Genomic DNA, 72,089 nt, shown 5'->3' with positions numbered 1-72,089 from the left:
GGCTCCAAGCTCAGAGAGGAGTCAGCTTGTGATTCTCTTTCCCCCTGTCTGCCCCACCCTTCCCCCTCCAAAGCTTGTAGGCTCCTGTGCATGCATACACCCAGACTCTCTCTAAAAAGAAATAAATAACTCTTAACAAAAATGTGTTACAAATCACCATGAGGAAGACACTCCAGAAAATTATAAACTTTATCTTATGCTTTTCATATGTGCAAGGCCTTGGTGGTATGGGATCAGAACTTAGGGAGATTTTTATTCTGACCTTTAGTTTGAAGTGTTTCTTTTAGTTTATCTGCTAATGAAGCAGATGTACAATGTACGCTGGGGCAGAAACTGAGTCTATGCTCTGAAGTCTGTTAAGCCATTTTGATCTTGGTAAATGTTAAAGTACAGCTTCCCTGGGAGCCCAGGAGCAGGGCTCAGGAACTTTGAAGGTAGATTTTCTTTATCAAATATTCAAACCTGAGGAGGAAGTGTTTCTTAAACAGAAGCAGAGAATCCCAAGTGTCACTTCCTTAGTCAAGATCCTCTGGGCCCTCCTAATGGAGGAAGGAGGCAAAACCAGGAAGCCCAATGGATGGACATATATTTCCTTCTATGAAAGTCTCCCCAAACTTTTCTTCTTCAAACTGCATCTGAGATCAGTTTGGAGGAAGATCAAGGAGGAAGAGATTAAAAAAAAAAAGTTTCCCCATGGATAGGAATGGAATTTTACATCAAACGGAAATCCTTAAATTTGGGGGCTCCCCTTTGAGAATTCAGCATTTAGAAGTTACATTAAAAGATTCTTTACACAAAATAATTTCATTTAGAAGATATTTAGATATTGATGTTAAAAAAATATATTGATACCTCACAGAGAATTAAAAGAGGAAGCAGCTGATCTCTTAATGACTGCAGGTAAAGAAGAATATTTAAGAGGCCTTCAACTTCACAGCAACATCCCAGTGACTGACTCTCTGTCCATAAACAACACATTTTATGAGGTCACAGTTTTTGATTTAATATATCCTCACGATATATTTCTCAGAATGCATCCTGGATAATTAAGACAGACTTCTCACCTAAGCGAATCCTTGTAACCAAGCCTTAAGAGCAACTATTCCTGCAGATGGATAATGTCAACAATTATCCAGGGGTTCTCAGTCATGACTGTGAATTAGAATTACCTGAAGCAGCTTACTGTAAAAGCACATTTCTGGGATGCATTCCCAGAATTCTAGTTCAGCAAAGCAAGGATGGATTCAGGATCTTTGCAGTCTGAAAAGCATCCCAGGTGATTTTCATGTAGGCAGTCTTCAAATTATACTTTGAAAAACACTGTATGCTCTATTTTGTTTACCTTATTTCAAAATAGGAAGGTGAGTTTCATAAACACTTCCTCAAAATTCAAAGAAGATTCTCTATTAAAAACCTATGGTGCAAGGGAAGCCTGGGTGGCTCAGTTGGTTAACTGTCAGACTCCTGATTTCAGCTCGGGTCTCAATTTCAGAGTCTTAGGTTCGAGCCCTGCATTGGGCTATATGCTGAGCGTGAAGCCTACTTTAAAAAAAAAAATCTACGGTGGAATTTAAGAAACAAAACAAAAGAGCAAAGGGAATTTAAAAACAGAAAGTGGGGGGACAGACTGAGAAGCAGACTCTTCGCTATAGAGAAGAGACTTACCAGAGGGGAGGTGGTTGGGGAGGATGGGTTAAATAGATGATGGAAATTAAGGAGTGCACTTGTGATGAGCACTGGTTGTTGCATGGAAGTGTCAAATCACTATATTGTACACCTGAAACTAATATTACACGGTATGTTAACTAACTGGAATTTTTAAATTTTTAAATTTATTTATTTAAGGGGGGGGAGAGAGAGAGGGCAAGCACACAAGCTGAGGGACTGGCAGAAGGAGAGGAAGAAGCAGGCTCCCCGCTGAGCTGGGGCTCCATCCCAGGACCCTGTGATCATGACCTTAGCTGAAGGCAGATGATTAACGCACCGAGCCATCCAGGCACCCAACTAACTGGAATTTAAATAAAAACCTCAAATACAATCTATAGCCCCCTGGGCACTGACAATGACAAATTCCCTACAAAAGCCCATGGCTGGGGAAAACCGGTGACTTTGCTCACTCAAGTTTCACTAACAACTCAAACAGGCATGTTTATCCACTCCAGACAATTAAAATCCAGGGATTTCTGCATCTAAAGTGATGGTGCAAGAGGTCCACATCCATTTCATGGAGCTGGCCAAAGCAAGACAGAGAGCTGAGCAGAGACTGGGGATGAGACAAGAGCCATGGATACTTCTAAAAAGCCAGAAACACTTATGGGATCTAGCATCTATTTCAGCATTTACTACAGGACTGGTTCTGAGCTAAAAATGCTGTGTGTGTGTGTGTGTGTGTGTGTGTGTGTGTGTGTGTGTGTGTGTAATAACAGGACAAATATAGAATCCTCAGAAATGAGAGAAAACTTGAAGTAATAAGGTAAGCCTTCCCTAACCATGAGGACTGGATTAAGTTTCCCTCTCCTACGCTCTCAGATACCATGTTTATCTCTATCATCGCTCTCATCTGACAGCATATTTTATAACCCTTTCCTTGCTTTTATTCCACTACACAGACAATGGGTGTTCTTAAACATTCTGTCCACTACTAGCTCTGTTCATGTAATCTGAAATACGGCAGGTGCTTGACATTTATGAATTGAATAAACAAATGTATAAAGGGTATTAGACATATCTTGATTAAAATGGCTATGTCTAAAGTCTACAAAGTCAAAAATCAGTATTACACCAATAAAAACTAAAGAAATTAATCCTAAGGCACATAGATTTCCTTTTCGATTCTCTCTTTTCTATATCCCCCCCGCCATGTTATAGGCACTATGGAAGCACTGCAGAATCTGAAATGACGACAATAGGATGCTCCTACCAAAAGAATGCAGTCTCAATTGAAATAGAAGACACTAAAAGACTGGCCCCTTCTCTGAATCTTGTTCTCAGGAACTCTCTGGAAGCCCTGAATTTTGGCTTTTTAATTAGGACGACCTATAAACAGTACTAGTCACCCCCGCACTGAATAACCACAACTTATTTCCCCAGTCATTTTTTGGACCAGACTGACCACAACTGCCGTCTGGCCCCCACACAACTCCAAAATCACTGCCATGTCACTGACACACGGTTGCCCAAGGTTAGGACAAAGTTCGGGAATACAAAGTACTCATTCCCTACACATATCTACTGTGAAAAGATCCCCACAATACAGGCCCCAACTACATGGCCGGTTGAAGGGGGGGCTATACCAGAACCCTATCCAGAGAACACTCAAGACCAGCCATTATGGGGGGCCGTCAAGGGCATGCCTTGCAGGAACAGCACACAAAGAGGGGACACCGCAAGAGGAGAACCCGGGGACCACGATCTTCCACAAACAGACCCCGAACTAAGACACGATCCCGATCTTCTCCATGACCCGGCGCTGCCTCTACCCCCGCCACTGACGGCCCACCTACCTGATGTTGATCCAGTGTCCCCAATGAGTGGCTGGTGACATCTCCGGAGTCCTCAACAGGAAGCAGGCCATGCCTTGCGGGAGTCCCCGCCGGCAAGCACACCCACGTTCCTCGGGAAGGCCTCACCGCCCTTCAAGGAGTCCACGCCCACCCGAGGTCTCACACAGGCAGCAGGCTTGCTCGGCGTGTGCTCCACCAGTGGCACACCTTGCCTGAGGCCCTCTGGACACCACCAGCTGCCCCAGCCCAGTGGAGCAGGAAACGGCAAGCACAGAGGCCTGCAGGAAATCAAGCCAGCGCCGCACCACGTAGTTTGTTGGCGGCCCTCCCGGCAGCCCCTGCGGCACCTGCCCGAACTCCCTGCTGCACCTGCGCTTCTCCTGCCCAGGATCCACCACAGCCTGGAGCCCTCGCATGTTCAGCTCGCCTGGGGCGGTGCACAGTGATGCTCAGCAGACAGGTTTCTGGGACACACTCCCTGCCTTAGCTCAACATTGACTCTTGATGCTGTTCCTTCTGAGGTTTATTTCAAGATTTCAGAGGCAGCAGAAATGGCCTCCCAGCTGGGCCTTATTGGGCTGGAGGGCGGGGGAGAGGGATCAGGATACCCAACACTTTTTTCCCATTTGTTCAGAGGGAAACTCAAAAGTCCCCGCAAAATTTTAAAATAAAGGCATTAAGAGGAAAACATGAAATAGACTCCCATAGAAATGATGCTCATTTATAACAGGATTTAACCTGTTATAAAGGCAATATATTTTCCCCCTTTTTTATTTCAATGTATTCTAGCATGCTTATAAATACAACTTTTAACCTTCATATTTTAAGCCTTCTTTTGCTCTCTTCAACAATTTAAGAGAAGAGTAAGATATCTTCGTCCTAAAAGCTATTTTGGTATCCACTCTTTTTTTTTTAATTGAAGTATAATTGACACACAATATTCTATTAGTTTCAGGTATCACATTAGAGTGATTCAATGTTTTTATGCTTTATGAAATGATCCCCTCAGGAAGTCTAGATACTGTCAACTTACAAAGTTATTACTATATTATTGACTATATCCCCTATGCTGTGCATCACATCCCTGAGAATTATTTATTTTATACTGGAAGTTTGTATCTCTTAATACCCTTCACCTACTTTGCCCATCTCCACCCTGCTCCCATCTGACAAACACCAGTTTGTTCTCTATATCTGTATGTCTGTTTCTCTTTAGTTTGTTTCTTTTGTTTTTTTAGACTCCACATAGAAGTAAAATCATATGGGATTTGTCTTTCTCTGACTTACTTCACTTATGATACCCTCTAAGTCCAGTCATTTTATATATCCATTCATCTCCACTTGGACACAGGTTACATCCATATATTGGCTATTGTAAATAATGCTGCAGTGAAAATAGAGTGGACCTTTTAAGCTCTTTAATGTTCACATATATGGGTGCAATTGGTCATAAAATTTGACAAGTCCAACGTCTATAAAATCAAACACAGTATTATTGCAGTAGCAAGTAAGAGGACTCCTGAGAAATTTATCCCAAGGCAGTTTTGAATCTGTGTTCTTTTAGTGTTTATTAAAATATATGAGATTACAGTCATAAGTGAAGCCAGAAGTACCCAGGAACATGCTTCTCCTTATTGAAAACATTGTCCAAAATTATTGGAAGTTTCATCCAGCTACTGAAGTAATCCAATCATTGCCCAGTTCTCTCCTTTTGTTTGATGTTTCAGAATCAACGTACAAGAAAATTGAATTCTTTGACCATTCGTTTAGTTGATACAAAACTTAACTCGTGTTTATGATTGTGTTTTTAGGATTCAAAGACATTTAATAAGATAAGATCTCGGGATAAGATCTGATTCTGTAGTACTCAAATACACTTCCTAATCGATGACTCCCCAAGGGACAGAATCAACTTAGTAAGATACAACGTAGATGTAGTGTTTATTTTAAGTCTGTGGGTTAAAATTTATTAATTTCCTACTCCAGTGTATTTTAAATAGTAACACAGTAGCTTATTTACACCATGAAATATTGAGCCATAAAATACTTATTTTCCCCATGTGGAAATTAACTTCTATAATTGAATTTAACTGGCATACATTCATTTTTTCAATAAAAAGTTTAAGCATAATACACATTCCCAAGAAAAAGTACACTTTTTAAAATCAATAGTATCTTGAAATAGTGTCTTTTTTCTCCTCTCAGATTTTCAAAACCAGGAGAAAGATTCATAGGGCATTTTATGCTCACACTAGCTTCCTTCCGCTGAATGTCTCATATCTTGAATGCTTAGGAACTGACAGCTCTTGCTGTATTGAACTATGATTAGGAAATTAAAATTCATTTTCTATAAATATTGTAGGCAAAATAAATGAGGAAGAGAAATCTGGTTTAACAAAGACATTTAGAAAATTGCCATGTCCCATCACAATGCCGGATTTCGAGCTGTACTACAGTGATCACAAAGATCAGCATGGTACTGGCACAAAAACAGACACATAGACCAATGGAACAGAATAGAGAGCCCAGAAATGGACCGTCAGCTCCTTGACCAACTAATCTTTGATAAAGCAGGAAAAAAACATCCGGTGGAAAAAAGACAGTCTCTTCAATAAATGGTGCTGGGAAAATTGGACAGCTACATGCAAAAGAATGAAACTTGATCACTCTCTCACACCATACACAAAAATAAACTCCAAACGGATGAAAGACCTTGATGTGAGACAGGAATCCATCAAAATCCTAGAGGAGAACATAGGCAGCAACCTCTACGACATCGGCCAAAGCAGCCTTTTTCATGACACATCCCCAAAGGCAAGAGAAACAAAAGATAAAATGAATTTATGGGACTTCATCAAGATTAAAAGTTTCTGCACGGCCAAGGAAACAGTCAGAAAAACTAAGAGGCAGCCCATGGAATGGGAGAATATATTTGCAAATGACACTACAGATAAAGGACTGGTATCCAAGATCTACAAAGAACTTCTCAAATTCAATACATGAGAAACAAATAAACAAATCAAAGATTTTTATTTTTAGGTAATCTCTACATTCAGCCTGGGGCTCGAACTTAACAACCCTGAGATCAAGAGTTGCATGCTTGGGGCTCCTGGGTGGCTCAATCGTTAAGTGTCTGCCTTTGGCCCAGGGGGTGATCCCAGGGTCCTGAGATCAAGCCCTGCATTGGGCTCCCTGCTCCACTGGAAGCCTGCTTCTTCCTCTCCCACTCCCCCTGCTTGTGTTCCCTCTCTTGCTGGCTGTCTCTCTCTCTGTCAAATAAATAAATAAAATCTTTTTTTAAAAAAAAAGCTGCATGCTCAAAAAAAAAATAGCATACTCTACCAGTTGCACTGAATTTTTAATTTTATTTAATTTTAACTAAGTTTAAATAGCCACGTAAAGCTGGGGGCTTCAGTGTTAGCACAGCTCTGGACAGATCCATTAAACTACCAGGTTATCGCTTCCTCATCTATAAAATGAGAGCATCAGACCAGTTGATCTGCAGAGCTCCTGCTGTCTTTAGAAACACATGATTTGTGCCTTCTGAAATTGTGATTCAGTTAGAGCTTGGCACCTCGAATTTCTGCAGAATGGTCTTGATTCACATTTTCTCTAATTTCATTGTTAATTGGGTGACCAGGAAGGATATCCAGGATGAAATGGATTGGAAGGAAAATCAGTATTTGAGTGTGTCTGCTCAGTCCTGGTGTCTGGATAGAGACATTGCCGGAGAAGAATACAGATTCCAAATAGAAGTGACCCTGTCTGGCTTTATCTTTTGTATCTATACAGAGAATAGTGATTTTTAACCTTGTGTTGTGCCTGGCTTGCTTTTAAGATGAGTAGGACAGACTGATCAGATGGCGTGGTCTTTTCTGCGTGGGTGAAATAGACTGAAGAAGTCATGTGAACGTTCTCAGCAGGCGTCTTCCATTTTGCGTGTCTCGAGCTCATGGGAAGCAGTTTTATTAGTTTCCCGAAACCTTTATTCCCTGGTTAGCAGTTGAAGCATTCTTCTGAGCTGTTGCATAGTCCAATTTTGTTGAGTTAACATTTCAAAAAATCCTAAATCCTCTGCTTTTAGAATACTGTCTGGTAAATGTAGTTTTGTCTTAAAAGAAGGGAGCACATCTTTGTTAAGTAGAATTTTCTGAAAACCACTATCAAAGAGACTTAATCTCATGCGTCATTTTTGCCTTCTAAATGGACCAGCCCCAGTGTCTTAGATTTGTTTAACTGTTTTAATACCAGAGAAGCTCAAAACTTGACTTTTGTACTAACCTAGGATTTCTTTTATTATTCTGCGTCAAGGCTTCTCCCTGAAATGGCCCTATGCTCTAGTCTGCTCTCACCGTGGCCATTTGAACTGATGCATTAATAGTTCATAGTCTGTAGCCAGAGAGTTTGCTTTAAGAAATTGGATGGAGTGAACAGGTGAGTTTTAATAGGTCTGTTCTTAGTTGGCACTGTGAATGCTTTTTGTTCCCTGTTTTTTGTTCGTTCTTTTTCTCACTATTCGGATGTAGGAATGTTCTATAGTTCTGTTATCATTTCTCTTAGTACCATTGTTAGTGAAATAAAAGCACTCTGGCTAGGAGTCCGATAAGATCTTTCCTTTAAGCTCTGATGCTAGAATCTCCGGGTCATCAGAACCAGTACGCAAAATAAGGTGGTGCCCTCGTACCTGCCAGGGCAGCCCAGCTCTTCTGCAAGGTAGTGTTTTCCAGTCTTTTTCAAGTCATGACACCCAGAGAAGATTGCAGTTCTTTCAGGGCGCACTGCAAGAAAATTGGCTGCAGATGGCTGGAAATACTGGCGCCGCCAAGGCTCAGGGTCACTTTCTGGCCGCACCCATGTTGCAGGCACTAGGCAGCTCTCCCGGAGGGACGAGAAAGGAAGCCTGGGTTTGCTGGGCAGGCCTCCGTCTCACAGCCTACAGCAGTCTCCAGTGGCCTGCAGTGATGTGGCTGCTTCTCTCGGAGTTATCCTCCACCTTCTTGCCAAAAATAACCTTATCTTTCAATGAAAATGAAAATTTTGGTCTTCTATTTTGGTCCTTTGTTAAATCCAAGATTGGGAATTTTTCTCTCTTGAATTCTTCCTTTTACCCACTAGTCTCCAACTGAAATTTAGCGCTTTGTATGCTTTCTCCGTCCAGAAAAGCCCTTTAGGCTAAGTTGCAGCCCGCCCCACCTCCAAGAGTTCGTGAGCCGAGAGGTCAGTGACTTGTATAAAGTCACGCACCCTTTTAATCGCAGAGCTGGAGTTAGAACCCACGCCTGCAACTCCTGGTCCGCTTTGCCTTGGTGTGCTTGGGATTCAGATGGGAACATTCATTTTTATGGATACCTTTATAAAATGTTCTAGTCTGGCTTCAATACTGTCTGGAATTTGGGAACCGCATAATTGTCTTTGTCTTCGTGGGTTCAGAATTTAGATTGAAGGATTTGGGGCCCTGTCTTATAGTATTGTAAGACATTTTTAAAAACCTTGAATGTCTCTCTTACCTTTCTGCTTCTTTCTTTCAGGTTCACTTTTTGATTTCCCCTGGATGAGAGCTTTAGAGATGGCAACTCGGACACGTGGATTTTCTTCGGATTTATACTTCCCTCCCGACTCTGATTTGGGATGGAGGTGGAGAGCCCAGAGAAGCCCCCGTGCTTCCATGTTAGAGCGGCTCTGTCGTGAGCATTTGTCAGCATGACCTCTGCTTCCCATTAAGTGTAGCCTTTTTGCCTTCCAAATTAAAAAACCCCATGCCACTCCTTCCTGTGCCTCTGGCTCGCTCTCTCTCTCTTTTTTTAATTCTTTATTGGTATTAAAATCCTTCTTTCCCTTCAGTCCTCTGCAGAGCTCTTTAGGAGTTGATAACTTGCAACTATGAATCTACTTCCATGTTTTCATTACGTGTATCTGAAGTTAACGACAAAAGGCAGTGCTGACAACCCTGGGAAATGACAGTCCTTTGTCTTTTCCCTGAGGCTGGTAATCCTTTACTAATCCTTCACTCGTTACAGGTGGTTCTGTGCTTATGACACAGTGCATTCCAGGAACTGCATCGTTAAGCACTTTGTTAGAAATTGCACCGAGCGGGTGCTGCCATTTTCATCTGTTTCAGCTTGCTTTAGTGGTGAAAAGTGAAATATGTAATATGCAGTGTCAGCCGAGTGCAAAAAGTGAGGGTCGTGTATATGTCTGTTGATAGAAAATGGTCCTCTCCAAACCACTTGCACAAATATTCTCTGATTTGTTCTTGCAACTGTCTTGGGGGTTCTAATACTCATTAGATATGTGAAGACACTGAAGATCGGATTTGTCACTTGCTTAAGATCACAAGTCCCGACGCAGCTTGTGTAGAGCAGTGGATCTGCTGGCCGAAGTCTAGGCGTATTTATATGTATCATGCTAGCAGCCCTGTTTCCATCTTTGGTGCTATATATAGGACCTAAGTTACGCGGAGAATCCCACTATTTAAATTCAGCTGACTACCGAGATGATGAGTCGTGCTCTAGACGTTCTCCCAACCTGGCTGCACATTCAAATCGCTCGGGGAACTTAAAAGTGAAAGCTCAATGCCCAGGTCACATCCCAGACCAATTAAATAAAATTCTTCGAGGGAGGCATCTGTACTTTGTAAAGCCAGCCAGCTGATCTCATGTGCCGCCAGGCCGAGGAGCCCTGCTCCGGGTTCTTGGTCCTCAGAATGGAGTTCACGGATGAGCAGAATCACCTAGGGACTTAGCTGAAAAGCAGACTCTCAAGCCCTCACCCCAGCCCCTCCTGAAGCAGTCTTTCGTGGTCCCGTGTGATTCATGTGCGTGTTCAAGTTTGAGAAGCACCGAGCTGGAGCGATGGTTCTCGTATTTTGGTGTATCTCACAGTTCTAGGGATTCAAGTTCACGAAAATTATGATTGAGCAATGTCATTTGCTCTAAATCATATGCAGGTATAGCTTTGTCAGGAGGCTTCTAGATTATTTTTAGTTACGATTGATAAACAGGTATTTTGAATAAAAAAAGTGAACTTTGAGGCAAATCGGTTGTAAACTGGGAACAAGAATTTTGTCAAGGAAGGGGCACCTGGGTGGCTCAGTTAACATTTAAGCATCTGAGTCTGGGTTTCCGCTCAGGTCGTGATCTCAGCGTTGTGGGATCAGTCCCTGCATTCGGGCTCCGTGCTGGGGGGGAGGGGTGGGAGGGTCTACTTGGCATTCTCTCTCCCTGTCCCTCGCCCTCTGCCCCTCCCCCTGCTCTCACTCAAATCAATCAATCAATCTAAAAAAAGAATTTTATCAAGGAAAACATTACAATTTTCAGAGCCTTTAATATACAGGTTTTGTTCATGTATTTCAATGATCTTGAGATAACGTGGGGCAGATAGCAAGTTCCCATTTATCAGATTATCTATTGTCTCAGAGATAATTTACTCAAGCCAGTGAAGATCAACGGGAAACATTCATCTTTGCAGTGTCTTTTCACCATTTGCCACAGGACAAAAAGCCTCTAGAATGCTTTTGGAGTTTTGACTTTAAATTTAGTTAAAAGCTCATTTTACAAGTGACTCATTTGTTTCTAGGCTGCTGTTGACTTGCTCAGTGGTTCTCAACTCTGTATATACAGAAGAATTAGCTGTGGAACTATTCCTTGAAGCTTAAAAGAATGTTATTACCCCCATTCCACTCCCATAATTGAGTTTCTGGTTCTTTGGTGTTTTTTGTTTTTGTTTTGTTTTTTGTTTTTTTAGCTGAAGTAGCTGAAGACATGGTAGATGAGAGGCACTGAACCAGAATAGGTAATCTGCTCATTAGATGCCTCTTCCTATTTCTGGACCTTTCTTAATACCGACCAGCTGTGTGGTGGTGATGCCTCTCACGGGCCTTCCCCATGGGTGCTCCATACAGCATGTCGAACGAGTGGATTTTGAGTACCACGGTACATACACAGAGTAGCAGCATTTCCTGCTGCCTCTGGCTCAACACCTTTTATGAGCTGGGTGTATTTTTATTTTCTGTGCTCTTTCGTGGGGCCGGAAGCCTTTGGCCACCACCACTGTACATAGTCTGTGCCCTGCCATTCTCTGCAGCGGTGGGAAGCCCGGCCCGAGCGCCTCCTGCCCACACGTTTCCTGTCCCCTATCACGTGGAAACCATCTCTTGTGTTTTCTTCTCTTAGCAGCCGATACCTTTGGCCTCTTTGATCATACCCTTTCATCTCGGGCTTCAAAATACTTTTGTTATGATAGTTGGAAAATCCGCGGTGGAGGGTCATGGAGGCCCATTCCCTGGTTGTGGAGGCCCAGAGAGCTAGCACGGCCGGTTACCAGAGGCTCGGAGTGGCGAGACTGACGTTTGAGTGCTGTATGACCTTGGAACTACATTTAATTTTTACACATTTACCAAATATCAAAAGTGGGTGTCTCCTGTGGGGGCAGGCAGCACTTCCCAGAACAAGGGCTCTTAGATGAGGAAATGAGAAAAGAGTGGGAGGAAGCTTCTGAAGAGCAAAATTAAAACACATTTTATTTGCTTACATTGAATTAATAAGAGGGCCCCAGCTTATTGCAAAACTTCTGTCAGTGGGATGAAAAAGAGGTATATTTTCCAGCCCCCCCCCCCCCCAGGCAGCCTGGTGTTGCAGAAAGCATTTTGCAAAGCATTTTGCTTGATGGAAAGTGTTGGTTTAAGAATCTGTTCTGCCATTTATTGTTTGTATTGACCTTTTGTGCTGCCTCTAAAATTTAGCAAATAGGGGCACCTGAGTGGCTCAGTGGGTTAAGCGTCTGTCTTTGAGCCTGGGGTCCTGGGATCAAGCCCTGCCTGGGGCTCCCTGCTCAGTGGGGAGTCTGCTTCACCTTTTCCCTCTGCCCCTCCCCACCGCATATGCGTGTTCTCTCTCAAATAAATAAATAAGTCTTTAAAAAAATTTCAAATAATTAGGCACCAAGGTACTGCAGTCCATAGTGCATGGGGTTATAAAAGATACGGCACGGCCCTGGCTGTCCAGGAGTGCGTGAGCTAGCATTGAGTGTCTACCATGTGTCCAGAATGGCAGGAAGTGCCCGCCTGCTATTTCTGTTTCCCTATAAATCCCCTGTGGTCGGAAAGTGGTATTCCTTTCCAGAGGAGGAAATGGAAATTCAGTTGCAAGTGTTAGGGTCTGAATCTTATTTCTGTCTTATTCCAAAGCATTTGGATTAGGCGTTGAATGCGACAAACAGTAAACTAATAAGCATGGGGATAATAATACTTCACACGTTGTCCCAACAAAATGTGAGAGTACCTTGTTGATGTAATCGCTCCACAGATTATCAGTACTCTCACGGCAGTGATCAGAAATGCTGAGAACCATCTCGCACATACTGATTTTCTCCCTCAGCAGCACGTCCAGCTTTGGGCTACAGGACTATGGCGGCCAGTGGTGGGCCTTTCTCTTTCCCCAGGGGAGAGAGACGTTGCTAGGAGTCCTCTTTCGGGTCAGCTGTTCAGGCTTGCTCTGCTTTTTTAAATAACAGGGGTGAACAACTTTGGTTTTAACTTTTTATTATTGGAATTTTCTCTCTCTCTCACACACACACACACACACACACACACACACACACACACACACATGCCAGACTAGTCAAATAAACTCCCAGATGCCCAACACTCAGCTTCAACAATTAGCAACATTTCCCCGCAATCTAGTTTCAGGCTATTACTTAGTAAGACCCATCCGGAGGGAGAACACCTTCTTTCTAGGACTCCATTACTTAGTGGGAAAATATCTGAGTGCCTACTCTGTGCCAGGTACTAGAGATGTGGAGGTGATCAGAACAGCCCAGGCGCCTCTGCCTGAGTCTTACATCCCAGCTGGGAAGAGAGCCAGGTTAGCACGGACAGAGAACGGTGGTGTTCTATGGGGACTGGAGGAAATCCACAGTCTGACGGGGTTGTTAAGTGGAGCTGGGGAGGGAGCTTCTCAGAAGCTGTGGTCAGGAAAGCCCTTTCTGAGACCGTGGCCTTTAGGCTGAGATCGGACCACTGAGAGAGCCGAGGCCCGCTGGCCTAGTCACCACTTTGCTAACGAGTTGCCACGTGAGTGAGGAATGGAGTCTGCACGTGCGGAGAAGTATTGCCTCAGGGGACTGACAACAGCTAAAGGGGCAGGCCTCTGCCTTGCCTTCTAGTCTGATCCTCAAGGGGGACCAAGGAGGTGCAAACAGTCACAGAAGAGGGGAAGAGGGAAGGGACAGCCAGGCAGAATATGAGACTCTGGTCTTGGCTGAGTCCAGAGACCGCAGGCCTTTCCCGCTCTTTCCTCTCTGATGGCAGCATCTGGAACTGGGTGGTACTGGGTGTCCACTGCGCTTCGTGCAAAACCGGGGGCTTTGAATTTAGTGCTGTTGCGGCCCTAGTGCCCCGTGATCCCAAGCAAGCCACTTCACTTGCTTCCTCCTGTGTGAGAGGGGGAGATCCTACTCGGCCTCCTGCTTAGGTTTTCCATGGAGATAATGCTTGCTTTGGTGAACAGGCCGTTGTTCGGAACAGATTCTAGATAGGGATGCTGGCCACCCTGTTGCTTGGTAAATCACCGGAGTAACGGGTGAGCAAGGAGAAGTGAGGACACCCTAGAGTTTGCTAAAAATAGTGTCTTGAGGTCTCCGCTGGAGAGACGTCCTTTTTAAGGTTAACCCAGTTTCCCCTGATCAAGGCTGGAAGCATGAAATGGAGACCAGTTGCTCACCACTTTCTAAACCACATTCCTTCATCTACTTAAACTCTCTTAAGTCCTGCCAGCCTTGTCTTACATTTATAGGCTCTTCCCCTAATATTTTCTTTTCTCCTCCTTGTCCGAATTGTGTTTGGGTGGTTCAGGGAAAGGGAAGACAGGCACTCTGCTCTCCCTCAGTGGGATTTTTGAAAGGGGGGGGGGATCTCTGCCTACTGTCTCTGGGATGGAAACATGCTCCCATTTCCAGAGCAAACAGGAAGACTGGGCTCTTTCCTGAGGTGGTGAAAGCCCCCTGGAGCCACTTAGGTGTTCTGGCTTGTGAGAAGATGGCCACCCGAGAAGGTGGCCCACTGGGGGGTGCTGCAGAGGTCTGCCTTACGCTTTCAGACCTTGTGTTCTGCGGGGTCTCCTGGGAACCTTTCTGAGGACAGAGAGGCCCCAGAGGCTGAGAGGGGAGATAAGAACCAAAAGTGCTCGGGGTGGGGGTGCTCTGGGGCTGGGAGTGGTGGCTACTGTCAGAAATTGGGCCGTAGCCTTGCCATTGTCTCTGGCAGGCTCTCCGTCGAGCTCTCCTGGAAGCTGGGGGCCACGGAGGGAGGAAGCAAGCGTGCCTGCTGGTGCGGTGAGAAGCTCCTGGGGCCATGCTGAAGGGAAAGGGGTCACCTGCTGTGGGAAACAGCACACACTAGTGGGGCCTGGGAGCCTGGAGCTGGCCAGGGGCTGGCCTCCGGCAGCGTGGTGGGCCAGCCTGACGGTCAGCGTGTGGGCTCACGGTCCCTTTTCCCAGGTGTTTCCTTGAACATGTGTGCTTACTGAGCTTGGACACCCTTATCCCTTCGATGGCATCGAGAAGCTGGCGGGCTACGTTGTATTGTATCCACATCACGGATGAAAAATTAGGACTCCAATGTTGAACACTAGTGGGGGGCGGTTCTCCTGACTCCTCCTGAGGACTCGTCCCCCAAATCTGGTAACGGAAACGCCATCATGCAAATACAGTAATTGACACGTCTCTTTCATGCCTACATACTCACTGGACTGTTAGCTCCTTGAGGACAGAAACTGTATTTAATAGGAACAGTACTTTATTGAGATCAAATTTACATACGCTAAAATGCACACGTCTTAGGTGTCCATTTTAACACATTTTGACCTGAGTATACGCCCACGTAACCATCACTCAGAACAAGATACAGATAATTTCCACCACCCTGAAACTCCCCTCATGCCCTTTTCCAGTTGATCCTTTTACCCCAGAGGCATCCACTGTTGTCATTTCTATCACTGGTGATTAGTTTTGCCTCATCTTGAACTTCATCGATGTGGAGACATACAGTTGGACAGAGACAGTCCCGAGAGCCTGGCACGGGTCTGGCACGTGGCAGGAATGCAACGTGAAAGAAAGTCCTGGTTCTTAAACTACCCTACCAGAGACAGCATTGATCTCATTGGGAAACTGAGGCTGTGGGCAGTTAGTGACCTGCCCAGGGCAACAAGGCCAGGGCAGGGGTAGACCCAGGCTCCCCATTCTGAATGCACATCTCTCTCTCAGCCTCCCCCTAGCTACCCCCCCCCCACCCCAGCGCTCTATGAGCGAGCCTGATGACGCAGGGCAGGTAGTGACCCCTGCTGCTTGCGGGGCCTGACCCGGGGACCCACTTCCCTGTATGGGAGGTGCTAGGATCACCAAGCTCTGGCAAAGGGCAGGGGCTCCGTTCGCAGAAGGAAAGTCACCTGCCCTTTTATTTTCCTCTGAAGGAGATTTTTCCAATTTTGGGGGGCTTTCCTTCCCCCAGAATAAACAGACTAAGGGGAAGAGGCCTTTTTGGTAGAGCGCAGCTGCCCCCAGCTGGGCGGCGGGGGACACTTCCACCGAGCGGGACGCCGCAACACGGCGCGTTTTGCGCGTTTCGGGTTCTGGTCTCGGTTCTGTGGCTCCTTCCTTGGCACTTGGCCTCCTGCCTCCCGGGCTACTGGTCTCCGAGCAGCAGAGGTCTCTCAGGGCCGTCTCCCGGCGCTTCGGCCTCCGCCTGGAGTGAGGGTCTTCCTCGGAGAACCAGCCGGTCCCAGCTGTGTGTGTGTGTGTGTGTGTGTGTGTGTGTGTGTGTGTGTGTGTGTTGGGGGGCAGTTGGGGCCCCACACCTGGAGGAGGCTGGGCTGGACGGAAGCTTTGAGGGCCAGTATTAAGCGAATATTTAAACAGGTGTGGTCAAGGTTTGATCCGAGGGCTCCGTTCAGAGGCGGGGCGGAGGCGGGGTGGCGGAGGCTTCTCTGCAGGGGGTTCGCAGCACCTTCCCCGCCTGCTGCTGGGTGCCTGCCAGCGCCCCCCCCCCCAGCTCCCCGTCTTCCTGTCGCACCTGTGGTCAGTAGCGGTATAATGGCCAGCCAGCCTGGCCCAGGCACGTGGCCTGGGGCGATGCTATCTCTAACTCAGTATTTTTAACTCCCCTTTGCAGAGGATGTGGCTTCTGCGGGAGAGCTTCAAAGGGTGCCCCACTTGCCCCTCGGGGCAACCATGACGTCATGGAAATGGGGAGGGGAGGCCCTAAGCCCCCAAACACCTGGCGAGAAGTGGGAGCCTTTTTCCACTTCCTGTCCTACTTCTGGCTACTGACTCAATGTCTGACCTGTTTATTAATTTCAAAATACAGCTCTCCATGTGATACTCAGAGGAAAGCTTACGCATGTGTGTGTCTGGGTGAAATGAGGTCTGGAAACCAGGTGGCCTTCCACAAAGTCCTCAGGGGTCAGGGTGCTTAACAGAGTGACCACACCCGGCCCCACCTGGCTGCTCCCCAGGCCCGCCCTCCATCCAGGAAGTAGGCTGGGTCTTAATGTGGGGAAAGTGAGGCGGTCAGTAATGTGACCTTTGGCCCCTGACCTTGGAATGGTGGTGCAGTGACCCGAGTTCTGACTCCCTGGCGCCTGGAGTACCATCCTCCAGACTCTCTTGGATGATTGCCCACCTGGGGGCTTCACTGGCCAATGGGCCATCACTCAGGTTTTGCTTTTCCTGATAGTTCTTGACAGGTCACTCTTAGCTCTTGGCAAAACAGTGAAATAGTGGCTCACCCAGCCGACTCCTCTCTTCATCTCCATTTTCCTTTCTCTTAGGCTCGCCCCACGGCCCCCACCAACTTGGCTTCCTTCCCAGTGCCTAATGGCACTGAGTACTTATTTGTTCCTTTGCTAGTTAAGTGTATATTAAGCATCTGTGGTGTGCCAGCCACGCGCTGGGTGTTGCAGACCCATGGATGAACAAGATACGCCGCCCATCCCGAGGAGTGCAGAGTTGAGTGGAATTTCCTGCCAAGATATTACCTGGTAACTAAGGTGATATCTGTTAAGGCTTTCCATGTGACCCAGGGGAACGGGATTTTAATGGGCAAACCGAGAAGACAAATAGTCCTTCAAGACTCAGATGGTTGCCTCTCCAATGGTGGCTCATAGCAGAGGGGGGGGTCACTCGGTTGGAGATAAAGACCCCACCCCACTTCAGGGTGTTCCTGAAGCGCATACTGGCTTAGCCCCCTTCTCTTGAGGGGACAGTGATTCCAGTTACATTAAGCGGGCAGGTCTCTGGGTGAAGTGTCAGAGAATCCTCTAGAATCTTAGAACCGGGGTCTTGAGAAGTCATTCGGTTCATTCTTTTGCCTCCAGGGCTGGCCTGTGCTTAAGCTCTTTGGGACAGGAGGGTATCTGTCCAGACAAATCCATTCTCCAACTGGCCTTGATGACACATTCCTTAGTGGGACAGAGGCCTTGTCTCCTTGAGGCTGTCTCTGTTCTTGGGGCCTGGGGCTCTCCAGGGCTGGGCCTTTGTGTGGATGTGATGGCTGTGTCTCCGGGTTTCCTCAGCAGCCTCTTCCTTCCAGGCTGAGAAGTGCCTGGGCCCTTACTGCCCTGAGGGGCTCTGCTGTAGTGACCCCAGGCCCAGTGCTGACCTCCAAGGGGGTACAGGAACCCTTTGTCTGGGCCTCCTCGTAAGCGTATTTTAATCCCCTCTGACACCCTAGGTGGGGCCTGGGGCCAGACGTGAGAACAGAGTGGATGAAGATGAGTGGGGTCTCTGTATCACCCTCTCTCTCAGCACACCCACTTGCTCTTGGTCTGCCCTCTGACTCGGCTCTAATTGGCTTTAGGCTTAACCGCCTTAGACTTGACGGAATGTTCTTGCTGGGATCGAGGAGCCCTGCTTTGAGGTGGAAATGTCTCAGGGGGTGTGCCGACCCTGCTTTCCAGATGGCCCCTACGTGCCTGAAGCCTTGTCACCCTTGGCTCAGGCCGGGCCAGGAAGGAGGAACCCTTGCTCCCTCCGTGGGTCTGGGTGGATCCCCAGCCACTGCCCATCACCTCATAGGCCCTTGGGTGGCCTTAGGGGTCCATGACTTCAGGGCCCTGACAACTGAGGACCCTGGGCTGGTGTGACTCCATAGGCTGCCCTGGCCTTCTCCCAGGTTCTTGGAGGGGTCTGTCTTTAGCCCCTTCACTGCCTCCCAGGGTTCTTGCTCCTGTCCCCTGCTGTAAGCCCCCACGTCCCCCTCAGCCTCAGCACCTTTGCCACCAACTCTCAGGAGCAGGGCTGCCTCCCCGCCACCCACACACCCCTTGCTTGGATCTTTTGTATACAGACCGAAGTGAATGACTATTTTAGGAGGAAAAAAAGATAAACTAATTTGCCTTAGGTTTTTAGCGGTTGATAAAGGCTTGCTCTATTAACCCTCCCAGGGGCATTTTCGTTTAAAGGGGGAGGAGAATGCTTTAATTAAAAGGAATTCCCAGTGGTGGGCTCTCTGGCGCTGTGTCAGATCCATGAGGAGGCGGTTTTCGGTTCTCCACAGGTGGCAGAACCTCACCTTTGGGAAGGTGGTACCTGTCCTGTGTGTGTGAGAGGGACCCGCTCTGACAGGGTGTCCTCTGTGGCTGTCCCCTCTAGTGATCTTTAAAAGGACTTGCATATAGGTTACGGATGAGGGGGCTCAGTGAGAACCGAGGATTCCGTGGCTGCCCTCCTCCATAGAGGCCACAGAATCAGAGGTGCGTGGAGCTGGAGGCAGCCCCCTAGTCTTAGATGACATTTTACAGGCAGTGACCCTGGAGCTCATGGAAGGGAGGGATATGCTCAGATCCCTTGTTGAGCTGGTGGCTCTATCCCCGTGAAAAGAACAGGCCTGAATTGTAGCTGGAGGGATTTGCATGTTTCTGGCTGATGCGGTCAGAGGCACACGCATGAACCATAGAGGTGTCTGGGGATAGGACCCTCTCCTCCCACTGGGACTCGTAAGCCCTGGGCTTGATAGCAATAATTGTGAGGAGCATGGCTGCATGTCCAAAGGGTGTTCCCATCAGTGTCCATGACCCCAGGAAAGGCACTCAAGCTCAGAAGAATACCAGGGATCCCAGGGAGCCCCACCTCCTGTCCTCTAGGTAAGAGCATAAGACATCCACTGTCCTTGGCAGAGTCCCTGAGCTTGAGGGGAGAGGATTCGTTTCTTACATCCAGGCGGGGGTGGGGAGAGTAGAAAGTCTGGCTAATCTTCACCCCCTTCCCCTGCTCTTAGACTGGGCACCCCAACCAGGCAGTGGAGTGGTGGGTGGTCCCCAGCCATGAATCTGTGAGGGCAATGCACGGTTTCAGTGGGAATCCAGCCTGAAAGGAAAGGCAAGGGAAATGGTCCCGGAGGGCAGGAGACAGTGGGTGGCATTTTGGGGATACTTGCTGTGTGGTCCCTGTCTGCCAGATTTCAACTGCCAGTCCTGATCGGTCATGGACATGGGCCTCCCGCTATGGGTGGCCCAGTGGTGTGGCGGGAACATGGAAGAGCAGGGACCTCAACTTTTAAGTGGGTTTGCCTGGCCCCCAGCACAGCCTTCTAAGTGGAATTTTCTTTAGAGGTTGTTCCAGGAAGAGGTTGACTTCAGCAGCTTGCTGAGTTAGGCTCCCCAGACAACATCGGGACAAACGCCTTGGTTTCTGCCCGGGCAGGGATCAACAGCAAGCTGAACGTGACCCTGACCAAATCCAGTCAAACAGGAGCACCGTCCCGGCTCTTCCAAATTGCCTCTAATGAAGCCACGGGTAGCAGAATACACAACAGGGCTCAGATACACAGCATAGCGGGGCCTCCGTAATCATTTGCCCACATCTTGGGGGGAAGGGTGGTACATATGCCTGTATGAACACTACTTAAAAAATACAAACTCTTCACAACGTTCTCCAGGAGCCAGAGCCCAAGAAGACCCACTGGGGATCCCTCGTGGGGGTGGGGAGCGCAAGAGGCAATCTCAGGGGAGGGGCAGGGCGTCCAGCAGCCCCCTGCCTTTGCTGGGAGTGCCTGACAGGCCGCAGTGAGGGACCGAGGCGGTGGAGGCAGTGCTCGGGGGCTCTTCAGATCTTGATCACGAATATCTGGTGGCATCCGGTTGGTGTCTGTTGCCAGTGGGGCCCGAGAGGCCGAGAGGCCCAGGGAGCCTTCTCCTCCATGGGGGCTGAGAGTCTGCCTCTGCTTGAAGGGGGGAGGAGGCACGGTGGGGCGGCAGGAGCGAGGGAGTGCCAGGCCCGCTCACGGTCCTGGTGACCTGGGATGAGGAAGAACAGTGGTTAGGCCGGCTACCGAGGAGACAGACTCAGGACAGTTAGGGGTGTGGGTGGAGATGCCTCTATCTGTAGAGTTTTAGGAGCACAAGGACACTGGAGTTCTTGCTGATGGTGATGGAACAGGGTGCCCTTGTCAGTAGGGTGACCAGGGACACCGGGACAGAAGGATATGTCGATGCGGGCTGGGATTAGGGGATAATAGGAGACTAATATCTTCGCATCGTACTGGGCGCAGAGGACATGAGGAAAGGACCTGGGGGCCCCTCTAGGTTTTGCAGTGAAAGGAGTACAATAGAAGGCGTGGGCATAAATGACTCTGGGTCCTGAGGTTTTCTTCTTTTTCCACTCGTTAGTGGGGGGCCCTTGCTGGGACTTGGCCTCAACGTCTTTCTTTCCAAAAGGAGGAGAATAACAGCTGTTCTTCATATTTTGTAGGGGAGACATGGCTCAACGAGGTGCCTCTTGTCACCTGAGGAGTCCTACCAATGTTCTAGGCCACTGTTATTAGCAATAGGAACCCCTCACTGGAAAAAGGGGAGGAGTTTGGTGGGCCCCACTTAAGGACCTAAAAGCAAGACCTTGGCGGGGGAGGTTTGCTTTCTGAGCCTGGGGACCTGCCTTGAGACCGTCACAGCCGCACTCCCCCCGAGATGCCCGCTCACCTCAGCGGGACCACAGGCGCAGTGTCATGAACAGGTCAAACCCGGCCACTTTCAGGAGGAGGACGCGCAGCCCGATCACCAGCAGGTTGCGGGTGTTTAGGTTCATATCTGCAAAGCCGAGAGGTTACTGGCATGTACCCTGGAGGTCCGCACAGCCCCCGTGACCCGCCCGTGGTTTCCCCAAAAGGGGACTGGGGGGGGGTTAGCTCCTGGCCCACCTCTCCCTTTGAGCTTGGGTGCACATCCCTTCGTAAGCATATTTATATATTCCTCCAGGGCCACCAGTATTCCGTGTCAAAGGAAAACACCAACTGCACTCGGTCCTTATTTTATGTCTGCATCCCTCAGGAGCGGGGATGGGCTGGGGCTCAGAACTCATTGTAATCCCTTGGGTGTGGGCCCCTGAGTGAGAAGGTGGTGCCTGGACCCCAAGGGGACCATTCAATGAAAACGGCTCCGATGGAAATGGACGGGCCCAGGGCAGGCGCCCGGGAGTGGTGGGGATCCTGAGAGCCAAGACCCCTGCCTATGTGAATTCTGCTGCTTTTCTTGAAAGAAGGCAGAAGCCCAGCTACCGCTACAGAGGGAACAGGCCCTTGGGAGGAGCTGGGGAGCTCGGGGCTCCACATAAGCCAGTCGGAAATATCGCAGCTGGGCCACTGAGAAACTCTCTTTGGTTCTCCAGAGCCCTAGGAGTGAGTCATGGGGTCTAGGGAAACTAGAGACTCAGCCTGAAAGTCCTTGGAGGGGGAAAGAACATTAGAGATGGTGAGAGGAGCCTGGGAATTCGAGAATGTTCCCGTTCTTCCTAACTTCATTCCAGATCCACATATCCCTTCCCACCTCTCCTATCTAGTCAGGGTGATTGTGGATATATCTCGAAACTGGGATAGACCCCTCTCTTACCTGTTTCAAATTTTTTCTTTATCAAAGTGGCATTACAGGAAAAGTCTAAAAGGAGAAACAAAGACATGTTCTTAGAGTTGCATGTGCTGACTCTCCCACATCAGACCTCCAAGGATTTGGGCGGATGAACCTCTGTCTACAGGCTTTCTGCGCTCTCTCCTGGAGAGATCTGGAGGCGACTTGTCGCCTGTGGACACCTGCTGGGGGAGCCACTGGCCCTGGCTTCTGGGTACCACTCCCTTCACTTCACAAACACTGGTCGTGCCAAGTACCTGTCACCCGACACAAGGCCACAAGGAACCATCAGACACAGACCCTGTGCTTGGGTCCAGAGGCTGAAAGAGGCGGTAAGACACCACACAGTGACAAGTGCCATAAGGGGTATAGATGCTTTCCTTTGTCCCACAGAGTCTCCATCCCTGCACTCCAAATTTGTTCCTTTGCTGTCACCAACCCAGGCAATGGTGCTGTTGTTGACTCAGCGGCTTGGGCAGAAAATCCAGCCGCCTTCCTTGATCTCCTTTTTCCTTCGCACCCCTGCATAGTTCTTCCTTTGAATCTGAAATCGTGTTGGCCACTCAATTCCCCTGCCCCCTGTCCAGGCCTCCATCATCTGTCTACGGCAACAGCTTCCTTTCTGCTTCTACTCTTGGCTCCTACAGTCCATTTTCCACGCAGCACTTGGAGTGCTCTTTTACAGAAGTAAATTGGATGTCATTCTCCTACTTAAACCAATCGATAGCTTCTCATTGTACTTAGGAGAGTGGCTGCGCTCTCCTGACCTAGGGGGCCTGTGACGTGGCCCTTCCCCACTTGGTCCATCTCCCGTGCTGCTGCTGTTCCCCTTCCTCGCCGTGCCCCCGTGTCAGGCCTCCACAGCCTCCCCACTCTACCCTCGGCACGGCCGCTCCCTTCTTAGCCTTTAACGCTCATCTCACCTAGAATTTCCCTGGAGAGCCCTTCCCGGACTCTCTGTCCCCAAGTTGGCTGTTTCCTCCACCCCCACGTTACAGCACGTGTTCCAATCTGAAGTTCTCTAGATTCCCGCTTGCTGATGGATGGCTTCCTCAGGGCAGACCCCTCACCGGACTTATTTACTCCTGCAGTCCAGCACCTGGCACCTTGTAGATGCACAGTCCGTGTTTGTTGAGTGAATGAACGACTGGGTGAAGTTGGATCTTTGGCAGAGAGACAGAACCAAGGGGAGGTATCTCGGAGAAAGGCATCAGACGGGGGCCTTGCAGAGCAGTGAGGGGCAAAGAGCCTGAGCAGAGGCAGGGAGGCAGACCTCGGGCCAGCTGAGAAGCCAGTGGCCTTCCCGCCACCTTCTCCCCATCCTCTCTTTGCCTAGGACGTGCTGCGACCCTCCAGGATGGAGCTCAAGGGTGCTCAGTAACAAGAGCGGAGGGGCTTTGCTGACAATGGATGAGGCGGAGACAACCCATCAGAACAGCTTTTAGGTGCCATCCCCCCGAGCTCCGGGAAGAACCAGGTGTCCCAGGGTGGGGAGACTCAGCTGGCACAGGCACCGAGGCTGCACTCACCTGAGCTGGAGTAGAATTCCTCGTTGAAGGTACTGTTGCATTTAAACTCCGTGCTGTTGCTCCAGGCCAGGACCCCGTTGCTCTTGGAATCCATCACCCTCATGTCCAGCACAGTTGTGTTCGGCCTGATCACTGTGCCCTCCTGGGATTGTGGCACGTCAAAGTGAGAATCAAAATCGGTGAACAGGCAGACAGACGGCTTACTGGATTTAGGGCTTTTCAGCTGGTACACGGCGGGATCAGGGTCCGTGATATCTGTGGGCCCAAAGAACGCAGGTTAGGGGATGCTCATTTCCCTCCTTGCCCCAACCCAGGTCTGAGTCCAGATGCCAGTGATGGGCAAGAGCAGGGCTCTGTGGGGCTGGCAAGTCACATTCGCAGGCTTCAGGTGGGAAAGAACATTCTAGAAACCTGTTGCTCTAAGTGGACTGGAAGTCAGGGCCAGGCATAAGCCACGAGTCCTGGCCAAGAGGCCAGCTCTCAGTGAAGGCTCTCTGCCTGACCCTGCCTGCCATTCAAGGAAACCAGAAACTCAGGGCTCCTTAATGATCCTGTTCATTCTTTTACTTTATAACAACTTCTTCAAAAGCACAGCGGGACTGCTGTGCAATAACATCGCTCTGGCAGGACAAGGCAAGCCTAGAATAGAAGCCCAGCAAAGCAGACCATCCGTCTTGGAATCAGGGGTGCCCCCCCCGCCAATTAGGCTGGGTATTGACAGGAATTGGAGGTTTCTTATTGGCTGGCACTAAGTTGGAAGACCAGTCATATCACCAGGAGATTTCTCATTGATAAAAGTTCTAGATGATAAGTCAGAACACCTGCATCCCGGTCCTGGTTTTACCACTCATTAGATACAAGGCCTTGAGCAAGTCACCTCAGCCCCCGAAGGGTCGGGAGTTTCATCTGTAAGATGGAGATATTGCCGCCTCCGCCTTCGTAACCAGGCTATTCTGAAAATCAAAGGGGGAGTTTCTCTCTATAAAATGATGTGTAACAAACTATAAAGTACGGAATAAGTGAGAGCTCTTGAGGATACCAGGATATTGCCATGATAATGTGCTACCGAGTGTTACACAGTCCGTTTCTACTCTTCAGCCCCAGGAAGCAGGGGCTGCTGGAGGCTTCTCCTTAGTGGTGAGAATCATTCTTCAGTATTTCTGTAGGATTTTGCGTTTTTAATGTAACTCTCATTGTTTATTCTTTCAGACCTCCTGCCTTTAGAAGAGGAATCAGAGGTTTGCTGGGAGGGTTAACACATTGGGGCCACCCGGAGAGTTTACAGCAGGGTTGGGACTAGAGTTTCCTGCCCCTGTGGTTCTCTGCTCCCACAGCTCCCCACCCTGCATGCAAGGTTTTTCAGACCAGGGGTACACCCCACTTGTGAGGCCAGCCAGGGTGGCCTCGGCAATGCGGACTTCCAGCTGGACCTGAAACTAGGGACATCCGCCTTTGGCATGGCCTTGGGTTGCTGAGTCAAGGCATGCCAAGGGTGTCAAGTCAAGGGTGTGGGGCTGTCCCTGGAGCAGCAGAACAGGGATGGGTCCATGGTCCCATGTGAGGGACATCCAAAGCTCTGGCCCTGCGGGATTCTGCCTGTTCCTCTCCAATGTCCCCGTTTCTGGGGGAGGGGAGGGTCTGACATCACTGTGGGTTAAGACCCTAGGGCATAAATCTTTTATAGGGAGGGGAGAGGCGGGAAGCCATTATGTGCCATCAACATACCCCAATGGGTTTGTTAGTCCTCAGTGGGAGTCACCAGTGGGACTGGGAAGGGGGATGTGGAAGGGTATGGAGGTGCTGAGAGAATGCGGCCTTGAGGAGAAGGCAGAGGGTAAGGTGCCACCAGCACAGTTTGGGCTTGGGGGGGAGAAGGGGTTGCGGTGGGGGCCCGATGGCCAACTCTGAGTCCTGGTTAAACACTCACTCAAGTCCTCGAGCCAGTTAGTGTCAGGCTGGAGAAGGTCTAGACCACACTGTCCAACGTGATAGACTTCAGCTACATGTGGCTATTTAAGTTAAAACAAACCCTAAGGAAAGCAAATTAAAATTCAATTAAAAATTAAAACTTCATTTTAAGAGCGTCGTACCTGCCATATTGGACAGTGCAGGTCCAATGGAGATATTGGTATCTCCATTGGAGATGACACACTTGATAACACACTTCCATTGTCCCGGAAAGTTCTCTTGGACAGCGTTGGTCTGGAGAGAGCTATGCCACAGAACATGAGATTTTTGAGGAAATGTACCGAGGGCTGATTGTGGGCCTTAAAAACCATCTTTAAGTCTGTGTGTGGGGAGGGCGACCCCATCGGGGACAGGCCAATTTTTGCTTCAACTTCACTAGCGAGAGATCAACATGAAATAGCGATCAATGAAGTCAGAAGACTTGAGGTGATTCTCGCTGCTCTCAAGTCTTGTTTTTATCAAGACTTCATTCGTTTGGGGCTTCCCTAGCTGCATATTTGCTGTTGTTTCTCCTGTCCAGCTTCCTTACCTCTGATTTCCTCTCTTGCTCCCCTGCTCTCCCCGCCCCCTCCATCCCCCATTCTCTTTTTCGAGCTTATCTTCCAAAGTACTTGTCTAAAACCTAGAGCTGATTGCATCATTTTTCGTTCAGAATAATTCGGGGACTCCCTTAGTGCCCATAGAATAATGCTCAAATTTCCTGGCATGACATTCAGGGGCTGCCATGATCTGGAGAGCTTGAATTTTTTCTCTCAAGTCCTTTATGTGCCCTAGACGAGGAGAACTGGCCCTGAGAAGTCTTCGTGTTGGCATGCTGGAATGTAAGTTCCATGACAGCAGAGGCCCTCTCTGGTTTACTGCCGTATCTCTAGTGTCTGCATATAGGAGGCACTCAAGAAACAACTGTTGGATAAACAAATGGCCTAATAACCATCAGATTTGCAAAATTCCTGCTTATCAGAACTTCTTGGTAAAAAAAGCTGGGTACTTATCCTTAAACTTGATTTTTTTTTTGTAGCCCCTTTTACTTCCACTCCCATGTACCTCTAGTGTAACCTTCTCTTTTTGTCTGACGACAAGAAATGAGTCACTTTTAATTCGGAGGCCTTGAGGGGTCCGTCTGCCAGACCCTGGGAGGAGAGGCATTCTATTCCACGTTAGCAGCACACATCCCACCATGGATGACATCTCAGAAGTTGGCCTCAGCAAGACTGGATCAAGTTTTCAATGCGGAAGTTCAGCTGTGCTAGATCCTAACCCTTCATTTTAATTCAAAACTGACCACGGAGGCACATGTCCGAATGCTCTAGTGCTCCGCGTGCATCGGGGCACAACGGTGATTGAAGGCTTCCTTCCCATGAAATCTGTGCTTTGTAGTTAGGTACTAAACCCAGAAGTGCTCCCACTTAGCAACTGTGACTCTGGGTCCCACTGAGCCTCTGGTGAACATCGGAAGCAGTGAGCCTGGGCGGACTTACCAGGAGTTACGGAAACTCTGGTTCCCTTGCCAAATTTCAACTGAGAGGCAACACCTTCATGCCACCCCTGAAATCTCCACTACAGAAACCCTTAGTTTTCTCCCCCTCTGAGAGATGGGGCAACCTACCTTGTAGAGCCCACCGAAGAAGGAGAGGGGAGGTCCCTAGGACATGGGGCGTCCACGGAAGGAGCTGGCCCCCTCTCACGTTCACATCGGGTCTACATTTCTAAATTGGATCCCTGGTTTCCCAGTGGCTGGCCTTGGCCCTAATTGTATTCTCTTGAAGGCTCTAGAATTCCTTTTCTCTATTGTCTAAAAAAACATTTTATTTGCTTTTCCCTGCATCCAATTTATTATCAGATGTGTTTACTTAGGCCAAAATGCACATGCCTTGTTCACACCCAAGGTCATGCCTTCTTTCTTATTGTTCCTTATGCCTGAAAGTCCCCTTCTCTCCAATCTTTGCCCATAGAGATCTTACCTATCCTTCAGGCCCAATGTACCCTTTCTACTGCATAAAACCGTATCTGTCTAGGCCGCAAACTTATTCCTCTGAATCTCTATTGTGCCTATTGATGTCATCAATTTATTAATACTAAAATAGTTTTCAGCTTGCTAAATTTGCAATAGTTATGTCCCTTTAGCTAGTTTTTATCCAATTTGGGAATAGGTCAGTCATCTATCTTAGACTTCTTTGCAGTCAGTCTAACATTTTTTAGAGTGATGGCCACATAGAAGGCATTAGAAAATATCCATTGAACGATTAAAGTCAAATTTTAATGTGTTTGACCTAGAGAAACACAGATTTTCAAAATTGATAGTGATGCCTTTTCCTTCCACACAGGCCTCTGTAAGACAGTTCATTGTAACACCCGCAGTTAGCCTCACCATAGTGAGACTGATATCCCCAAGGTAAGGAATAGAGACACTCCCTGGCCCATGGGATTGCAAATGGTGCCACCTGGGATGACTCACCAGCTATTACAGACACTTGGGTTCCTGTTCCAAATGTGAGTTTGCCCACAGTTCCTCCAGTATTCACACTGCAGGTGACACCATTGCAGAAACTCACTAAACTCACTAAATCTCCCTCCTTCTCCAGTAGGAGAAGTACTGGTCTCCTCCAGGGGACCAGAGAATCACGCTTTCTAGAGTTAGGCCTTCTGCTCTTTTGTGTTGAGAATATGGTTGTTCATCCGTTTCCCTCCTGCCCTAGCCTGCGGTAGTAGCCTGGGTTAGAGGTTGTGATTTCAATAAACCAAGAATTCCGTAGAGCATAACCCCTGTTCAGGGCAACAGTAGCTTGGATCTTCTCATGGAGGTTCCAGGACGACGTGCTTATCCCTTGCTGCATGATTCCTAAAGTCTCAGTCTGAAGATGTTTCCCGAGCACTGAGTGCTGGACGGAGAATTTTCTGGGGATGGGTGGAAAGAACCATTTGGGATCCTACAGAAGAAAATACCTGGGGTCAATTTAGCATCCTGGATGGAGTAGACTTAATTGCCAATGTCGACCCTCGCCCCACTTTACTTACTTGCCTGGACACTCAGTCTGGTCCCTGCTCCAAAGATTAGCATGGTACTCTGCTGTATCCTCACTGCAGCTAAGGCCTTTGTAATATCCTTCTTGACCTTAATCTACCGGAACCCACCAGGCTCTGAAAGCACCATCCTAAAAGTCTCCCGGGGTCTTCGTTTCTTAGATGTTCTATTTCCCAGGGAAGCTCTTCCCCCTCCCCTTTACGATAATGTAAACCTTTTATAGCAAGGCCTTGATGAAGATGGGGAGAATAATAATGATAATGAAATTATTATTAGAAAGGCTACCATTTATTAATGACTTGCCTATCTGCTGGGCATTGTCTTATAGTGTTATGATGTGGTTCTTGGCATTTTGCTATTGAGGAAGTAGAGACTTTCTTAGTTAGAGACAGTAGAGCCAGAATTTTCCCCAGATCTGCCAGCCTCTCAAGTTTGCTATGAACCCCATACCCTCGTGCCTCTGTGCCTTGATATGTCACATCATATAATTGCCATTCAGATAGGGGTCGGGGTCATTTTTACCCTGGGAGAGGTTCAAAACTCTACTAAACTCCAGAAAGGAAGATTCTGGGAGCAGGTGTCCCCATACTGTGTCATTAGCCGAAACAAGGAGTGCCACTGCTACCTGAGGCAATAGGCAATAAGAGAGAATTTGGGTTTGCCATTAAGTCATTCCTTTCCCCCAAGGGCACGTCGCTAATTTCCTGAATGTTCAGATTATCTGGTGCTGATATTATCGGCTTCGCTTGAGAGCACTGAGTATCTGGAACTCTTTTTATGTTTCCGTAAATTATTCTGCTCAGGCTTTCATTTGCTCAATTGGCCCTTGGCACTTCTGTCCTTAATATGAGAAATGGGAACATTTTAAGTCACCGAGAGAGCTCGTAGGAAATGGAAAACAAGTGTTTAATATTCCCTCGAGTTTGCCATACATCACCGCCTGTTTTCTCATAGACAAGCCAACAGGTACTTTTGCCCTGGACACGTTCGTGGTCATACTCACGCGGGTGCACAGCCAGCCTGGTCCCGGCTCCAAAGGTCAGCTGACCGTAGCTACGAGACAACACACCACAGCGAGGTGCTTTACAAGAACTCGAACTCGGGCGGGGTGAGCCTTCCGGGGGCAGCAACGTCTCCTGCCCCTGTGCTAGACTCCTCCAAATCACTGTTTCTCTCGCACAGGAGAAATATCTGGCCCACCCAGTCCCAGTTCCTCAGCTTTCAGTGGAATAAGCCCACAGACCTTTCCTTCACAGCCAGCCTTGGGCTGGTCTGGCCTTCCTGGAGAGCGGACACCCTTTCTGGGTTCCACACTGAAAGTGAAGGAGGAAAATTGGAAGAGTCTGAAGAAGAGCCAGGAATTGATTGGGAAATGAATCTCGATGGGGGAATTCAGAGCCCTGGCAACAGATGGCAGGCCTAGGGGAGGACGAAATCCTGGAATGCAGGCCCATACAAGGCTCTTTTAGAAAGTGGTTCTGCTATTCCTTGAGGGCAGAGAAAGAGAGAGGCTAACATTGCCATGAGATAGTCACATAAAAGGCACAGTGAGGACTGCTTAACTCTAATGGTTGTGAGAATCAGGAGTGAGTTATATACAGGGCCCCAGAATCTTTTTCTCCAGAGGTCTCCAAGATTTTAGGGTTGACATCCATACGGGGAAAAAAAAAATCTCCGAAGTTTGAGAGTGGTTTAGACCAGTACTTCTTGGTGAGAGTTTCACAGAACTCTAGTCCTTCTAAATTTTTCTACAAAAAAGAATCTAAGCTCAAATTAGTTTGGAAAGTGCTGTTATACTGTATACTGACAAGGCATATTAGCTAATTTTAAAGGCTCTGAGAAGTCCCGCAGTAAAGAAATCCAGAGCTTCTCAAACTTATTTGATCTAGTAATCTTTTTTTCTTAAAACACTATTAAGATCTGTGGAATGTGTGTGGGTTTATATATAAATGTAAATATATTCCTTAGAAGTCCCTTTTCTAGTTCCAAGAATTTAAAACTCCATCCAAATTTTAGCTTAATTTTAATCCTTCGGTTTTCTGGGTTCCGAATCTGTTCTCTTGCCTACTCCTGTGGACACGATTAGGGATCGCATTGATTCTGATTATTTCTTTCTAATTATCACAAAACAGTTTCATTCTATTCGGGGAATTGCTGAACATGTAGTCAGCTGTAGAGTGAATTCTCCTGCCACTACCAGAAATAGCTCGAGGCTGGGTACAGATGAAATCAACATGCAGGAACCACAACACTTCAACACTTTGCAAGGTTTACTTTCTAGAAACAATGGCAACTTTAAAACCTTTTCCAAATGTGAATTTCTCAGTCTTCCTTCCACCCACCTTCCTCCACTCCTTGGAGCTCTGTACTTCAAAGAAGTTTCTGGTCCTAACGAGAAAAGTTTCCTGGGTGGTCTCTCAAGTGGAGACATAGACTCCCTATATTAATCAGCAGATGTTTTCCTTTTTCCTGTTAAAACCCATTTGTGCTTCTTCCGTATCACAGGCATTATAGTTTTTACATGCGTCTGAAATCTGGTTCTTGAGAAATATGGTGGGTTCCAGGCTTTCCAAATGCAGCCTGAACAGACGCATGGGAGGGAAGAGGCTTTGCTAACGCGCCCAAATGAACAAGTAAAGACGGAGGAAGTTTTCCCCAGAGAGAAGGGCTTTCTCTCACCACGTGCAGTTGGATGGATTCTCTAATCTCCCGTTTCCAAGTCTTTGACAACGCTTTCTATTGGGGAATACTGGCCACTGTCTAAAGGAACATGTTTTGAACAGTTACTTCCCCTGCACTCAGGCCTTCCTGACTCCCCTAGCCAGAAGGCATGTTTTCAACAATCCTGTTTGGTGACACTTCTGTGCCAGGCCTGGGGCTGGGCTGTGGAGGTGTAAGGATGAAGGAGAGAGGGTCCTGGCCTCACCGAGCTTACGGTGCAGTGCAGGATGCTTGGAAGTACCAGGCAGCTAAGACAGGAGGCTGGCCATGCCTTCCTCTCTGTTCGCATTGCAACCTGTATGGATCTCCTCTACGACATGCTGGTGACCCCGTCCGAATTGTCTGTTTACACGCGTGTTTACCGGCTGGGAGATTCTGGACGGCAGAGACTCCGCCATATTTCCTCCTTCTCTCCCATCTAGCATAGTGCTTAGAGTGTAATAGTTGCTTAGTAAATATTTGTTGAATAGAAAAGACTTCTAAATATTTTAATTCATGTTTGATGCAGTCCTGCTCTCTTTGACCAGGACTAGTTCATTTCTCTTTTGAATTCTATATGGTTCTATTTTCTAAAGTTTTTATTGTTTTTATTGCATGATTTAGGCTTTAAGCCCCTCCTCTACCTCACAGTTAGAGACGGAGTTTTGTGAGAGTGTGTCTAATGGCCAGCGTCTTTGGGAAGTTTAATTTCCCACCTTTCATGAAAACTTGATGATAACAAAAATATATTTTTGGCATAATCAGTCATAGTTTCTTTTCTGATAAAGATCTTTTGTCTCAAAAGAATCTAGAAACAGCAAAAGAGTCTGTCTCAGTAATGATGAAAAACCAATCCCCATGGGCAATTTCTAGCATTAGAAAAGAAACCGCTATTGAGCCAGTGGCTGAAAATTAAAATTTCAAAACATTCAAGCCTCATAAAGAAACATGAGAAACGGGCTCAGGAAGTGCAGACTCGTCATCCAAGAAAGCAGAGTAGGGACTTTCCGTCTTGGCTAGAGTCTCGGGGCGGGCACTTACTTGGATGCGCTTGGAGTCTTGTTCCACTCCCCAAAGTGAGCGCTCTGCCACCGGTCCATGCCGTGGTAGGGTCCGGTACAAATACGTGCCCTCTGCCACCGGGTGGCTGTCCGCTCCCCTCACAGGCTTCCAGCATTCCCTCTTGGAATCGGAGCTTTTAAACAGCCTGTTTCAGGGGTGCCTGGGTGGTTCACTCGGCTGAGAGTCCACCTCTTGATTTTAGCTCAGGTCAGGATCTCAGGGTGGTGGGATCAAGCCCCGCTGAGCGTGGAGTCTGCTTGGGGTTCTCTTTCTCCCTCTGCCCCTCCCCCCATGCCCACTCACTCTCTCTCTCCCCTCTCTTTCTCTAAATAAATAAATACATAAAACCTCGAAAAGATTAAACAGTCTGTTCCATGGTTTCGAGGATCAATTTCTCTTTCCGTGTCACTTCATTCCCAAAAAACAGCGCTAGGTTTCTACTTCCCTCCCCGCCATCCCTGCATCCTGCCAACCCAATTCAATGACTTTACTGATCTCTTCAGAAGTGCCGAGCCCTGGCATCAGGGCTGCCATGATCACCACGGCAAGAAGGCTCAGGATGGGCACACTGAAGACCAAATAGTGGCCTCCGAGGTCTGGGGTCTTCCTTCTCAGAGTGGGAGGGGTGGCACTGGCAGAGAGTGGCATGGACAACAAGAAGACAGTAGTCAAATAGAAGAGTCAAGCTCCACTCTAACTCTCTCATTCCTAGCTGTGCGATCTTGGGCGCATTACTTACGGGAAGCCTCTGTTTCCTTCTCTGTAAAGTGGGCCTGATGCCAGCTACCTAACAGCAGGATGGAAGTGAACATTGAATGAGAACTTCACGAAGGCCAGAGAGTAGTCACTGGTACATGTCAGGCCTTCAGTCAATAGTAGCCAGTGACGTAATGATTCAACAATGCTTTACACTAAGAGCAAGACATGAGGCTTCTTGCAGCTCGAGGAGACCCATCCCTGCCCCATACGCCCCTCCAACACCCCTGGGTGCCCCCACCCTGGCTGGGGGCGTAGGTATTTCATGGATCCAGGGGGAGGTGTGAGAGAGAGTCTCAGCCATTGGGGTGAGGGGCGGGGTAGACCCCTTCGCTGCCAAGGAGAAAGTTCAGCTTCCAAAACTGAACCAAGAGTGAACTGTTTTTTTTTTTTCTCAAAACTTGAGGATCTGTCTTCTGAAAGCACCGGGCAAAACCCTTATTCAGCAGAGCCTCAACCATTTCATTAGATCCAACACCCTGATCACTTACTCCCAGACAACCAAGGATTCTTAACGACGGAGCAGACAGCATCACAAGCTCTCATTATTACCGTGTCCTTCCATAATCTATTCCTGTCTACAAAACTTCCCTTATCGGAATGATAATTTCTATAATACTCACAGGGGTGAACAACAAGCCTGGTCCCTCTTCCAAATGTAGGTCTGTAGTTTCCTCCTGATACACACAGTGAGGAAAGCCTTTGATAAGACCTGTCTTATGGGACCACCCTCTACCGACTGCCCCAGTGGTGTTGGGGCAACAGTCCAGGGAAAACCCACTGGTGGAAGCTCTGAGAGTTGCATGAAATCTTCCGTGGGCGCCCTCCCCCAGTGTTGGAGCCAAGGAGGGGGGGGGGACGGGAGACGGTGGTGGGGGCTGGAGAATGCCTCACCCTCCTTTATCCAGGAGAACACCCCCACTCCTGTCAGCAGAGAAGGGGGGAGTGACTTCTCAGGACCACCACCACCCTGGCTGCTTTGCCAGCACGAACGGTCTGACCCCATCCCTCTTTTGTCAGATACAAGGGGCTTCGGAAAGTCTCCGAGGCTGGAGGGCCAGGGGGTTTGATGCTTTGTCGCGCTGAAGCCTGTCTACCTCCTTTTCCTGAAATGCTCCTGTTCTGTCTTCCCCCTTCCTTAGCTCTTCAGAGCTACCCGTTCCTAGGCTTCTTCCTGTGCGATGCCCAGGGGTTTGGTCCCTGCATTTGCCTGGTTCTAGGACAGACTCCAAGCAGGATCCAGGCCCTTCCAGGGACTGGGGCTTTTCTCCTTCCCTCTTCACCACCTGGAAGTAAGCCAAAGCATCCAAGGCTCGATTCCCTTTTCTTTCCTTTCCTTTCCTTTCCTTTCCTTTCCTTTCCTTTCCTTTCCTTTCCTTTTCTTTCCTTTCTTTCTTTCTCTATGTGCAATGTGGGGTTTGAACTCATGACCCTCGGAGTAAGAATTGCATGCTCTACAGACTGAGCCAGCCAGGAGCCCCTGATTCCTTTATTTCTAATGACCTTGATTCAGCAGGGCCTGGCTTTTATGAAAACAGAGGACAGAGAAAAAAAAAACACACATAAGAATTTCCATACAATCTTTGAAAGATGGGAGAACCAGGGACCATGCTCCCTACTTCAGAGATGTGAAAACTAAGCTCCCAGAAGGCATGGCTTGGGCCAAGATCCTGAACTGAGGCGGGAGCTCGGCCCTCAGCTCCTGGCTGGTGTGTGCTGCCCGCCCTCGGCTTCCCGCACTCTGGGCTTGAGGACCGTGTTAGCAAAGAGCTGTGCGGCTCTGCTGAGCTCCGGGGTAGGAGTGAGGGGCTGGGGCCTTGCCCCTGCCCTGCACTGCCTGTCCAGCGTGCCCCGGGACAGACGCTTGGACTCTGGGCCTCTGGATTCCCCTACAACAAGGGCAAGATGTCCCCAAGGGCACTTCCAGCTCTCATTGTCAGTGGGTCTTTGTTCAATTTGAAATACAGCCTCAGGCAAGAGCAGGGCAGACTTTCTCTGAGGCTGGGAGCATGGTCAGTGGAGATGCTGAGAGAAGCGGAGGGCCAAAGAAACAAGGGACAGGCAAAGCTTTGGGACAGTGACTGTCTAAGAATCTTAGGTGTGGCATTGATGAATGACATCATGTGTCTTCCCGCCCCCGCCCCCTGCCCGCCAGAAGAAGTTGTCCAGCCCTGGGGTAGGCACAGTGATTGGGGGTGGCTCGAAGAGGGTCATTCGTACAGGAGGGCCCCAGCTCACTTACTTGGTGTGACCATCACTTGGGTCCCCTTCCCAAAAGTGAGTCTGTTGTTCCCATAGTCGCACTCTGGGTAAGTGCATTACAAAAAGGTCCTGGGGTTGTGCACCCTCTCATGGAGGACATACAGCCTTCTCTGGAGCGCTACAGGCTGGGCCCCGGGAAAGGTTTTCCCTGCGATGCCAGCTCTGAGCATACCTAACGGGTTTCGCAGCAGCTGTTGAGAAACACAGCCTCTAGCTATTTCTTCTCTGGGAAAAACAAAGCCTTCACAAAAGTTTGTGAAAAACCTGCCTCCTACCAGGCCGGTGGGTGTACTTCTAAAGATACCAGGCCAGGGCTGGGGGAAGGGGGAGCATTTTCTCACCTCAGCTGCCACGACTGAGAAGAAGGTACCAGTTTTTTGGGGGACATAGGCAAAAATGTACTTTTCACTTTGCCAGAAAGAGTAGGAGCAAGGGCATTTCCAGCACACCGTGCTGGGGCACTGCTGAAACCATGCCTAGGCGGGACTCAGTCACCTCTTCCTCTCCGGGGCTTAGCGAGAGTCCTGGCGACTCATGCCTGACTCATTGCCGTTTCTGTCCTCACCTCACTCAAGGATTCTGCCAAGGGGGGGCCTTCTGTCCTCAAGAAAGTCAAACATCTCAGCAGATAACAGACATAAATCCTTTTCCAGAAACACACAGGTGGAATCATGCTCAGTCTCTATCAGGGAATGTGGATGGACCCTTGTCACCGCTGTCCTGTCCCCAGCCAGCGGGGTCCCTGCCAGGCCCCAGGCTGTGTGTATGACCAGTTGCAGCAGCCATCTTGGCACACTCACGTCTGCATCGTTATTGGACTTTTAATATGTAAGTGTTGTTTCTCTGATGAGACCGGAAGTTCTTGAGAGCAGGGGCCATGCTTATGCTTCTTTTTTTGTTTCTTTCCTTTTTTAAAACCAACTGTGGTCCCTGGCTTATTGATGACACCCAGTAATCATTCAGTGAGTTGAACTGATTTTTACTGGGGATGATTGTTGGGACAAGGAGGCCAATTTTGGGAGAGGTTAAAAGCAAAGTATACTCTGGGTAAATGTGAGCTTCAAAATCTAAGTGCTTAGGCCGGAAAAAATCAAGCAAGCATTTCTAAGATGGATAATAAGGAGGCAGTATAAAACCCCAGACACTGTGAGGTTCGTACTGACTCTCAGCAGACAAGGGACAACTGAATGAACAAGCAAGTTACTTGATTCCCTAGGAAATTCCAACATTTTTCTCTTGATATCTCGACACTGATTCTCCTTAAAGGGTAAAAAAAATAACATGGCCGAAAATATATATTCTGAGCTAGCAGCATTGTTATGACCAATAATAACAAAACAGTAGTAGTGGTAATATTGATATTCCATTACAGACCATGCTAAATGCTACATGTAAAAATGTAAACCCAATACTGGAGGTGGGTTTACACATTTCTGGAGATCTGACTTACTTGGGCTGATCAAAAGTTGGGTTCCAGTTCCAAATATGAGCTTCAGATAGCCTGTGCTCACACTCTGACATAACGCCATACAAAATGGTACCCTGTAACTGAACCCTAGTCTGGGATTCCTATGTCACACAGAGATCAGGTACCAAGCGTGTTCCTGCATCTGTGTGCATGCACCAAAGTGGGAGGAGGCGTATAATTTTACTATTTAACCTTCATTTTCCTAAGACCAGTGGAAGATAACAAGAAATAAGGCAGAACCCAATAGGAGATCCTGCTTCATATGCAGTAGATTATATAAAAATGTCATGAAAAAAAGAGTCATGAAAATTCAGGTAGAAAAAGTCATTCATATAATTACAGACTTCCAGTTCTAGCCAGGACCTACGGTAGTTTTATCCACCCACACTTACTAAGTGTTCAGGACATGCTTCTTGCATTAATGATGCTTATGGATAATAATGCAACGCTATCGTTGCTAACTTATCTTCTTATTTAAATAGACAAAACCACGCCCGCCCCCTCAAATAAAGCAATGAAAGCAGAGGTTCCTCAACTGTAATCCAAATCAAGATATTTCATAGAACTTACTTGCTTTAACAAATAGTCTTGTTCCTGTCCCAATTTTGAAGCCCGCAGTGTTTCCCCACAGTGATTTGTGCTATGACAAAATGGGCCATTTCCTTCTCCTTCCATTTTTATACCACAGCTTGGGGAGCAGGCCCAGGATGCCTATGGGAAGGTGCTAATAATAAGGAACACTGTTTTTTATACTTCCCCAGTAAAACCCATTTTTTTCCCTGTGTTGAACATATCTCACACCTCCTACCGGTTTCACCAAATACTAGTCATTATTCTATGAAATCCAGGGACCAGAATCCCCAGGCTTTAGTCCCAGCCCTATTTTTCACTGACTTTATGATGTTGGACAATTTAACCAACCTCCCTGAGTCTTAATGTCCTTATTAGAAAAATAAAGAGCTCTGAATTAGATGATATCTAAGCTCCCTTTCAGAGCTGAAGTTCTGTGGTTCAGCAACATCCAAAGTGCCCTTAATGTTGCATTTTCTATAACTCACACCTATGTCAGGCACTTGCAGATCAGCCACACAGGTGACTGGTCTACCCGGGGAAAATACAACATATAGCGAGACAAAGGAAGACTCTGGACGAGGGAGTGGTTGCTGCCAGCTCCTCTGTCTTCATGGGGGTAAATGCTCCCAGTAGCCCTTGTACTTTTTGTCTCTTTATGAAAAGGGGAAGAGAATCTTTTGGACATTTAGGGCATTCAAATCAAGATCTCCCAAAGCTCCTTGTCAAAGTCATGGCAATATTTAAGAATAGAAAAGATAAATTCCATGTTTTTCCTTACTGTGATTGGCATTGTCTCTCATTTCTAAGTAAGCCCTGGCGCTGGGTCTATGACAGAGTGTGGTAGAAAGAGCAAGGCTTTGAGATCAGGCAGACGGACCCTGGTGTGAATCTAGACTTTTCTACTCACTAACACTGGGATCTTGGGTGAGTACTTTTCTGGGCCTCAGTTTCCTCTTCTATAAAATAGGGATACTGCCCCCTGCCCCATAGAATTGTCTGAGGATAAACCATACCATATGTCACGTACCTAGCATCGCATCCACACATCCTAGGCACTGAGAAAGTGGTTAACCCTTTCTATGCTGTTAGATGATTGATTAACAAGGTTATTTTCTCAGGATTATAGAATTTGTTTATGAAATAACCATTAGAGTCTGCACACTTGAGTCATATAAACTCTCGGGTGGTATAGGAATGAGGTCCCAGAACCACAGATTTTGAGTGCTTTGTCCTTCTCAACTCACATTGGAGGAGTCTAAGGCACATGGAGGGGCAATGGCTTGCTCAATGTCACGCCACCAGCTGGGGCCAAGTTAAGAACTCTAGACTGAAGCCAGAAGCCCTGGGCTCCTTTCTCTGCACTTCACTGACTCTCCCTGAACAACGTGTGGTGTAAAGGGACACAGTCTCTGGAGTGAATTTGGTATGGCTTCTTTGGAGCATGGATAAAATGACCTTGAATATCCTCCCACCCTACTTTGTCTTTGAATCAATGGCAGTGGAAGTAGAAAGGGTCCATTAGATCACGGCCATGCAATTTTCTGCACTTCTAGCTTTTCCCCTCAATCAGGCTCCAGTTAGCTCCCTTCTGGTGCTAAAAACTCTGATACTAGACGGAGCTTCTGCCAGCCTCCTATCTCGGGAAAAGTCTTAATGGTTGGCTCAATTCCACCCCAGAGAAAATATGCTTGTATAGTCTTGCAATGCTTTCACTAATTTCTCTGGGTGCTACAATTCTTAACACATCAACACTAGATTACAGCTCATTATAAATAAGACACAAATGATGCAAATGACATCTCCTTTTCCCCCGATCACTGTCACCAGAAGACATTTTGTAGTTACCGCTTACTCAGCCCCACCTTCAGCCAGGTGCCTGTCCTAAAGGCAAGTTTGTCATTTCTCCCAGTCAGTCCCACAGTGTCTGATGCCTCATAATGAATTCTGTCACTTCACCTCTTTTCCTGATTTACCCTAATGAGTTAGAAAGCACTCAAGATTTCATATAGCTATTTGACTTATTCGTAGGGAAGGAAAACACCCCTTCTCCCCCATGGAATAAATTCATAGGCCTTGTGCTAGGAGGGCGGAGAGGTCATGCAGACCTGCTTCCCCATTTCCAGGAGAGAAAATGGAGGCCCAGAGGCCAGAGATCTGTGTTAAGTTCCACTGTTAGTTGGTAGCAGAGCCCAAACACTGGTCTACTTGAGTCCCAATCTAGAGTTTTCCCCCCTCCACCACATCCTGGATGTAGCATTTACTTCATTTCTTCTTCCCTTTGGCCTGGAAACTTGAATTCCATTAAACAAGCATTTATGAAGCACTACTTTGTAAAAGGACCATATTAGATGCTTCCTGGGATATAACAAGAGTCTCTGCTCTCAAGGATCTTTCAGTTTTAATGGGAAGATCTTCTCAGTAATGAAAGATTCCCATAGCTGTATGTGTCACAGATTGTCCAAGATTCCACAGCTCAATTTGGGGTATGGGGTCTAAGAGGAATGGGAGGGATGCCTGGGGAGAAACTACAGCCAAGCTTCAAACAGGAAGCCGGGCTATTTCTGAAGATACCAGATTTGTCCTAATCGTCTAGGGTGTTCATCTCTGCTCCATTCTGATTAGTGAATTGGTTCTACTGTTATTTCCAACTCTGTTGCTGCCTATTTCTTTTATTCTTCTTCCTCTTCCTCTTCTTCTTCTTCTTCTTCTTCTTCTTCTTCTTCTTCTTCTTCTTCTTCTTCTTCTTCTTCTTCTTCGGCCCATTTTCATTTTTAAATGTCCCCCACGAAGACTCAATCTTAAATTCATAGGTTGACTGATAAAACAAGGAAGATGCATCCCTAAGATTAAAACACACATAAGTACCCGTAGAAGACTTAAACCAGAGAAGGGGAAAATAAGGGCAGGATGGGGCCAACATTTACCTGGAGAGACTAGAAGCGTGGTCCCCTTTGCAAAGGTCAATCTGCTGAATCCCACCTCCACACCATAGCAAACACCCATACAAAAACGGCCTACCGTGTTGGGCTTTCCAACCTCTGGTCAACTTAGGGAAGGGGAAAGAAAACCATCATTTATGGAGAACCTATTACATGCCAAGCAGGTTAACAACCTACATATATCACATTACCTCATTCAGGCCACAACTCTGTCATGGGCTCAGCTATTATTATTTTTATTTTACAAATAAAGAACAGGTGATCTGAGGCTGAGCAGGTTGAACCCACACTGCTACAGAAGATAGAAGTGGCCCAGATGCACGAGACATTTTAGCACAGGACAGGTACATCTCAGACGAGCTACAGGAGAAGAATCCTCCTCCTTGTCCCTTTTAGAATGAGACGTCAGGACTTTAGTAACAGTGATCCCAAAAAAACACAGCTCACCCTCCATGACACAATCATTTCTTGAGACATGAAGACATTTTGTCCTCAATCTTTCCCCTATCCTTCTGCTACGCTACTCACCAGGCCTGACCAGCAGTCCAGTCCCACTCCCAAAGATCCATCTATAGCCTCCGTCCTTCCCACACTGTTTCTTCGTCAGCCCCAAACACCCACAAGTCCACACACTCTTCTCATATCCCAGACCGAGAGCTAGAGCCCTTCCATCTACAAAGACGGCTTCATCTTCACTTACTTTTGATACTCCACATAACACATAGGCCATTTGACTAAAATTTGGGCATTTATTTTACAACACTTAAAATGAAGTCTCCATCTACCACATCTCTGGGTATATCACTGTCAAACTCATGATTTTCAACTCTATTTATCCAACAGATAAATCTAGTCCTTCTATCGTCTCCATTACAGTTATCAATTTTTAGATTCCTGCCAGAGTGCCTCTCCTCATTTTAACTTCAATCAATCTGAAACTTCACGGACCAGCATCCAGATCATGAGGAGTGACAACTTCCTGTTCCCTCCAGTCAACTTGTTTTGCGGGTTCAATGGCAGCCTTGTTACTCACTCAAGTCCTGTTCTGCCCACAAAGCCGGGTGTCCCTCTGATTAAAGGACACCCTGTCTGCTTCAGCTCTGGTTAAAAACACCACTTGTATTCTCTTTATTTCTTATCCTTTGTGTATCTACTGTTTTCTACTGGCCTCATGAGTAATATCTTGGCTTTCTCTTCTGTTGAGAAAGAACCCAACTCGGACGGAACAATACTATCAGAATGTTAGAGGACAGCCATGGTTATCCTTCTCCCATCTCTGTATTTAACTATTCTGAAAACAGCCAGAAAAGGCCTATTCTAGTCCATGATGTGCTCCGAATGTCACAATTGGAAAGGAAAGGACATAAGGAAAGAGAAATGCTTGGGAATGTAGACTTACTTGGGGTGACTTGGAGTTGTATTCCTGTTCCAAAGGTAAGCTTTTGGTTACTTCCAGAAGTCACTGTAATTCAGGCCTTTATAAAATCACTTCCTTTCTCCTGCCATTTACATTTGGGTAACATGCGAGTCACTGTATTTCAGTAGAAGACAGAGCTGTTTTTACCAATGCCTATTGCTATAGATCACACGAAAACGGCGGTTGTACTAAGAACCTACGTATCTGATTCCTTGAAAGAATTATACTAGCTGATCTAGCCTTTTCTTTTTGTTCTGAAAGCAAATATTATTTTATACGTATATAGCATTTAATAATGTATAGAAAACTTTCAAATACATATCTTATTTTAGTTTTAAAATTACTTACGAGCTAATATTAAATATTTTTATTGTACAGATGGAGACATCGTGGCCCAGAGGCTCTAATCAGACCAGGTCTAGAAGAACTGGCTTGGCCAAACTTTCCGCCTTTTTCTTTAAGATCAGCCCTCTGACTGGGCTGTTTCAGTCTGTTATTTTTGGTTCGTCTACATGACTATTTTTCTGCACAGCTCAATCTTCCTATCGTCTGCCATTACTCCAACATTTCTTTCTACATTAGAATGCACTTACGTCTGCATAAACCATTAATTTCTTGACACTCGGGCCCTACAAATCCTGCAATAAGTTCAATGGGCCTCAGTAGCCACATTAAGCTTCCAACTTTAGTGACATATTGTCTACTTACTGGGTTTTACTGATAACCGTGTCCCACTCCCAAAGATGAATGTGTGCTAAACCACAGCACTACGCTGCCCGATGATGCCTGAGCTACCTTGATAATAGATTAATGTGATTAGCATGCATCTACCCTCCCTCATGAGAGCTCTGGCTGGGATTCCCCCTTTTTTATCACTGGAATAAAGCTATGGAATTAAGTCCGTGAAAGCCTCTTTTTCAGGGCACAATAGTAGTGATGTAGGGGAAAGCCTGAGAAGAGTCCAAGAGATACTCTCTGGCCAATTCTGACACTCATTTCCTTTAAAAATATCTGCAAAATTTCACCAAGTCATCTTGTTTTTCACCAGCCAAACTTCATCAGCTTTGATCCCCATTTTTGCTTCGGACACAATCTCATTTTACCAGTGGTTAACAGGTTACCTATCCCTGTAGATTATCTTTCTTTCTTTTATCATTTTAATGCATTTAAAAAGTTTTGCGAGCACGGAGTGGAACATGGGATGTGGCTGGAGTATTGGAGAAGGGGACAGCATCCATTTTTTCATTTTGTTTTAATGGCTTTCGTCACTAAACACCAACACTCATTGAGTTAAAGAATAAGCAGACATTTAGTTCCCTGTGTGATAGAAGACTGCAGGATAGGGGCGCCTGGATGGCACAGCGGTTAAACGTCTGCCTTTGGCTCAGGGCGTGATCCCGGCGTTCTGGGATGGAACCCCACATCAGGCTCCTCCGCTATGAGCCTGCTTCTTCCTCTCCCACTCCCCCTGCTTGTGTTCCTTCTCTCGCTGGCTGTCTCTATCTCTGTTGAATAAATAAATAAAGTCTTTAAAGAAAAAAAAAAAAGAAGACTGCAGGATAAGCACAGGCGTTATAATCAGTAATAACCGGGTTCTTACTGATATCGTGGTTCCCTTACCAAAAGTCAAAGCACGTCCTGCCTGGTAGGCACAGTGAAATGAGGCCCTGCAAATACCTCAGGTTCCCACTTACCCTACCTTGTTTATCACCATCAACAATGGAATCTTGTATTCTGTCCTTACCCTCTGTGAGGAACTCAGTGGGCTTTCGGGGTTTGGATACGCAATAACAAAGCTCCCTTACTTTGTGAGAAGGAGGCTAGATGGTAGTAGGTCCTCCACTTGCTCAGTAACTAGTCACTGAATACCTCTGTGGGTCAGGCACAGGGGACACAGTGGGAAGGCCACTTGGACACTATTCCCGTCCACCACCTGTAGGTGCTCACAGTCCAGGGAGTGACACACATAAACAAATCCATAGATAATATCACATAAAATGATGGAAGTGTATGAATAAAATCAGGCCGGGCAATGGGAGAGGGGACAACCAGGCAGCAGCTGTGTTTGGTGGCTTGTCAGACTGGCCTGGCAGGAAAGGTCTCTCTGAGGAGGTGACCTCTGAAGTGAGATCCAGGCATGGAGGAATTAATCACCACTTCTGTTGACAGATGAGGAAACCGAGGGCTTGAAATGTCAAAGCCTGGATCCAGATCACACGGCGTCAACCACGCACACGGACGCTTAGAGCACGCCTGCTCCCTGCTGGAACGCTAGACCTAGTTCTACCATGTGAATCCCTGGTTAGAAAAGCTAAAGCAAGACAGGGCTTCTTCCAAAGTGGCTCTGGGATGCTATGTGGGTAACTGGAAGCAAGCACCGGCCATCGAGGGCACCGAGGCTGTGAGAGGGTGCCAACCCGAAGAGAAGGTGTTGGCATTTCAGAGCAGGTTTTTCTGATGGGGTTGGCCACTAACATGAAGAGATTTCCTTCATTTCAACTAAAGAGAGAGAGAGAGGCTCTCTCCATTCTGCATTCCTATTAAATTGGCAAAGACTGGAAACTGTTACCCAGCACAATGAGCTGTTACAGTTAAGATGGAAAGGGTGCAGGGAGCGTTCTGCTCCCTAGTAAACCTGAATAAACTGAGGACATGTGGAAGTCCACTGAGATTTCCAGAGACGTTCATGCCATGTCTCATTAACTAATCAAATTCAGAATACATGGCGATACTCACTAAGATCCACTTTTACCATGGCCACCCTTCCGAACACCAACTTCTGGGCGCTTGAAACACCACCGTGATCTATGTCACCACAAAAACCAAAGGGTACCTCACTTTCAAGCACGGCAATCTTCTCTCACTTGGTTGAAACCCAACTCAATACAAGCCCATATTTAGGCAAACTCAAGAAAGGTCTGAAACTCACATACTTCTTGGAATGCTAGGAAACCTCAGAAACCATCGACTACAAGCTCCCAAACTCACACATTTGTCTCTTCAGTGATCTCAGGTTTTTGATGCTCTCCGGGGACAATCCTGCTTACAAATTCCCAAGTTCTATTTTCTCATAATTGGAAGGGTTCGCCTACTAGGCCAGTTCAACCCTTTCTTTGCCCTAGCTGAAGTCTGTTCAACTGGCTTACCCTCAGATTTACCCTCTGATGGACTTTTTCATAAAATCTGACTTTTAAAAAATTATGAGGCATCCAACCACCCACACTTTTCAAAGGATTTCACATATATTATCTCATTTGAATCTCACAAAATCCTTTGAGCTAGGCAGAGCTGGAATTCTGATCTCCATATTACAGATCGACTAAGGCTTAGAGAGTTTGAAAGGTCTTCCACTGGTGAGTGGCTGAGCTGGGTCCACATTGTCTTTTGGCTCCTAGGTGAATGCCTTCATGATGTATTTTGTTCACATTCATGTATTGATCACATCACCTTGCCTTTCAAATACCCTTTCTTTTCTTATTCCCTTCCCCATTGAAAAAGACAATATCATCAGCAACAAAAATACTTCTCTCCCTACCACCCCTTGTCCCCTGCAAAAAACCCAAGCAGAGCTCCAGCTCAACTCTTTCCCAGAGCAATGTTTTTTCAATCCTCATATGCTTTCTGTGAGCCAGGAGATAAGAGCTACCAATAGTTCAGTTGCATTAATTGGGAAAAATGAGGGCCCAAGGAGATAAATCAGAATGCTGGTTATAGAGGTTGCAGCCTGGTACAGACAGCAATATATTGAACCTCAGAAAACATGGGTCCTTGCCCTGCTATTGTGTCCATGTTCAAATCACTTAACCACTCTGAATAGAGAGAATCACACCTTTCCACTGTCCTCTGCCTCTTGAGATGATCAGATAAGATCTTCAGTGAAGAAAAAAGAAAAGTACCTTAATCGTTTTCCTTCTCTTAAGGAAATGGACTCTAGAAAATATCAGGGTAGCAATATCTTCTATCCACATTGAATTTGTGCATACATATGTGTGTATGCATAAGAGTAAGACTAAACATTTTTAAGGCAAGTTTGAGACACATTCATTTGGGCCAACACAGCACATTAATGGCTAGGCTCTTGCTTCAATGTTAGAAGCAGAAGTGTGGCTCAAGCCCCAGTACTCACTGGGTTTGACTAACACCCTGGATTCTCCTCCAGAAATTAGCTTCTTTCCAGCGGTTTGGTTCACATAGTGACTTGAGGCCATCAAAACCCACAGGGACCAAGGAAACCACACACTATAGATACTTGACAAAGGACATTTCTTAAAGCCTTGACAAAGTGGAGGGGTTGTGGTGTTTAGGGTATTCCTGCCTGCTAGTGCCATACCTGCTTTCTAGAGCCGGAATGCCTGTAAGTGGGCACGTATTTGGGTCTAACCTGCTCATATATTTACTTACTTCTCTGCTGTGGCTGTTTGGACCTAGATCTATGAGTGAAGACAGTAGCTCTCAACCATTGCCTTGTTCAGGGGTCATCTGACCATTTTAACTCACAAAGGAACCTGAGAACAGGAAGCCCTATAAGCCATGGAAACCTCTTGGATCAGGCTGTTCCTGTTTCCAGAGTGGAAATGCTGATAAATACAATCACACACAGGCATGCAGGTCAGGGTCTCTATATTCAATTTAGTGCCCAAAGAAGATTCCAAAGAGAGGAAGGACACATTAGTGGGTCCACCTCAGCTCTGTGAGCTGTTCTGTACTGTGGATCAGCTCTATTTTCCTTGGTCCAAGTTTCAAATCCAGACTCCCTCTAGTTATTCTAGAGCCTCCACTGGTGAGGCTAGTATTAAGGAAGGGGATGAGGAGGCTTCTTGGGGAAAGTTTACAGAGTATGATGGAGAAGTCATTCTTGATAAGAAAAGAGTATAATAGTCTACGGAGCTTCTAACAGGGAGATGACCAAGAATCACAGGACTCAACGAAAATAAACCTTGAAAATCTATCTTCCAATTTGACACGCCGTTCTGGGTCAAGGGCCAAATTCTTCCCCAATCATTGGGTATGAACAGAGTGTGTGTTTCGAGAAGCATCACACACTCTAGTGGGATTGCCCTCTTTTTTGCCTTTGGTGGGGATGAACACAGTCTGCTTTTAGATTCTCAAGTTCCTAAAAGGGACCCTAGGTCATCTTGACCTTCCTTCTGCCTCCCCATCCCAGTCTACCCAGGAAGAAGGGTCCTCCAGGAGGGGCAATACATGTGTTCCCTTAGTTTTAAGACTAAAGGAATTCATTCATTTCGCTTTTCAATTTCTTCACAGTAGTGGTTCCCTGGACTAGAAAACAGCCCACTCACCAGGCCATACAGTTAGCTGAGTTCCTTTTCCAAAGTACAGCTTCCCCAAGGTTGAGCCTCTATCGACACAGTGCTGGCCCCCTTTGCATAAACCTGCTCCTAATATGCCCCAACCACTCTCTGCCCTGCCCTGGGGGTGGGGTTGAAAATCCACCTCTATCCTCTTTAAGTGGCTCTAAGTCTTTTTCTCATGCAGCCGGCAGTCTGAGCTGGACGGTCAGTCCTCAGAGGCTCTCTCTCAGGGGACAAATGGTCTGTGGTAACAATAGCCTTCCCACCCACAGAGGCCCCTCCCATCAGAAAACAATTACCTGTCCTTTTGAGAGTGTTTAAATTGGAAGGAACTTTGCTTCCTTGGCCCTATTTCCTAGTATAAAAGACTGCTCACTTACTCGGATTGATGTGATGTTTGGATCCCTTTCCAAAGCTGAACTCACAAAAACTTCGATAGACTAGATCTGCCCTCTGCAAAATCACCTCATTTCCCTAATTCAACCTCTGGTCCTCCCTCCAGGCATTTCTTTTTTCTCCTCTTTTTTTTTTTTTTCCTTCCTGATATTCCGCTTTTACTTTCCCATTTACTGCACTGGGAAATCATACCCCACCATCTTCTAGGCTTAAAAAATCCCAAATAGCTTTTAGCTCATGAATAATTTGATGACCTATTTCTTTGGCTATCAAAATAATAAAAATAGAAGGAACAGGCCCAGCTCACCTTTTCATCCTCTAGGCTTGAATCCTGGGAATTTAGCACTTAAGAGTTGAAAGGGAGCACAGAGGTGATTTGTTCCAATAGCTAAAATGGTATAGAAATCCCTTCTCTAACATCCAATGCTTAGCCTTAAGGACCCAGCGTGAAGACCTCCAAGGAAGAGGAGCTCTGCACTTCACAAAGCAGCCTTTCCACTGCAGGGAGCTTCTACTTGTTCAAAAAGATTCCGTAAGAGGTTGAGATGCATCTCCTTTCAGCCACTGGTTTTGATTTTGACTTCTGTACTAACCCCTTCCTCGTCTACGTGGCAGTTCTTCAAATATTTGAAGAGTTCTATCTCGTCTTAATATAGTCCAGTGACATCTTCTCTCACTTTTTCTTTAGGGACCTGAGATAGTTTGAGATGGTTAGCTGGACTTTTATCTGACCGTGAAGCCTGTGCCCTCAACAAATTTATTATTGAGAAGGCGCACCTGATGGGGAGAGCCATTCTGGGGTAGAAGAGGAGGTGAGGAAGACAAGTGAAGTAGACAGTTATGAATCTAATGCAAACGGGGAGAGCCTTTTGGAATTTAGTTACTGACCATTGAGTTGCTTAGACGAAATTGCCCATGATCATAGCTACCATTTTATTTTAAAATTATTCTGACTTTTCCCTTCTTCCTTACTTGCTCTTATGGTTTCTGTGGTTCCTGCTCCAAAAGCGTAGTTGTAGCCATCATGGTCACAGTGCTAGGTGTTTCTGCACAAACCTCATCAAAGCTGCCTCGCGGTCTGGCTTTACCCCCCATGCTGTACGCCCTTGGTAACTATCTTAATCTCTTGCTTCGGCTTTCACTTTCCCACAATGTCGTCGTCTGTGAAAAGGGGGATGCTAATATCTATCCTAGGGGATTGTTAGGAAGGTGAAATGGGTTGAGAGGCATTTACACAGCTCTTTGCCTATAGAAAGCATTCAATAAACATTATCTAATTCTTTTTATCTTAAAAAATACATATACTTTTAGTTTGTCACATCTTCTCTCTGAAACCCGGGACATTCATAGGTACTTTAAATTATATCCAAATGCTCTTTTGTCCACTAGTAAAAGTAGCAAGAGTTAAAATTCGGGAATGTTCTTTATACAGGATACCATCCCAAAAGTGGCTACGGTAGGCAGCTTCAGAATGTTTACTGAATCACAGGATCTATTTACTATGTTTTATATCTGTTCAAGAGATGGATGAACAAGGAACGATAAATTGTTATGGGTGGGAACCCAAAACACACAAGAACTCAAAACAAATACAAACTGGTAAGAGGAATTTAGGATAAGATGCTGGCGACTTTCACTTGTAGACAATTATAACTTACTTGGCTTTACCCTGAGTTTGGTCCCAGATCCAAAGTAAAATCTGTTCGAGTTGTACACCATGTTTGCTATCATTACAAAAAGTCTGGGGCTTCCTAAAACGGAGGCATGCTGAACAGAGATAACCAATCAAGGGAGGTCAAGACTAACCCAACCCCACCAGCTTCTTGCTATTTTCGTGGAAAATTCAAGAACCAAAGTGAAGAATGAGCCAAGAAGACACATTCATTATCAGAGACAGGCAAGATAAGGGCAACTGATTTTCTTCAGTGGTTTTATCGATTTCTTTTCTTTAGTTTTCTGCTTGGGTTCATTCTTATGTCTTCTGTGCTCCATACACACACTGTCTGAAACAAGGATACTGCCAGTAAGTGCTTTTTACCTTTTTTCTTTTCCTAATTATAAATGAAAATTCTCCTCAGGTGGACTGGATTGTGAGAAAAATCCTTACTCTGCCTTTAGTTCCAGGGCTATCTGGAAGCTTCTCATCCTGAGTTTGTACCTGGGTCTGCGTTGTGCTTGACAACTTGACCTGAGCTACTTTTAATGGTATCCTGAACCACACCAGCTAGCTAGCTGCAGTCTGTCCGCATGTATCCTCTACCAAGATCCTTGTATCCTATCTGTCAGAGTACCTGCATTATATAACTAAATGTACTTTACCATCCACACTGACGTTCTCCTTCCAGCCCCCACAATGAATCTGTACAATCTGGCTTTTTTTCTCCTTTCTGCCTGCATGTTCCCTTTCACAAGAGGGAAAGAAAAGAGGCCACAGTGCTGGCTGTCATTTGCAAGTCTAGATGAAACATTATTTATGAGCAAAATATTTTGCTGACAATAAGAACAGAAAGGAAACCTCAGTGCCAACAGTTAGACGCCCACACAGTTTGGATTTAAACAAATTTCAGCAAATGAACACAGCTATGAGAAATAAAATAGAGGTGACTTCAGTCTAAGCCAAGTAATTATAATACTTATGCAGTTTTGGAGGGCACGGGGCTTACTTGTTCTTACTTGTAGAAACGATAAGCAGTGTGTTACGGGAACACTTTGCTGGAAGGGCACCAGAGAGCTATAGAAATAGAGCTGCACTGAAATATCTTCAATAGGCACCTTTGTGTTTACCAACTCACGCAGAAGTCCCTAGGAGAGGCCAGAAATACAGCTGGCCAGCTAGACCTGGTTTAAGATAGTTCCTGGTCAAACCGTCCTGCAGCATTTCCTCTGGTTGGAAGGAAAATATTATGAGACACAGAGGCTCCCTTTATGGAGTCTGTTCCTATTATTCAGCAATTCTTCTAGATTAAGATAGCTTCTTCCCTACTCACTTTCATCAACTCCCCTTCCAAACTTAGCTAAAAGGCTTCACTTTCTCTTTGGCCGTTGGTGAATAAATACTTCTCTTCTTACGATACCCTTTTGAGCATGTGTTCTTTTTTTTTTTTTTTTAAAGATTATACTTATTTATTTGACAGAGACAGAGACAGCCAGTGAGAGAGGGAACACAAGCAAGGGGAGTGGGGGAGGAAGAAGCAGGCTCACAGCGGAGGAGCCTGATGTGGGGCTTGATCCCACAAGACCGGGATCATGCCCTGAGCCGAAGGCAGACGCTCAACCGCTGTGCCACCCAGGTGCCCCTGAGCATGTGTTCTTGGTGTCTCTCCTGGACCCTCAGCCCCAGGCCCATCAAGTTCCATGCACGGACAGTATACATTTATAGATGAATATATCATTGCAAAGAGTATTTGATCGTGGCAGCCTACCAGGCAGGTACAACAGTCAGCTGGGTCCCAGATCTAAAGGTCAGTTGCCAGCCTGAACCAGAAGAAACACTGTGATATGCCCAACAACAAAAACCAGATCAAACAGGCCAGGCTGGCAGAGCACAGAGTAAAGAGTCGGCAATTCCTCTATGGGTTAAGCTTTACATCATTGCCAGCCTGGGTTTGTTGTTGGAGTGACCACACTGCCTATCTACAGACCATGGATAAATCCTTGTCTTTACAATCCCACTGTCTTCGAGGGAACCTTTGCTTTCCACTTTCTGCCACAGAGTTCTACGCATCAAACATAGGCTTGCAATAGATACGTAGAGTAAGTGCTCTCTGATTTTAGATGTTAAACCAGGGTTCACATCTTTTTGCGGGTGCTCAAAAAGGTAAAGTAAGAAGGGAAGTATTTATTCAAAAAAGACTCACGAAGCCCAGCACAGAGACTCTCTCTCCTCTACTCTGGACATCGGTGAGTTGCACAACCAGGGATAAATCCTTGAGTCCTCCTCAGACTGAGTCTATAGGACAGACACGAGGTATAGAGCTGCCATTATCTCGTTAATGTGGCTGCTGGTTTGATACTGATAAAATAATTTTATAATGATTAAAATACTGGGGAAATTTCTAGTTTTCCACTTTACTTTTGGGTCATTTCTTCTCTCCTGACTAAGGTGGTTCCTATGTTGATTTAGCCACTAACCAAATAAAAAATGCAAGAAAAACAAATTTTAATATTTCCTAGAGTAGTGAGGATGGCATCAAAGGGTCATGCCCGGGAGGGTCAGAATATGGATTGTCATATTCGAGGGAACAAATGAGATCTGCCTCCAGAAGGTCAGGGGATATTGTTCCCTGAGGGCAGAATCACGTTGGGTTTGTTCCCTGGTGGGTCGCTCGCCTGAGCACCAAGCCTCACCTAGAATAGATGGATAAAATACTGTCAGATGAGTTCTGTGGGCTCCTCAAACTTCAGGCCAGGAGACTTAATGGTCGAGACAAGCTCAGCAAACTGCAGATTCAAGATCTAGTTCCAGCTCAGGCATAGACAGGCTGTAGGACCATGATCGGTCTTTTCCACAGGCCTTAGTTCCGTCATGAATGGAGGTGGTCAGAAGGGATGATTTTAAGGGTTCTCTCTGCTCCATGAGGCCATGTTATAAAAATTTTTGGCCCAAAGTTTCAGAAACAGGAGGTGTCCCACAGTACTTAGGAATAAACATTTTTTAAAAAAGTGATTTTCAGGTTCTGGGAGAGGCTATTCCCTGTTGTTTGGGTCAATGATCATTATTTACAAGGTTCATTCTATAATGAATGAACTCTTACCCAAAAAGAATGGCTTGTTGAGGAATTAGAAGTACAGATGACTATACAAATCTGGGGCTACAGGACCTAGCCAGTACCCCAAGTAATCAGTCACACCTCGTTAGTCCCACCACATCTATTCTGGGAGCAATTCCCAGGCCTCGCCCACGTGCCCATTTTGCACCAAGACGGCAGATCCTAGCCAGGGAGACTTTTGTCCTGTCTGATGCTCACTCACCCTTTCTAAACATTTTTCATATAGTGTATAATTGGGTCTAAATCAGCCCCTAATCCACAGACATTGCTTAATCCAGGGATACACTTCTCTACTTACTGGGCTTCACAGATAATTTGGTTCCTTGTCCGAAGATAAGCTTCCCTCCCTGGTTATAATTCACACTGTGTTACATATCCTGTCAAAAACACATCCAATCTTCCTGAACACATTTCTAATCCTCTACCCAAAAATCCACAGCAGGTCTCTCTCACACCACAGCATGAATTGTGGCTATACTTATTGTAACTTTTTTCTTATAAGGGGAATAAAGTACTTACACAGGGGACTGATAGAGAATAATGAGAATTCCTATTTATCCAAAAATGTTTCTATCCAAACCGATTTCTCATTTTTGCTTAATGGCTCTGGGTATTGCTGCTCAGGGAAATGGCTTCCTTTCAAATCTCTTTCTCGTGGTCTCGGCTAGAAATATGTGGCACCCGGGGGGTTAAAATTAAGGGCAGGTGAGACCCCAGGGAATCGGGCCTACCTGCAGTGAACCATGGCCTGGGTCCCTGCTCCAAAATTCAATTTCCACCAGCCATCAGTTGTCACTCTGGTGACAAACACTTCTACAAAATGGCTTCCCCAGAGAAGACAGCTGCTAAATGAAGACAAACTGCTCGTGGGGAAACAATCTTGCTACAAAATGAGGTGACTGCATGATATGAGATATAAGCTTTTCCCTCCCTTCTCCTCTAATTTCTCTTCTTTCAAGACGCCCAGGATAATCCTTGCCAAGAGCTGTCCTTCCCGGGCAGTAGGGCCAGAGCGTAGCAACACTGGGGTTAACAAAGCCCGGGCCCTTGCTCTAGACTCTTTAGTGACAGAAACCCACCATGTCTAGGAGTTCACCTCAGGCCAAGCCCAGTCCTCAGCACCGCTGGAGTTCCCATTACAGCTGATTACCACTGCTGCCCTCACCTTTAAATCACCTGGTGCTTTGAATTCATGAGTCTCCGGGAAAAACTGTTCTAGGATCTCTGAGCTCTGAGCCTCTTGGAACTGTATCCATCACAGGCCTCTCCTTGCCTCAGTTTTTAAGTCCACGAAATAGGGAGAACTCTACTGGAACCTGCTTCTGAGGAAGACTTGCCATCAGATGGTTTTACTTACTGGAAGACTGGCGAGTGGATAGATCCCAGGACTGGGCTATTGGTGGGGTCCTGGGGGGTTCCTTCCCCTCTACCGCTCCCAGAGCTCCTTCGAGGATAAGGAAGATGACCAGGCACTGGGCCTTGGTCTGCTCAACCCCTTTAATGTTCTTCTGACCCAAGGAGGCCCCCATGGGAAAGAGAGCAGGTCTTCCTTTTGGAGATAAGAGTATTCAGTGCACAATTCAAGTTATATGCCACTTACTTGGCTTGACAAGCAGCCTTGTCCCCTTCCCAAAGATAAAAGAGTAGCCTTGTCCTTGTGCACAGTGATTATCTCAGCTTCAAAAACCTGCTGACTCAGCTCTCCTACACACCAAGGCCTCCTGAGAAGGGAAACCTCTGATGCATTTCCTCTGGTGTGATTCACACAGACCTGTGATTTTCCTCCCTGAATGAGTGATCCCTCCCCTCCTTGTCCCTTTCTACCTCCCTCTCCATCCCCACTCCTGAGGCCACTCTAGACCCACTCCTCAGGACCCTCTGGCTCACTCCCACGTCACTGTACTTACAGGGCAGCACAGACAAGCTGGTTCCCCGACCGAAGCTCAAACCCTGGCTGTAGTTAGTCCCACAGTGCCTCTGGGCTCAGCAAAAACCCTCTGGGGCTCCCCTGACTTCATCTCAATGCCACAAGTGACCCAGGACCCTGGACCCAGAACCTGTGTTTTTAGCTTTAGGATGAAAAAGCCAGCCTGCTTGTCCTGTCCAGTCCTGAGAACAAAGGGAGTTTGGGACACACCAAGCAAAGGTTCCAAAACTTAACCCAGTGACCCTGGTGTCCTGAAGGCTGTCGCTCTGCATTAATGAGCCAGAGGTGTGTTTTTTCTTTTCTTTTCTTTTCTTTTTTTCCCCAGGGAGAGAGACTCCAGGGTCTGGAAAGAGGCTTAAAGAGGTTCTCTCATTTCTCCTTCTGCCTCGAGGCAGAGCTGCATGTCAATCACCCCTGACAGGAGGGTGTCTATCTCCTTTCAAAACCCTCTAGAGAAAGTGCTCTGGCAACTACTCCTGACAGCTCATTTTCACTGTTCAAAAACCTATTAGGAAGGTTTCCCACTAACCTCACTCCCTTCTTCTTGCAGTATTAGCTGCGTCCTGTGGGCTGAGTCCTGGTGGAGCGGGAGAACACAGCCCCTCTAGCTTCTGTCTGATGCCTCCTGTCCCAGACTGCGTTATGTGACTTGACTCCACTTTCCCCTCCACCTATTTCCATAGTCACTGCCCCGATTTGCCTCTAGGGACTTCACTGATCCCCCATCTCTGGGGCTGAGACTGTCATTGAGGGGCTATTTGCAGATGCCATATTTCATCATGAGCTTCGTTACCCAGAGGAGCAGAAGGACAGTTTGGGGACAGGTTGCTCTTTCCTGTGAAGCTTCCATTCTCTCTCTGTCCCTGTCCCCCCCACATGGGAAGCCCGTGTCTTGGGGCACTCTAGAGGAAGTGACACTCGGGTCAGTGTGGCGGGGGGTGTAAGGTTGCAGCTACTGTGAGTGCACCCCTTCTCCAAGGGCCTGTGAGCAGCCTCAGGAGCTCCGGCCACGCAGCTCTCTGCAGAAACCTCTCCCCTGCCTCTGACACTTGGATGATTTTGTATTTAAATGAGCCAGGATTCTTTCTATTTCCACTTAGATACTTTCAAATCCCAGGTGAAGAATTTTATAGAACAGGCTGACACTTTCCACCCTCCCCCCATGCCAGCTCTTCTCCTGATGCGTGACAGAGTCTTGACAGAAGAGCCCGAGGGGCAAAACAAAAGTTCTACTGTGTGTTGGAGCTGAGGTTTATCATTATTATTAATAGCTAGGGTTTAATGAGCTCTTCTTATGTTTTGGGCACTATGCTAAATACTTTAGCTGTACTATTTTATCTGATCTTTATAATAACCCAACAAGGTAGGTATTTTTTTTATCCTCATCTTATCATGGGGGCAATTGAGGCTCAGAGAGGTTAAGTAATTTGCCCAAGGTCACACAGCTAAGCAAAGTAGTGGAGCCAGGACTTGAATTTCAGTTTTTCTGTCTCTAAAGCTCATGCTATATTGCCTAATCCACTAACACTCGGGTACAAAAGGTCCCCGGGGAACACAGGGCACCTCAGGGATGCTGCAGAAGTAGACTCAGTGAGTCTCACGTTCTCCAGAAGAAATTTTGCTCCCGAACGAGATGCCCAAAGTTCTAATGGTTCTTTTGAGAGATTTAAATTGCAGTGGCAGGTGGTGGTGGTCAAAGTTAGATGTAAAAAATACTTTCTGGCAGCAAGGCTTGCTAAATTTCAGAACTGATTACAGAGAAGCACTGAGGAATTTCCTGCCCTAGAGGATCAGAAGGAGCCAGAGCCTAGCCCAAATGGCCAGGGTGCATGCAGGGAAGTCTAGTTAGGGGTGGTGCAACACTAACTGGGTCCCCCCTCCCCGGAGGTCCTTCTTGACATTGTCCTTGGCTGGATGATTGCTTCTACCTCTATTTCTTCAAAAATGTTGTATACGTGCCTCAGAGCCCCTCACCACGAGCACAGTAAGAGACTGCGCGCACGTGTGCACCTCTCATTTTAAAGCAGATAAAGGAACCAGCTCTCTTTGGCCTGGGGAAAGAACATTAATAAAGAGCCCAAGCAGATGCACAAGATTAAAGTATTTTTCAAATTAATGATTTGATCGATTGCCCCTAAAGGCCCCGCCAAAGAAGAGCACAACTTACTTGACTTCACCGTGAGTGCGGTCCCATCCCCGAAGGTTAATTTGCCTGCATTGGTGTTACACAGTGCTCAGTGCTATTGCGATAACCTTGACTGGGGCCTCTAGGAAGACAGGTGGAGGTGGAGGTGGAGGAGGCAAGCAGGAAAACAGAACCTGAAATGACTGCCCATGGCCAAAACAATCTCCTTGTAATTAGGTTAGAACGTGGGATGAATACTAATAAGTAGCAACTTCCCAGCCCGATGGTACTTGCCATAATTTTCCTTGAAAGAATGGGCCTCGGCAGGGGCACCTCCTGGGAAATTCACTCAACACGGCTACTGCTGCTCTCCTGGGACCCCATCTTGTTTGTTATTGCTGCAGGCCTTTTGTCTATCTTCACCCGATTCCTGCCTTTTTTCTCCTTACTTTCCCTGAACCTTCCTCCTCGTGGAGGCTCACACATTTTCTCAGGGAGCGACCCCATGGGTAGTAGAAGCCAAGCACAATGCCCTAGGGATCTATGCATTCATAACCTTGTTTTCCAACTGGTACCACGAACCACCCAACACAAACCAAGCAAAGAAAACACCACCTGTGTTTTGACAGCTTCTGTACGATGGAGGACAGGCTTCTTGGGAAGAATAATTAGCCCGAAAGAAGAGAACTTACATGGTGTGACCATGAGTTTGGTGCCCTTCCCGAAAGTGAGTCCGTAACTCCCACCCGCAGAGTACGCAGTTTCCTTACTTTGCAAAAACCCCGTAGATGCTGAGAAAAGTCAAAGCCCTCACAGCACAGGAGCAGTGCTGACAAAAGCTCAGACCGTAACGACAGTCAGATGACGGACAGAAGAGCCGTGACAGAGGCTGGCCATGGGGTGGACCATCCCTAGAGACCTGTCAGAGGCCATCTTGTCTATCCTCCTGTCTCCAGCCGAGGTGTTCTCTGACCAAAGACCCATCCACTCTTCGAGAGCTCCTGGGAAGGTGGCTCTCGGTTGCCAACAGCCTTTGCGTTCAAGCAACTGTGCCTTATCTAGTTGAAATCTGCAAGCTGCAGGCAGAGTACTTTGTGACTCTAGCCTCCTTCCGGGAAGACCTGAGACTTCATGTCGACAAACTCCAAATAGAAACTCATCATAATACGCCACACCAGTCTCAGTGGTCATTTCTGGGGGGAGAAAACTCCTACCGAACGAAGTGGGTCAAGGTGAATATCGGCTTTATCTGTAATTTGAATTGTTTTTACAAGCAGAAATTTTCACGCATTACTTAGACAAATTAAAATTAATCACAGCATTAAATATTTTAAATGGCTCCTGGATCTCAGACGAGCCTTCCTGTGCGCCTCTGGCCACGGAGTCTCCAGAGTCTCCAACCTGCTGTCCTAAGGTTTTGATCTCCTGGGATCAGAGGAGGGGACTGGGCCAAGCCGTGTGGTCAGAGCAAGCTGAGGGTGCCGAGGCCGGACTGAGATACTGGGGTTTGCCTCTGATTGTCTGGCGGGCTTTTGAATCAAGCCAGGGCAACCTGTTTATCTTCCTGCTCAGAACTCACTTCCCAGCTCTTAACAGACCTTCTTTGGGGGGGCAAAAGCATTCCTAGGAACACTGAAAAATCATTAACGTAAGAAGCCACGCTGATCAGAATTAGGGATGGCCAGGGACACTTACTTGCAATCACAGAAAGTCTTGTGCCCTTTCCAAAGACAAGCGGGCTGTTTCCTGAATTCCCACAGTGATTGCCTCCATAATGAAAACTCTGAATGCCTGGCCCAGGTTTTTCTGGATGTTTCCTCTTGTTAATCTTTTCCCCAGATCAAAATCTTCCCACTTAACAATAGTTTTTGTTTTCCCTTAGCATGTCTTTGCTTCCTTCTCCCTGACCCTCTACAAAATGTGGTATCATGAAGATGCCTCTGGCTTTGACTGGCTCCTAGGGTTTCCATACATGGGGCTGTGGCCCAAGAATGCATTTCTGAAATCTGCAAACATCCAGCTTATTGTTAGCCCATGCAAAATGTTCCAAAGGAAACCCCTGTCTCTGGCCTCGTGATGAACTCTGCTGTGCTAGAAATAAAAAGGAGTGGCTACTTTTCCTACACGAAGAAAGGGATTTGGAAAATGGCACAGAGAGAGAAGGCTGAACACAGCTGTTGCTTTTGGCTGACACACTGTCTTTGTTGCCTCTGGCATTTAAGTGGGTCTTTAAAAAGCTATCTCCCACCCTTCCCTGGAACAAGGGAAATGAGAAGGCATGAAGCATCAGAGCCAGGAATCTTAGCAGAGGCTAGACAGGAAAAAGTGGGTCTTTTATGAAGAGTAGAAGGAGAGGGTCATAGGTAGGCTGCGGTTACTTCCAAAACCACTTTGATTGGAGCCAGAAATCACACTGAGTTTAACAATGTGTTCAAACAAAGTCCACTGGGGACAAGCCCTGCGGGGGGAGACTTGAAGACAGACTCTGGGCAAAGGTTCACAATTCTGTGCTCTTGATAATATATAAACAATGAAAAAGATAATTGATATGTAAGCACCAGAACCCTGGCAGCAACTTTCCCAGCTCTGGAGGGGAAAGAATTGGTATTTGGCTAAGCTGCAGAAGGGCCAAGGACTCGACCTCCATGAGAGCAGAAGGGCCCAGGACCTAGATGCTGCCCACATGTCTTCGAACCTAAGAAACTGTTCACGCCCGATACCAAAACCCCTTTGAACTCAGTGGGAGTTAATATCAGAAAATCACAAGAACAGCACTTACTGGGGAGAACATGAAGTTGAGTCCCCTTTCCCAAGATGTTTTTTTTCAAATTTTGTTCACACTGTGATTGGGGCCCCGACAAAAACTCTTGGTGACTCTTTTCAGGAAAGTTACACCTCCCTTAATGGATATTTCATCTCTCTGGGACTTAAAAGATCCTCTTGCTGTCTCCTACTATAATAAACAGGCCTCATTATCTCTTCAGCCGTCTTTCTCTGTGTCTCCTGGTTATTTTGCTTGAATTTTATGCTGCTTATTGCAAATGTGCAGAGAGGAAATTAGATGACCTCATTTAACACAGAGGGCAAATTATAAAAGCAACAATTCAGCAAACTCCTTTGTGATATCAAACACAATTCTATTACGGAAGTCAAAAACTGGTTGGCCCACCGCCATTGGGCTAGAAATTCACCCTTCAGAGCCCAAAGAAAGATGGGGGCAGGTAAGGGCCATGTTAGCCACACACCAGTGATAGAGCGGCATTACAGAGCCCTCACCTCACCCTAGGCTCTGTTAGAGTGGCCCTATCACCACACCCTGAAGATACCTCATCCTAAGTTAAGCACACAGGTTGCTACACTCACGATAGCCATGAGCCAGCCGGGGCAGTGGGGATCTTTTGGCCCAGAGGGATCCTAGTCTCTCAGGAAATGTTCTCCTTTCATAGTCCACGGATGCAGTCTCTCACCACTAAGAGATGTCCATGCCCTTACCAGCAGCCCTGATGGATGGGCTCCTTGTCTGACTCCTAAAGAACCAAGCCCTACTGTCTCCTCCTCCTTGTCTACCTGACCCCCAGATGCTGTTTATCGCAGTCATTTAAAAAGATAAACATGGGCTGGTCACGTTTACTGGATTTCAGCCAACTTATGGAGTGATCTAGCTTGTTTCCTGGTCTTTCGGCGTTTCCCGCAGCTAAGCTATTCAGAAATAGGCTATCCTACTTTAAAGCTCCTTGGGTTGGTCATTTCATAGTCTCAGTTATAACCTGTTGCAGGGTTTAATAACTCAGTCAGCCAACTGGACAACATATGCCTCTTAAAATTCACTTTTTCACTGACATTTGGATGGGCCGCGTTGTCCCCAAAATGGCACTGTGGAGGAAATGACACTGCAGGTGCACCCCCAGGAAGGCCAGCCTCCCGAATTCCTTGTTTCCCTCCTCCCCAGTGGGGCATGTTTTAAAGCTTTTACTCCCTATGGAGGAGCTGATCATTAAACAAAAACCTTGTCATCACACCTGCCATTTGATTTTACTCTGAATTTCCTCTCAGGTGTTTATAAAGCCATCTGGGATCGTCAATTCATCTCTGAATGGTTTTTATCCCCCATTGCATTTGAATAGTAAAGCTATGTTTTTAGCGAAATCTGACATGTATGGGACTAGATGTGGACATTTGTCAAAATGGGAAAATGTGTGGGTTTTGGATCGGAGCTATTAGAATAAATAATATGCAGGCATGAGAGACAAAGAAGGCACCTTATACATATTAGTGGCATTTACAATGAGATGGATTCTCATTTTGAATAGAACGAAAGACAAGTTTGGTGGGCAAAATCACAGTAAACACACAAATCATTGACGAACGTAGTTTAAGAGGTACTGGGGCTGTAAATAACTCATGGCCCCAATATCTCTTCGGAAGAAGGAGAGCTAAGCTACCACATTAAAGGCAATTTGGGGGGGTCTTGTTTTGCATCTATTTATCATTATTGCTCTATTCCCAACAATCGTGAATGTTTCATGCATTTGCAAAAGTCATTTTTCAAACGGTACACTTGTCTACATATTAAATTAAATCTTCACTAACTTCACAGGATTTATTTGTTTGGTCAAATATAAATAGAACATGGCCACTTACGGGGCTTTACCACCAGCTGGGTTCCCGTTCCAAAGAAGATTCTGGCATTATTATTGCCACAGCATTTCCTGCCTTTACTGAAACCCCTAGTAAAACCCCGCCAAACATGGCACGGTGGTGAAGGGGCAGTTGGACTCTCCGTGCTTTCCTTTTTTCTGTGTCTCTGGAAATTGGTCTTTGAGGATTGGAAGAAAAAAAAAATTAGTTCTGCTACATAATGCAATACATTTTTATTTTAAAAGACCAAACTTAAGAGATTTTCAGAACTTTTTGCATTTTTAGGCTTAAATCTGCCAAAGCTGAATCAAATAATTTGTTAATTCTTGCTCTCACACGAGTGAGCTCAGCCTTAGACACACAGGTCTGAAGGGATGATGCAGTCTTACTCCATAGGGACGGTTCCCAGCAACAGAGCCGTCTGAAGTCACATCCAGACTCCCCCCAAACTTCAAGGTCCTGTTACTCACTGGCCAAGTTATTTCAAAGCTTTCTTGCCATGCAATAGTGTCTATGTGGTAGCCAAAGAAAATATTTGACCAGGGAAGAGTGACAAAAGGCAAACAGTCCTATCGTTTCCCAAAGAAGTTCCACCATAGACTCATGATGTTTTAGACAAGAGCAGGGAGTTATGACACACCATCTCCCACACTTTTAGAAAGTCCAGTTCTGCAATATGAAGAAGGTCATATCTTAGAGGCAAGGATAAGAGCACACGGGAGCCCCTTTATCACAACACTGAGTGTTGGCTGGATAGTAATATACATCAGATATTGAAGAAAAGAGAGAAGGTGAGCATTCGAGTCAGCGGTACCAGGTCTTGGTTAAAGGTGAGCTTGAGTGACAGAATTGTAAACTTGGGGAGAGAAGGAGGCTTGATCTCATCTCCAACATGACTGTGATTTGCTAATTCTTCAGATTCAAAGAGAAAGAATTCAAAACTGATGTTTTGACCTCTCAGCCTGGGAGCAGTGGGTGTCCAGAACAAACCCAAAGGACTTATTCTAGAGAAAATGAAAGGGGAGGCAAATGTGGTTTGAAATATGAGGAGGGTGTTACAAGGGTCCCTGTTTTAAAATCGAACGGGCCTACCCTAAGCCTCCTCCTTGGGTCAGTTCTGCCTGACTTCTCAGCAATCTCCCCAGCTGTCACTCTGGAATCTCTTAGAAACGAAAAAGAAAAAAGAAAGTGTCGCCGGTAGAAGAGCTGACACACAATTGTACTCACAGGTTAGCAGAGGCTGTATCTACCCACGTACAGGTATGACCTGAGCTGACATGTGGCCCAGAAATGGGGTTCACAGAGCAGAGAGCCTGTAGCTTCCACATGGGACCAACTTCGCCACAGTAGTTTTCCCTCCTGGGATTTATCTCAACATTCCTTCCATTTCCCTCTCTCTACTGTATCATGATTGGAAAGGGGTGACTGTGGGGGTACTAGGTCAGCCATTCAGCTCTCCTTTTCATCAGAGTGGCTGTTAACTTTGCTTGCCCTGGACACAGAACCCCATTACTCACGTACTTGGCTTCACGGAAAGCACGGTTCCGGCCCCAAAGATAAGCTTGTTTGTAGTACCCCCATAGTTCCCACAGCCTTTCAGAGCCTTACAAGAACCCGCAGGAAGGGGCATGGTGGGATGGGGTGAGGATGGGCTTAGTCTCAGGCTCAGCACACCTCGGTCCCACTACGGCAAAGGCCGACTTGCCAGCCACCCCTTCGGTCTCCATATTCCCTTGACCTGCCCTGATACTGCCTTTTAAGTTATATCCTTGTGGGACTTGCGCTAAGGCCCAGAACCCGAGGTGATGCACCAGAGAGTTACTGGAAGCTTTGAGGGCATTGGCTCCCCACACGAGATAGCAGCCAGAGGCTAGGATTGGCCATGGCTGCAGACACAGTACTTTTCCCTGCTGGTCTCTGACTGTGGACCATTCTCTTTTCTCTGAATTTTCCCTTACAGTGATATCAGGCTGGTTCTATCCTTGGGAAAGCATTCCAACCATATCAGAGGGAATCAGATACTCCCTAGTAACCCAGATCTGCTCTCTTGGAGAGCTAGTTAAATATTATTCATTCTGGAAGCAACTAGACCAAACAAGAGAGTTGGTGGCTGACATCGCCTCTCACTGGGAGTGAAAACCCCATTTGGGTTGAGTGCATTGTCTCCAGTAAGCCGGATTGTTCTTAAAAATACAATTTGCATGCTACGCTTCGTGTATTATTCAACTCGTGTCTCCTCTCTCTTACAGGCGCATCTCTGAGACTTACCTGACTTTATAATTAGCTTGGTCCCAGAACCCCAGATCAACTGATAGTTGCTATCCACACAAACACAAAAACCTTAACAAAAACTTTCACTGCCCTTCCGGGGGGCCTATTAGAGATAAATCCCAGATAAAAAATCCAGAGCAAAGCACATAAAGCAATGTAGGAATATTGACTACTGAAGATTATTTGCTCATTTAATTATATTTGATTCCCTTGCCTATTACAGATTCCACACACAGATGATGAAATTGAATGACTAAACATCCAAAGTCAATCTAGGTCTCTCTGCATATAAGAGGAGCATAATTCATAAAGTTTTCAGATTGGCAAAGTTGAACTTGCTTCCCCTTCCCTGATATTTTAAATAAAAATGCTAAAGAGAGAAACAGATCATTTGCTTGGAGTCATAATGCATCTGATTCTCTCGTGTCTTATTTTCACGGCTGATAAGATTCTAGTCAGAACGGTGGTATTCACATATAGATTAAGCTGATTTGGTTTACAGAGAGCTCTACCTTGAGACAGGAGTCCCCAGACCTGGGGCCCAGGAGGCAGAGGCGTGGATGGCCCTACCACGCGCCCTGTCCAGTGGCCAGCAGTACCGTGAGGACGTATCAAAGCGAGCTGGCTATGCACAGAAAAGATCTTTTTCAAAATCGCTGCTTGGTTTCCAGCACTTACTTGGAAACACTTGTAATCTGGTTCCAGCCCCAAAGAAGAGTCTGTCGTTGTTGGTGGACACTGTGATAACGAGGTCTACAAAAACCCCCCTGGGGCCCAGTAAGGACCAAATAACCGGAGTCAAGGAACTACCCACCGCAAACATTTGGAGGTACATTAAACATTTGGAGGTACATTTAAGACACCAATGCAGTGAAACCGCCCATTTTCCTTTTGGTTAAATTTCATGCCTGCACATTCCTATGGCCTCTGCTTATTGTTTGCAATTCACAAAGATGACAGCTCAAAATAATTCACCCCAAGAAAACAGGGAATCTCAAACTCTAATCTCAGTTCTGATTTTTTTGGTTTGGCTTAAATTATTGAACTTGTCTGTGCTTCGGCTTTTGTGTCTGTGAAATATGTCTGATGATGTGTGACCTTGTTTATCTTATTAGAGAGTGTCGGGAAGATAGGAGGGCAGGTGGGAGTGCAATGGGTTACACCAGAGAAAAGCAGTTTGAATAATCTGGGGGAAATGAGCTTATTCGAGCCAAGATATTACTAACACGAACAGGAGGGACTATGTTAGCTGAAGTTTATTGTCAAGATCACTAACAAAAAGCTTTCTTAGTGAAAACCGAAGGAGAATATATCTATCTGTCTCATGTGTTTTTCCACAAGAAAGTCAGCAAACACGACCACTTAATCTGCCAGAAGGGAGAGGCATGGAAAAGGTCCACTGAATTCTGAGGCCTCAGTGCCCGGGGTGGGGGTGGGGGGATAAGAAAGAAACGCCAGTCCCTCCCCGCGGCAGTGAATGAGCATCGATTAGCTTCCCAGGACACGCTAATTTCCCTTTGCGGTCAAAGGCAGCATTCAATGAAATCAAAGTTATTTTTAAAACTACATTTGACCGTCTTCATGGTCAATGGAGTGTAGCTAGATCCAGAAACCACATGTTCAGTAACCCCCTGAGAAATGGGGGAACGAAACAGAACTCCTCGATAGGCTTCCCGGACACACTAGCGCACAGAGATGAAAACAGACACTTACGTGGTGTGACAATCACTTGAATGCCGGACCCAAAATGCAGCACATTCCCCGAGCCTGTCTGTCCACCGCGGCTGACTCTACTACAGAAACCTGCCACCTCTTCAGAGATCCGGTCTCGGATCCTGAGGTGGAAGCTACAGCTTCCAGACCGGGGAGGATTCAGACTCCTGTGTCATGAAAACCATGGTGTTCCTTACTCCGTGTAGACCTTCCTCCAGAGGCACTTCCTCATCCGGGGCCCCCAGCTCCAGCCTTCCTGTAGCCCATGGCGGCCGCCGCAGCCTCTGCTGGGGCCTCTCCTGGGGCCCGCCCTCGGGGAGCATTCCCTCAGGTGCCCGAGCCGTTCGAGGATGGCTCAAGGAGCTGCGAACCTCCTCAGGAATACAGCCGACAGGCTCAAGAGGCGGGCGGCAGCGTGTGCTGGGGATGGCGCTGGGGTGGGCATGGCGGCCAGGAATCAAAGGAGAGAGGAAGGAGTTAGAGGTGGAAGGAACAGACCTGGAGTGGAGGGGTCTGAAGAGACAAGTAAGAGGGAGTCAACACACACCAACAGCTGATGTCAAAATCTGTCACGCTCTGTTGTGTGGGAACACGCGAGTTCTGGGGGAAAGAAATGCTCCTGGCTCTGTCGGTTGCCCTGACCTAGTTAGTACCGTTCTTACCTCCTGCAACAAGCTCTCCCGTACAGCTGAGAAGGCCCGCACTGCACGCGAAGATCTTCCCCTTTCTTATTCCTGTATCACAGAGCCATCTGACCAAATGTTCTACACGAGGGGGCAGGAATAGCAGCCACAAAAAGATACTCAGAATCTGCTTCTCTCTTTCTAATTAGGCTGTCAATCTGTTTAGCTAATAAGTCGTATGAAGTGTCTTAATCTCTTCCAAGGAAAGGAGTCATCTAAATGCAAAATAGCAGCAGCAATAAGTCAGATGGCTTGCTGGGTATCTCTTCTTTGTGCGACTAGAAGGGAACTTTCTGTGTGGAGAGGAGACAGACTGGGGAAAAAACACAACAGCATTTGTTTTTATTAGGCTGAGTCTATACAGCACAAAGTAAAACAGATCTGGCAATTATTTAGGTAATGTGACAGTCAATTCGGGCAATTTTGAGCACAAAGAAGGTTTCTCAAGGAAGTGCCTGAATATCTGGATCGGCTACTGACATTCATCAAATTAACTGGACAATTGTGCTGTGTAGACGCAAACTAATAAATGTGCCTTGAAATGGTTCCTCTGAAAGGGTTACATTTTATAAGCTGAACATTAAAACTGGTCCAGCATTTATACCTCACCGTTTTCGTTTTGGCACCACAATTGACATTTTCCATTTTTTTATTACAAAACAGGCCTTACAGTTAGAGCCTGGAAAATAACGGTGACCTTCTCCCTGGAGAGTCTTATCAGGTAACACACAGAAGCTCATTTAGAAATTCATTAGGTGTCTGGGATGTGAGAGCTGGTCATTCTAGATTAAGGGCTTTCTCTCAGGTGGTAAAGGACTTACGGGGAATAACGGTGAGTCTTGTTCCAGTCCCAAAGACGAGATTGTTTGTCCCAGAAGGCACAGTGTTTCTGCCCAGTACAAAAACCCTGCACTCTGCTAAATTTCCTTCCTCTTCTTCCTCTATAAAGCTCACCGGGGGTATACTATACACATTTCGACTCCTACTTGGTGACAGCCTTTTAAAAACCATCCTAATGGAAAATGCAGTCTTCCGTGTTTCTTGACCAAAAAAACAAAAAGAAAAAGAAAGAAAAAAATCCAAGTCACCAACAGTTTCTCTTCTGTCCTCCCCCATTTTTTTCTTTTCTTTTTTCTTTTTCCAAATAAGAGCTTGCTGTTTCCATGCTTGAAAGACAGTTTTCTCCCTGAACGACAGTTCTTAGAGAATTCTAGTGGCCACAGGGGTGGTTTCTTCCCGAGTAAAATATTAGGAAAATCACTTTTAGTTTTTGTGAACCTCTCACATTGAAAGTTTTTATTTCTTCAAGGTCAGCCAGACTTCTATTCTCTCAGTCTTAGCCTAGAATTTCCAGACCCAGCTCACCTCCAGTCTTGCCCCCCTTTCTGCCTCTAGCTGAAACCGAATGGGTTAGGGAAGACCCTATTGGCCAGGTTTTACACACATCCTACTAAGTAGTACAAAGGGAAAATAGAACCAAACAGTTAAAGCCCTCGGTTAGAAGATGAGAAGGCGGAGAAGATTTGCCAAAACATGAACGCAGTGGCCAACTTTCAAAGGATGTGATTTTTCCCTCTTCCTTCTCCCCAGCAACCTGATCTAGTAATGATAACTGATGTTTGTTGAAGATTTACGCTGTGCCAGCCACTAGGCAAAGCCCTTTATAAGTGTTAACTCTTTTAATCTCATAACAATTCAGTGAGTTAAGTAGTATCATTATCCCCATTTTACAGATGAGAAAAACAAGGCATAAAGAGATTAGGTAACCTGCCCCAGGTCACACATCCAGTAAACGGCAGAGTTCAGTTTGCCCGGGCAGTTCGATTCTAAAATTCATGTTTTTTTTTTTAAGAATTTATTTATTCGACAGAGAGAGAGACAGCCAGCTAGAGAGGGAACACAAGCAGGGGGAGTAGGAGAGGAAGATGCAGGCTCATGGTGGAGGAGCCTGATATGGGGCTCGATCCCATAACGCCGGGATCACGCCCTGAGCCGAAGGCAGACGCTTAACCGCTGTGCCACCCAGGCGCCCCTAAAATTCGTGTTCTTAAGCTCTATGCTGTTAGCCATTTTTTCTATTTGGGGTTCTCCTTTGAAGCGTGTATGCCAGTAACATTGACGAAACAGTTGGCTCACTGACCCTAATAGATGTACCCCCAGCCGGTCCCCCTGAAAGGCTTACATTTCATAAACTGAACATTAAAACTGACTCAGTATTTACACCTGGTCTCTTCATTTTGGCACCGCAATTGACATTTCCCATTTTTTTTCTTGCAACGCAGGTCTTACATTTAGAGCTGCAAAGGTACGGTGACCTTCTCCCTGGAGAGTCTTATCAGGTTAACACACAGAAGCTCATTTAGAAGTTCATTAACACCTATGTCCAAGATGCCTTTCCCCGAAGGCTCCACTGTGAACTCCTCTTCTTCTGCCTGAGCTTTGCCAAGCCTAGAACCGCCCTGGAGCTGGCCCCAGCCAAAGCCACAGCAAACACTGCTGGGAACATAGCCTAGTGGCATGAAGCACAATTCCAACCAGGTTAGGTGGTCTTTAAGATCCTCCTGAAGATTCTCGGAGAGAAGAACTTCTCGGGGGAGGCCAGAATGAGGATGAAACCAACTCTTCTCCTGTTACTTCGAGCAAATCCACGATAAGCCTATAAGCCAAAGAGGACTGAGAGATGCAGTAATTCTATGGCAAGTCTGAGTCATTCTGGATTGCCCATGGTGGGGAAGCACTTTCCAGGGTGGCCACAAGGATGGCCCTGAGTCCTGGGAGTTCCCAGCAGCGCTTGACTTATTCTTTGGCTGGGGAGAAACAGTATTTACAATGGCGCATGTGAGGTTGGCACCGTGTGGACAGAGGAGGCTGGAACATACAATGCGTAGTCCCATCTTCTTCAACTTCCAATGCTCCCTAATGGCCTTTTTTTGGAATGGGCCCTCCTGTTTGCTCTATAAGAAAACAATCAAATACTCCAACTGCCTTCCTACCATACATTTCTGGATGCCTCTATCTAGTTATTTTGATTGAAGGGTAAGCAAGGGCTCGGCTTGGGTGGACAGGAGAAAAACACTACCCACGAGTGCACATTTTAAATATTAGGGCTAAACAGGGAGACGGCGTCTGAGATATTTCAAACTGCATAGACAGCTTTGAGAGAGTTAATTTGAAGACTCACTTGGATTTACTGCCAGACTTGTTCCCAATCCCCAAATCAGCTTACGGTTGTTGCCAATATTACACAGTCCTAGGAAGCTTTACAGAAACCGACCAGGCCAATGCGTATCAGGAAATCCCTTTCAATCCCCAGATCCAGCCAGCGTGCTCCTCCAGCTGGGACCCTGGCCAAAGAGGCGGCCGTGGAGACTGTTTATTATTGTGGTCAATTCACAGCATGGTCGGCATGGAAAGGCTCTTCTCAGATTAAATAGTTCATCCCTCCACCTTCAGACCGAGCTGCCCCCTGACCAGCAAGGACTGGTGCAATCCTGGCAAGGCCGCTGGAGAAGGATTCTCCCACTCCCCATCCTGCTCACCCTGCATTCAACACAGTCAGAACTTTCTGACCCAACGCTTAAGACAGAAAGGCAAGGAATCTGCTCTTCTCCAGCCTATTTGTTCCTCTGCCAGGCGACCACACACGTGGCCACATTCACACGTGCATACGGCATGTGTACACACTGGATCATCAGCAGGATTCGTACTCGGAATTAACCTAAAAAATAAAATTGGGTGGAGAGAACAGCCCCCGACATGAAGCTCAGTGCCACAGCTTCCTTTAGAAATTAGAGCGTTCATTATGGATTCAGCAGAGATACTCACGGGGGTTGACCATTAACCTTGTTCCCCCTCCAAATGTGAGCTTGTTGCCTGCATTATTTTTCACACAATGATCTTCAGCTCAGCACAAACCTCCTAGAAACTGTACTAAGTTTTCCCTAAAGATCTTCTGGAAGGAACGATACTGTGAGCACTGAGAATATTAAGTAATTGTCACAGTAATAACCTGGCACAGAATCCTAGCACCAGCTTGGATTTCAGGACTGTTTCCACATTGGATAAATGAAGGATATTGTTTCTAAATAGTCTGAAGAGGGAGTTTTCCTGCCCAAGCCCAGAATGCTGACTGCCAGAAACCTAGCCGATCCTCTGGTGTTTTAGATAATAATTCTCCAGGGGTTCTGAAGATCATATTCCTTATTTGGACAAAGTAGGAACGGTTCATGCCTGTGTCTCCAAGCCCAAGCAGTCAGAGATATTGTCATCACTGGGGGAGAGACTGAAGGCAGCTGCCAGAGCCCACCTGGCACGAGGGGTCAGCATGCTGGTCCACCCCTCAGGGTGTTGGAGCCTGACACCTCTGACCGAGGTCCAGCTTGTGGAACGTCAAAGGAGATTCCCACCTCTTCTCGTTCCAAAGAACCAGAGACATCCGCAGGCACTGGCCAGCCCTGAATTCACTGACTCCAACTCCAGACCTTTTCACTCCCTGCTTAGATGGTCATGAGCAAAAGGGCACTTTCCCTCTTTGTCTTGGGGTAGATTTTTCTATTCTTTCTGTCCCTTTCCCCAGGTAACACATCTCAAGGATTAACAGGAAATCTTTCTCTTACCGGCAGCTTCTCCTAATCTGTCTAGATGATCCTTTGGTATCTCTCTTAATTTTGAGGGTAAGTTGAAGGAAAATCTGAGAAGGAAGCTTCATGCGCACCACAGCTGAGGGTATAGCACGGTGTCCTTCCCTTTGCTGCCCTCGGGCTGCTGGGAGGACCAGGGGCTTAACAAGCAACGATCAGGAATGGGCCATTCCAAAGGGAAAGCAAGAAACACGCAGGTCATATGGCAGTCCATAAATTTCCTACTTGGATTTAGTCAGTCTTGTTCCTCCTCCAGAGAGTATCTTCCCATGGACCGATCCGTCCCCCCCACATCCATTACAAAAGGATCTCTTTTCCTCCTACTTTGCTATTTGCCTGCTGGATCACTTTCCCAATCCTCTTTCATTTTTAAAAAGGGATATAATTTCTCAAACTCTCCCTATGAAATTAAGTGTGGTGTCACCTATGCAGTGTCCTGGCTAAGACATTGTGAAACTCAATTTGTTTCATGTGTGCAAGTCTGTTTATAGTGGTGGGTCCATGATGACTGATTTGTGGACATGAAGTATAGGTGTGGGCTTCTGTAAACATTCAGAGGAAGTAGGTGTCCCATTTACCTAGAGCACGGCATTTGTGGAAGGGAAAGGCTGGGAATAAATTTAGAGAATGGAAATGGCCCGGGTTTTAGAGTCTTAAGTGACAGGCTAAGAAGTGGATATAATGGTTTCTCAAAATATGAATGCTTACAAGGGGAAAGGCCAAAAGAAGGGTAGGAAAAGCAAGTTGAAAGGGGGGAATGAGAATATAGTTTTAAAAGAAGAGAATAAGGAACAAAGAAGTCCTACTATGTTGAGAGGAGTCTCTCAGGCTCTTTAGTTAATAAATATTTTTCTAATGATTAATACAATTCTAATGAAAATGGTGGTAAGTCCATCATGGCGAGTCTCAGAACTCTCCTTTACCTCTCCTGTCCAGGGTGGAGAGACCCAGAATTTCCACTCCGGGTCACAGTAATGCTTGCTTCTATAGTTTATAATGACTATTTCCCTTATTTTACCTTTTCTGGACCCTTTAATACAAACACCTTTAAAAATAAAGTCTTGTCTGTAATACTCACTTGGTAAAACCTTCACCTCGTGCCTTCTCCAAAGATGTATTGGTAGCCTCCTAAGGTAGTCACAGTGTTATGTGGCTCTATGCAAACCAACAGAAGGTTACCATTTCTTGGACCAGCTTTGCTGTCAATTAGTAGGACATCGTATGCACTTCTCCATTGGAAGGTACTGTCCTCATGTTTGTCTAAAAAGAATTTACGTGGGGCAATATCTCCGTTTATACAGAAAGTCTTCACTGCTTTGATGAGGTATGAGTTGGCAAAACGTCCTCAATTTCATGTTATGTTTATCTTAAGTGTACTTATTAAGAGGCTGTTTTAATAAACACGTCAGGGTTTAAACATCTACATGATTTTTGACCCCTTTGAAGTAGTCCCTTTAGGCCTCTCAATAAGAATCAGGATGGACCAGTGATGGGTAGGAAGGAGGGCACATATTGCATGGTGCACT

The 72,089-nt window shown here is 46.6% G+C and overlaps 1 gene segment (V, D, J or C); it reads right to left on the bottom strand.

Moving 5' to 3' along the window:
- Positions 1–19,780: 19,780 nt before the first annotated feature.
- LOC113246064 (T-cell receptor alpha chain constant-like) lies at positions 19,781–54,184 on the bottom strand. The segment is given in 5 exon segments: positions 19,781–20,791; positions 21,473–21,580; positions 22,379–22,423; positions 23,923–24,177; positions 53,924–54,184. Coding segments are annotated over 4 exon segments (579 nt in total).
- Between the last annotated feature and the right edge of the window lie 17,905 nt (positions 54,185–72,089).

The sequence above is a fragment of the Ursus arctos genome, unplaced genomic scaffold (assembly GCF_023065955.2).
Source record: "Ursus arctos isolate Adak ecotype North America unplaced genomic scaffold, UrsArc2.0 scaffold_32, whole genome shotgun sequence".
Lineage (NCBI taxonomy): Eukaryota > Metazoa > Chordata > Mammalia > Carnivora > Ursidae > Ursus > Ursus arctos.
This window is presented reverse-complemented; position numbering and strand designations above follow the sequence as displayed.